The following is a 72,089-nucleotide window of genomic DNA, read 5'->3' as shown; positions in this document are numbered from 1 at the left end:
TATCAGAAATGTATTTTGTTTTCTATATTTTCAGAGACAGGGTCCTGCCATGTTTCCCTGGCTAGCCTTGAACTCCTGGGCTCAAGTGATGCTCCCAATCCCGGTCTCCTGAGTAGCTGAACCTACATGCGCTTGTCACTGTGCCCAGCTAGAAAGGTTTTTTTAAAGCAATGATTTTAACCATTGGGTGTTGCCTTTAAGACCTCTGTTTCTGAGTATTATAAAATCAAAAATTTTAAATCATTTTAAGGAAGCAAAGTTAATAGCTGCAGTAAAATAAAAGCACATAAAGTGGCAGCTGTTCATTGTCAAAAGTTTACACTGGCGAGGAATCTTTCTCTCTTTTCCTTTCTTATCTTTTAAAATAAAACCATTTAAAATACCACTGAATCTCCTTCTACAGTAATACTGTTACATGGCAAAACTATTCTGCTGGCTTGCTCCGCCTTCTGGGACCAGTTTTTTTTTTTTTTTTTTTTTTTTTTTTGCTGGCTTTCTCTACCTTCTGAGCAGACATTTGTACTTTGTATTCTCACCTTCAGCAGCTATATTCTGGGTATGATTCCAAAGAATGCAGTCAACATTTACCTTTACTTTAAACAACAAAAGACAACAAAAGGGAAAATGTTATAGATTTTAAGCTGGCAGTGGAGATTTGAATCTTCTACAATAACTTTTGAACTGTTTTCTCAGCATTATTCTGCTTAGCTACAGCAGAGAAAATAGAGTGATGAATAATGAAATATTCATGAAAGAAAAATTTTAAAAAAAGTTTTCTTAAAATAAATTGATTCTAAAACCACAATGTGTGAAAGCACTTTTTTATGATGCCAACTTTCAGATTCATGGGTTTAGAGGGTGTGGATTTGTTGCATTATCATGTGGCAGGGTGCTGGTAAATGGGAGCCTACCACATTTTGACAAGAATGAAGTCCAGTTTGATGTAGCATTGGCCACCCAGTGGGAACAAACTTCCAGGTTCCACTGAATCTTAGAGTTCCACTGCCGTTCAGTGTAGAAAGAAAGACACTAGATTTTTTTTTTTTTTTTTTTTGCCAAGATGGCTGACTAGAAGCGGCTGGTGTGCGCCACTCTCACAGAGAGGAGAAAGAGTGGCGAATAAGGCGAATAAACATTAGCTCTTCAACTGGATCATGCAGGTGGACAAGTTGGGATTCATCGGGGAAGCAACACAACTCATGGAGAACGGAGAAGAGAGAGACGGGACAGCTACCCACCCAGGATCGGCAGGGAGCCGGGAGAGGCTCCCCACTGCCGGGAAATGGGCCTCCAGACTGACATGAGCTGCTTAGAGCCTGGGCAGAGCCACCACTCAGGCACTCTTGGCTTCCTGAGGATCTTAGACCCCTGGGCACCCTGGCACCAGCTATTGCAGCTCTGGCAGTGGGGGCAGCAAGACTCCTTCACACATCCCTGGGATAGAGGCTGAATCGACAGGGCTGAGGAGTGGACGGACCGCAGGCCTTACCTCCACTGTACCCCACCAGCCTAGGCCCACTGGCCTAGGACCCTAGTGCAGCCCCCGGTACCGCCTGAACTCTCTGGCCTCTGCACTTCCCTGGGATGGAGTTTCCAGTAGTGGCAGGCAGGCCCCTTAGTTTTCTGGCTTTGCAGCTCCCAGCTCCTGCTGCCCTCAGACTCAGGAGGGAGCAAATCAATTAAAGACTAACATAGCCCCCAACACAGTGCAGCTGTCTTATGAAAAAGTGGCCAGAATGTTTTTCATAAGACACAGTGCAGCTGTCTTATGAAAAAGTGGCCAGACTGTTTTCCATGTGGGTCACTGCCCCCACTTACCCTCAGTGGGCAGGGCCTCCCAACCTGGGACCCCAGCCACCTCACCCCTCCTGGGGTGCTGGTAGCAGCTTTGCCCTGCGATGGAGCTCCCAGTGGTGGCAGACAGGCCTGCCATTTGGGCTGCTCTGGAGCTCCTGCCCTTGCTGCCCTGAGGCTTGGGAGAATGTGAAAAGATGAAGGACTAATGCAGCCCTCCACCGAGCACAGCCGCCTTAAAGAAAAGTGGCCACTCTGTTTTCCTCATGGTTCGCTGTCCCTACTACTCCTTATTGGGCAGGGCCTCATAACCTGGGTCCCCACTCACCCCATCCCCGCTTGGGTGCTCAGGCAGGTTCTAAACCCACAATGTGTGAAAGCAGTTTTTTATGATGACAATTTTAAGATTCATGAGTTTAGAGGGTGTGGATTTCTTGATCTGTCGTGTGGCAGGGTGCTGGTAAATGGGAGCCTACCACATTCTGCCAAGAATGAAGTCCAGTTTCATGTGGCATTGGCAGCCCTGCACTGCCCTCGGACAGAACTCCCAGCAATAGTGGGCAGACCTGTTATTTTTGTTCTCTACAGCTCCTGCTCCTGCTGCCCTCAGGCTTGGGAGGGAGCAAAAAGACTAAGGACTAAGGACTAAGGACTAAGGAGGACCTCCAGCACAGCGCCGCTGCCTTATGGAAAAGCAACAAGACTGTGTTCCAGGTAGGTCCTGTTACTCCTCACTGGGCAGGGCCTTTGACATAGTTAGGATCTGTGTCCCTGCCCAAATCTTATGTTAAATTATAATCCCCAGTATTGGAGGTGGGGCCTGGTGGGAGGTGATTGGATCATGGGGAGGTGGGGCCCGGTGGGAGGTGATTGGATCACGGGGGTGGATTTCCCCCTTGGTACTCTGTCACGATAGTGAGTTCTCACTAGATCTGGTTTTTAAAAAGTGTGTGGCAATGCCCCTCGACCCACCTTGGTCCTGCTCCTGCCATTAAGATGCCTGCTCCTGCTTTGCCTTCCACCATGAGTCAAAGCTCCCTGAGGCCTCCCCAGAAGCAGATGCCGCCATGCTTCCTGTACAGCCGGCAGAACCGTGACCCAATTAAACCTCTTTTCTTTATAAATTACCTACTATCAGGTATTTCTTTATGGCAGTACAAGAATGGACTAATACAGCCTCTCAAACAGGGCAACCCAGCACAACAACCTTGCCTCTGCCTGAACACATCAATAGATGGTGGCTCTGCATTTCCCTGGAAAGGAAATCCCAGAGACAACCCTCAGACTCTCTTGCATTGTGGCTGCAGTGGTACCACCCCTACTACCCTTGGGCAGGGGGAGGAACAAAGGGCCTGGTCACATTGCTGGCACCTCCAGCATGTCATAGCCACCCTATGGAGAGGAACTCAGACTCTTTTTCCTGTGAGCCCCCACCCGCTAGTCTTCACCAGGCAGGTTCCTCGGCTGGGGGCCACAGAGCAGCTGCCCCACCCCTGACTGCGCATTCCCACTGGTAGTAGCTCTGTGTTTCCCTAGGACCGAGCTCTGAGTGGCAACTGACAATCTCTCTGCCATTGCCACTGCAGCAGTTTTGCCCTTGTTCCTCTTGGACTGGGGAAGGAACAAAGAGTCTGAGGGCTTTATTTGTGCTCCAGCACACCACAGTTACCATAAGGAAAGGAGCTCATTCTGTCTTCCCTGTGAGCCCTGACACCCTGCTCTTTACCAAGCAGGGCTCCTGGCTCAGGCCCACATTACAGTTGTCCCAACCCTTGGCTTAACATTCCTGTTGGCAGTGGTTGTGTTTCTCTGGAGTGGGGATCCCAGAGGCAACTGAAAGCACCTCTGCCACTGCTACTGCCATTGTAGGGGTACTGCCCTTGCTGACTTCAGACTGGGAAGGAACAAAGACCCTGAGTGCCTTACACCTCTAGCATGCTGCAGCCGCCGTAAGGAGAAGAGGCAAGTCTGTCTTCCGCATGAGTTCCCTGCCCCCACTATTTGTTGCCAGACAGGGCCCCCAGGTTAAGCCCACACAGCTGCCCCACTCCAGGCCAGTCTCCCAGATTGGTAAGGGCCCTGCATTTCTCTGAGGGTAGAGCCGTAAGAAACAAGTGAAAGACCTTTTGCCGTTGCCACTGCTGAAGTCCCTGGCCCTGCTGTCCCCAAGCTAGGCAGGCAACATAAAGGCTGAGCTTGCCCCAAGGCTGTGGATATGCAACCCAGGAGTGCCAAACTGAGATCTTCAGTCAACACTTGAGTGGGAGAGGAGTCCACACTCTCAAAGCACAGAGCTGGAGCATGGCTGCAAACACAAGGAAATACAGAGGAGCCATGTGGCTAAGCAAGAGTGTATCTACTGGCTATTACACTTAAGTGCCATCTACTGGATCACAACCCAAGCTCGAACACCAAAAATACTTTGCTAATATACACCCTGTGAAACCAAGGACAAGAATTCAGCTACAAAAGACCCTGCACGAAGCCTTAGCCTGCTGAAAACATCCAGAAATGAAGACAACAGACTATACTCAAATTACACCACAATTAAAGGAACACTAACCCACACAAATAAGAACCAGCACAAGAACTCTGGCAGCTCAAAAAGCCAGTGTCTTCTTACCTCCAAACAACTGCACTAGTTCCCCAACAATGGTTCTTCACCAGGCTGAAATGGCTGAAATGACAGACATAGAATTCAGAATATGGATAGGAACAAAGATCATCAATATTCAGGAGAAAGTTGAAACCCAATCCGAGGAATCTAAGGAATACAATAAAATGATAGAGGAGATAAAAAGCAAAATGGCAATTTTAAGAAAGAACCAGGCTGGATGTGGTGGCTCATGCCTGTAATCCCAGCACTTTGGGAGGCCAAGGTGGGCAGGTCACTTTAAGACAGGAGTTTGGGACCAGCCTGGTCAACATGGTGAAACCCTGTCTGTATTAAAAATGGGCAAGGTGGCAGGCACTGTAATCCCAGTTACTCAGGAGGCTGAGGCAGAGGAATCATTTGAACCTGGGAGGCGGAGGTTGTAATGAGCCGAGATTGTGCTATTGCCTGGGCAACAGAGTGAGACTCTGTCAAAAAAAAAAAAAAAGAAAGAAGAAAAAGAAAGAAAGAAAGAAACCAAACTGATCTGATGGAGCTGAAAAACTCACTTCAAGAATTTCATAGTACAATTACAAGTATTAACAGCAGAATCAACCAAGCTGAGGAAAGAATCTCAGAGTTCAAAAACTACTTCTCTAAAGTAACTCAATCAGACAAAAGTAAGGAAGAAACAAAAAAGAATTGACAAAACTTCTGAGATACATGGGATTATGAAAAGGGACCAAACCTGTGACTCATTGGCTATCCTGAAAGAGAGGGAGAGAAAGCAAGCAACTTGGAAAACATAGTTACGGCCATCATCCACGAAAATTTCCCTAACCTTGTTAGAGAGGCCAACATTCAAATTCAAGAAATACAGAGAACCCCTGTGACATACTGTACAAGATGACTATCCCCAAGACACACAATAATCAGATTTCCAAGTCTGAAATGAAAGACAAAATGTTAAAGGCACCTAGAAAGAAGGAGCAGATCACTAAAAAGGGAACTGCACCAGACTAACATGAAGGAAAAAATAAGATCTTTTTTTTTTTTTTTAAGATGGGGTCTTGCTCTGTCACCCAGGCTGGAGTGCGGTGGTGCAGTCTCAGCTCACTGCAACTTCCACCTCCCAGGTTCAAGTGATTATCCTGCCTCAGCCTCCCGAGTAGCTGGGATTACCAGGCATGTACCACCATGCCTGGCTAATTTTTGTATTATTGGTAGACACAGGGTTTCACCATGTTGGCCAGGCTAGTCTCAAACTCCTGACCTCAGGTGATCCGCCCACCTTAGTCTCCCAAAGTGCTGGGATTACAAGCGTAAGGCCCCATGCCTGACCAAGATCTTTTTCAGACAAGCAAATGCTAAGGGAATTCTTACCCGTAGACTGTCTTACAAGAGGTCCTTAAGGGAGTGCTAAATATGGAAAGGAAAGACTAATATTGTCCGCCACAAAAACACACTTAAGTACACAGACCGTTAACACTATAAAGCAATCTAGGCAATCAAGTCTGAATAATAACAAGCTAAAATCAAACCGCAACTGATCAATATTAACCTTGAATGTAAATTGGCTAAATGCCCCAATTAAAAGGCAAAGAATGTCAAGCTGAATAAAGAAAGCAAGACCCAACTCTATGCTGTCTTCAAGAGAATCACCTGACATGTAATGACACCCACAGACTTAAAGTAAAGGGATGGAGAAAAATCTACCAAGTAAATGGAAAACAGGAAACAGTAGGGGTTGCTGTTCTAATTTCAGACAAAACAGACCTTAAACCAATGGTAATCAAAAGAGACACAGAAGGACATTATATAAAGAGTTTAATTCAACAAGAAGATCTGACTCTCCTAAATATATATGCATGCAACACAGGAACACCCAGGTTTATAAAGCAATTTCTTAAAGATCTGCAAAGAGGCTTAGATAACCAAACAGTAATAGTAGGAGACTTCAACACCCCACTGACAGTATTAGATAATTGAGGCAGAAAACTAACAAAGATATTTGGGACCTGAACTCAACACTTGACAAAATGGGCCTAACATACACTTAACAGAACTCTCTATCCAAAAACAACAGAATATACATTTTTCTCCTTTGCATGGGCACATACACCAAAATAGACCACACAATTGGCCATAAAACAATCCTCAGCAAATTTAAAAAACACAAATTATACGAAACACACTCTTGGATCACAGTACAATAAAAATAGAAATCAATACCAAGAAAACTCCTCAAAAGCACACAGTTACATGGAAATTAAACAACCTGCTCCTAAGTAACTTTTGTGTAAACAATGAAACTAAGGTAGATGTCAAGAAATACTTTGAAACTAATGAGAACAAAGATACAACATACCAGAATCTCTAGGACACAGCTATAGCAGTGTTAAGAGAAAAATGTATAGCATTAAATGCCCACATCAAATAGAAAGATCTTAAATTAAGAACTAACATAACACCTAGAGTAACTAGAGAAACAAGAGCAAACCAACCCCAGAGCTAGCAGAAGACAAGAAATAACCAAAATCAGAGGCAAACTGAAGGAAAATGAGATGTGAAAAACCATACAAAAAGTCAACACATCAGGAGTTGGTTTTTTGAAAGAATAAGATTAGTAGATCACTAGCTAGACAAATAAAGAAAAAAAGAGAAGATCCAAATAAACACAATCAGAAACAACAACGAGGACATTACCACCAACCCACAGAAATACAAACAACACTCAGAGACTGCTACTAATACCTTTAAGCACAAAAACTAGAAAACCTAGAATAAATGGATAAATTCTTGGAAACCTACGCCTCCCAAGTTTGAACCAGGAAGAAATGGAATCCCTGAACAAACCAATAATGAGTTCTGAAATTGAATCAGTAATCAAAAGCCTACCAATCATAAAAAGCCCAGGATCAGATGAAGTCACAACTAAATTCTATCACATGTATAGAAGAAAGCTGGTACCATTCCTATTGAAACTATTTCAAAAAATTGAGAAGGGACTCCTCCCTAACTCATTCTATGAGGCCAGCATCTTCCTGATACCAAAACCTGGCAGAGAAAGAACAAAAGGAAAGCCTCAGGAGAATATTCTTGATAAATATAGATGCAAAATTCCTCAACAAAATATCAGCAAACAAAATCCAGCAAGACATCAAAAAAATAATCAACCACAACCAAGTAGGATTTATCTCTGGGATGCAAGGTTTGTTCAACATACGTGAGGCAATAAATGTGATTCATCACATAAACAGAACTAAAACCAAAACCACATGATCATTTCAATAGACGCAGAAAAGGCCTTTGATAAAATGCAAAATCTTTTCATGTTAAAAACCCTTGATACACTAGGCAATGAAGGAACATACCTCAAAATAATAAGAGCCATATGTAACAAACCCACAGCAAACATCATACTGAATGGGCAAAAACTTGAAACATTTGAGAATTGGAACAAGACAAGGATGCCCACTTTCACCACTCATATTCAACATTGTACTGGATATCCTAGCCAGAGCAATCAGGCAAGAGAAAGAAACTAAAGACATAGAAATAGGAAGAGAGGAAGTCAAACTATCTCCTTTTGTAGACAAAATAATTCTATATCTGGAAAACCCCATAGTCTCAGCCCAGAAGCTCCTGCAGCTGATAAACAACTTCAGCAAAGTTTCAGGATACAAAATCAATGCACAAAAATCACTGGCCAATGCACAATAGCCAAGCCGAGAGCCAAATCAGGAATGAATCACATTCACAAGTGCCAGGAAAGGAATAAAATAACTGGGAATACAGCTAACCAAGGAGGTGAAAAATTTCTACAATTAGAATTACAAAACCCTGCTCAAAGAAATCAGAGATGACATATTCAATGCTTATGGGTAGGAAGAATCAATATTGTTAAAATGGCCATACTGACCAAAGCAATTTATAGATTCAATGTTATTCCTATAAACTGTCAATGGCATTCTTCACATAATTATAAAAAACTATTTCAAAATTCATATGGAGCCAAAAAAGAGGCCCAATAGCCAAGGCAATACTAAGCACAAAGAACAAAGCTGGAGACATCACATTACCTGACTTCAAACTATACTACAAGGTTACAGTAACCAAAACAGCATGGTACAAAAAAAAAAAGGAAAAAAAAAGAAAAACACATAGATTGATGGAACAGAGTAGACACCCCAGAAATAAAACCACACACCTACAATAGTCTGATCTTTGACAAAGTTGACAAAACAGGCAATGGGGAAAGGACACCCTATTCAACAAATGGAACTGGAATAGCCCTGTGAAGAAGATTAAAACTGAACTCCTTCCTTACACCATATACAAAAATCAATGCAAGCTAGGTTAGAGACTTGTATGTAAAACCTACAACTATAAAAACCCAGAAGACAACCTAAAAAAGTCATTGTAGACATACGTCCTCACAAAGATTTCATGATGAAGCTGCCAAAAACAATTGCAACAAAACCTAAAAATTGTCAGATGGAATCTGATTAAACTGAAGAGCTTCTGCACAGCAAAAGAAATTATCAACAGAGTAAACAGCCTACAGAATGGGAGAAAATATATGCAAGCTATATATCCAATAAATGTTGAATATCCAGAATCTATAAGGAACTTAAACAAATTTACAAGAGAAAAACAACCCCATTAAAACGTGAACAAAGAACATGAACAGACACTTTTCAAAAGAAGACATACATATTGTCAAGAAGCATATGAAAAAATGCTCAACATCACTAATCATCAGAGAAATGCAAATCAAAACCACAATGAGATAACATCTCACACCACTCAGAATGGCTATTATTAATAACTCAAAAAATAACAAATGCTGACAAAGTTGCAGAGAAAAGAAAATGCGTATACATTGTTGGTGGGACTGTGATATGGTTTGGCTGTGTCCCCACCCAAATCTCATCTTGAATTCCCACGTGTTGTGGGAGGGACCTGGTGGGAGGTAATTGAATCATGGTGGCAGGTCTTTTCCATGCTGTCCTCATGATAGTGAATAAGTCTCACGAGATGGTTTTAAAAATGGCAGTTTCCCTGAGCAAGCTCTCTTCTCTTGTCTGCTGTGATGCGAGATGTGCCTTTCACCTTCTGCCATAACTGTGAGACCTCCCCAGCCACGTGGAACTGTAAGTCCAATAAACCTCTTTCTTTTGTAAATTGCCCAGTCTCAGGTATGTCTTCATCAGCAGTGTGAAAACAGACTAATACAGTAAATTGGTACCAGTAGAGTGGGGCTCTGCTGAAAAGATATTCAAAAATGTAGAAGCAACTTTGGAACTTGGTAACAGGCAGAGGTTGGAACAGTTTGGAGGGCACAGAAGAAGACAGGAAAATGTGGGGAAGTTTGGAATTCCCTAGAGACTTGTTAAATGGCATTGACCAAAATGCTGATAATGATATGAACAATGAAATCCAGGCTGAGGTGGTCTCAGATGGAGATGAGGAACTTGTTGGGAAGTGGAGCAAAAGTAACTCTTGTTATGTTTTAGCAAAGAGACTGGCAGCATTTTGCCCCTGCCCTAGAGATTTGTGGAACTTTGAAGTTGAGAGAGATGATTTAGGGTATCTGGTGGAAGAAATTTCTAGGCAGCAAAGCATTAAAGATATGACTTGGGTGCTGTTAAAAACATTGTTTTAAAAGGGAAACAGCATAAAAGTTTGGAAAATACGCAGCCTGACATTGTGATAGAAAAGAAAATCCCATTTTCTGAGGAGAAAATCCCATTTTCTGAGGAGAAATTCAAGGCAGCTGCAGAAATTTGCATAAGTAATGAGGAATTACTTAATTCCCAAGACAATGGGGAAAATGTCTCTAAGCATGTCAGAGGTCTTCATGGCAGCCCCTCCAATCACAGGCCTGGAGGCCTAGAAGGAAAAAATTGCTTTGTGGACTGGGCCCAGGGTCTCTTTGCTGTGTGCAGTCTAGGGACTTGGTGCCTCGTGTTCCAGCCACTCTAGCTGTGACTAAAAGGGGCCAAGGTGCAGCTCAGTCTGTTGCTTCAGAGGGTGGAAGCCCCAAGCCCTGGCAGCTTCCACATGGTGTTGAGTCTACAGGTGCACGGAAGTCAAGAATTGAGGTTTGAGAACCTCTGCCTAGATTTCAGAGGTTGTATGGAAATGCCTGGATGCCCAGGCAGAAGTTTGCTGCAGGGGCAGGGTCCTCATGGAGAACCTCCGCTAGTGCAGTATGAAAGGGAAATGTGGGGTCAGAGCCCCCACACACAGTCCCTACTGGGGCACTGCCTAGTGGAGCTGTGAGAAGTGGGCAACCATCCTCCAGATCCCAGAATGGTAGATCCACTGACAGCTTGCACAAGGTGCCTGGAAAAGCCACAGACACTCAATGCCAGGCCATGAAAGCACCCAGGAGGGGGGCTATATCCTGCAAAGCCACAGGGGCAGAGCTGCCCAAGACCATGGGAAACCACCTCTTGCATCAGCATGACCTGGATGTGAGACATGGAATCAAAGGAGATCATTTTGGAGCTTTAAAATTTGACTACCCCACTGGATTTTGGACTTGTATGGGGCCTGTAGCCCCTTTGTTTTGGTTAATTTCTCCCATTTGGAATGACCATACTTACCCAATACCTGTATCCCCATTGTCTCTAGGAAGTAACTAAATTGCTTTTGATTTTACAGTCTCATAGGCAGAAGGGACTTTCCTTGTCTCCAATGAAACTTTGGACTGTGGACTTTTGAGTTAATGCAGAAATGAGTTAAGACTTTGGGGGACTGTAGGAAAGGCATGATTGGTTTTAAAATGTGAGGAAATAAGATTTGGGAGGGGCCAGAGGCAGAATGATATGGTTTGACTGTGTCCCCACCCAAATCTCATCTTGAATTCCCACGTATTGTGGGAGGGACCTGGTGGGAGATAGTTGAATCATGGGGGCAGGTCTTTCTTGTGCTGTTCTTGTGATAGTCAATAAGTCTCAGGAGAGCAGATGGTTTTAAAAATGGGAGTTTTCCTACACAAGCTGTCTTCTCTTGTCTGCCACCATGTAAGACATGACTTTCACCTTCCATTGTGATTGTGAGGCCTCCCTAGCCATGCAGAACTGTAAGTCCAATAAGCCTCTTTCTTTTGTAAATTGCCCAGCCTCGGGTATGTCTTTATCAGCAGTGTGAAAACAGAATAATACAGACTGTAAATTAGCTCAGCCATAGTGGAAAGCAGTGTGGCAATTTCTCAAAGAACTTAAAACAGAATTAACCATTCAACCCAGCAGTCCCATGATTGGGTGTATACCCAAAGGAACATAAGCCATTCGACTATAAAGACACATACATGCATATACTCATCAGAGCACTACTCACAATAGCAAAGACATGGAATCAACTTAAATGCCCATCAATGGTAGACAGGTTAAATAAAATGTGGTATATATACACTATGCAACCATAAAAAAAGAACAAGATTATGTCCTTTGCAGCAACATGAATGGAGTTTGAGGCAATTATCATAAGCAAACTAACTCAGGAACAGAAAACCAAGTACTGCATGTTCTTGCCTATAAATGGGAGCAAACATCAACAACACACGAACGCAAGTGTACTTGAGGGTGGAAGGTGGAGGAGGGAGAGGAGCTGAAAACCACCTATTGGATAGTGAGATTATTACCTAGGTGATGAAATAATCTGTATAACAAAGCCCTGTGACATGCAATTTACCTATATAGCAAACCAGCACATGTACCCCTGAACCTAAAATAAAAGTTTTATAAAAAATTGTACACAAAATGCAGAACTTTATTGGAAACCCTCAAGGCAGTGACATAGTGTTGGGTATTCTCATTTAGGATGATGGGGTCTTGAGTAAATATCTCAGAGTTACTGATATTATCAGAATGTGGGTATTTGTGCACTACTCTAATAATTGCCAGTAGAAGAGGGTTTGGTTTTCTCTGAGGCCTAGTATTATAAAGAATTTACTGGGGGAGGAGCCAAGATGGCCGAATAGGAACAGCTCCGGTCCAAAATCTCCTTAAGCTGATAAGCAACTTCAGCAAAGTCTCAGGATACAAAATCAATGTACAAAAGTCACAAGCATTCTTATACACCAACAACAGACAAACAGAGAGCCAAATCATGAGTGAACTCCCATTCACAATTGCTTCAAAGAGAATAAAATACCTAGGAATCCAACTTACAAGGGATGTGAAGGACCTCTTCAAGGAGAACTACAAACCACTGCTCAAGGAAATAAAAGAGGATACAAACAAATGGAAGAACATTCCATGCTCATGGGTAGGAAGAATCAATATCGTGAAAATGGCCATACTGCCCAAGGTAATTTACAGATTCAATGCCATCCCCATCAAGCTACCAATGACTTTCTTCACAGAATTGGAAAAAACTACTTTAAAGTTCATATGGGACCAAAAAAGAGCCCGCATTGCCAAGTCAATCCTAAGCCAAAAGAACAAAGCTGGAGGCATCACGCTACCTGACTTCAAACTATACTACAAGGCTACAGTAACCAAAACAGCATGGTACTGGTACCAAAACAGAGATATAGATCAATGGAACAGAACAGAGCCCTCAGAAATAACGCCGCATACCTACAACTATCTGATCTTTGACAAACCTGAGAAAAACAAGCAATGGGGAAAGGATTCCCTATTTAATAAATGGTGCTGGGAAAACTGGCTAGCCATATGTAGAAAGCTGAAAGTGGATCCCTTCCTTACACCTTATACAAAAATCAATTCAAGATGGATTAAAGATTTAAACGTTAGACCTAAAACCATAAAAACCCTAGAAGAAAACCTAGGCATTACCATTCAGGACATAGGCATGGGCAAGGACTTCATGTCCAAAACACCAAAAGCAATGGCAACAAAAGACAAAATTGACAAATGGGATCTAATTAAACTAAAGAGCTTCTGCACAGCAAAAGAAACTACCATCAGAGTGAACAGGCAACCTACAACATGGGAGAAAATTTTCGCAACCTACTCATCTGACAAAGGGCTAATATCCAGAATCTACAATGAACTCAAACAAATTTACAAGAAAAAAACAAACAACCCCATCAAAAAGTGGGCGAAGGACATGAACAGACACTTCTCAAAAGAAGACATTTATGCAGCCAAAAAACACATGAAAAAATGCTCATCATCACTGGCCATCAGAGAAATGCAAATCAAAACCACTATGAGATATCATCTCACACCAGTTAGAACGGCAATCATTAAAAAGTCAGGAAACAACAGGTGCTGGAGAGGATGTGGAGAAATAGGAACACTTTTACACTGTTGGTGGGACTGTAAACTAGTTCAACCATTGTGGAAGTCAGTGTGGCGATTCCTCAGGGATCTAGAACTAGAAATACCATTTGACCCAGCCATCCCATTACTGGGTATATACCCAAAGGACTATAAATCATGCTGCTATAAAGACACATGCACATGTATGTTTATTGTGGCATTATTCACAATAGCAAAGACTTGGAACCAACCCAAATGTCCAACAATGATAGACTGGATTAAGAAAATGTGGCACATATACACCATGGAATACTATGCAGCCATAAAAAATGATGAGTTCATGTCCTTTGTAGGGACATGGATGAAATTGGAAACCATCATTCTCAGTAAACTATCGCAAGAACAAAAAACCAAACACCGCATATTCTCACTCATAGGTGGGAATTGAACAATGAGATCACATGGACACAGGAAGGGGAATATCACACTCTGGGGACTGTTGTGGGGTGGGGGGAGGGGGGAGGGATAGCATTGGGAGAGATACCTAATGCTAGATGACGAGTTAGTGGGTGCAGCGCACCAGCATGGCACATGTATACATATGTAACTAACCTGCACAATGTGCACATGTACCCTAAAACTTAAAGTATAATAAAAAAATTAAAAAAAAAAAACATAGATGAGGGGCTGATGGGTGCAGCAAACCACCATGTCACACATATATCTATGTAACAAACCTGCATGTTTTGCACACGTATCCCAGAATTTAAAGTATAATAATAAAAAATCACCAGAAAAAAAAAAAAGAGAGAGCTACCATTTGACCAGCTCATCTGTAAACAAAAAAAAAAAAAAAAAAAAAAAAAATTACCAACTCCAGACAACTTGATAGACTAAGTTCTCATTTTGGGGGATACTTGTATTTGGTACTTCCATTTGAGATATTCATCTAGGATGGAAAATGTTTTTAGTCCTTCAGTAAAGAATGGCTTTGCTAACACATGGTCAGCTTATCTAATATGTGGCATGTCATTTTTCTTCCAAGTCTATCATAATTCACAGATTTAATGTCACCTCTTATTGGACGTAGACATGGAGAATTACTCCTTCTATGTTTCTGTTATTGGACTTATCATATATACACATGTGATATATCTGTCTCTCCTTCCCACCTTCTCAAAACCAGCTATTATGTCTTCTTCATCCATGTATTCCCAACACTACACAGTACTAAGGATTTAACAAATATTCTTTTTCTTCCTTTCCCTTTTTTCCTCAAATCATGAGCAATATGAACTCATCATTCTGATAAATAATTATTTTGAAATGTAGAAGTAGGCCGGGTGCGATGGCTCACGCCTGTAATCCCAGCACTTTGGGAGGCTGAGGTGGGCAGATCACGAGGTCAGGAGTTGGAGACCAGCCTGACCAATGTGGTGAAACCCCGTCTCTACTAGAAATACAAAAATTAGCCGGGCGTGGTGGTGGGCGCCTGTAACCCCAGCTACTTGGGAGGCTGAGGCAGGAGAATAATTTGAACCTGGGTGGTGGAAGTTGCAGTGAGCTGAGATAATGTCATTGCACTCCAGCCTGGGCAACAGGGTGAGACTCCATCTAAAAAAAGACAAAAAAAGAAATATAGAAGTGTAGAGATGTTGCCTAAACAGGCCAGTTGATAACAGCTCAGAAAACTCAGGTTTGACCGTAGAAACGAATGGTGTCTCTAACACTGGCTTTTAGTGAACTGTTTCTCTTCTCCAGATGCAGAACCTTCAAAGGAGTGTGGAAGGTGTCTGGAAGGAAAGGTGTGCACCTTGGAGCTTTCCTTGGAGTGTATCATTGAGCTGTTTGCGTTTGGGTGGTGAGTCTTTGGAAGGTGACTTCTGACCTCCAAAGGGGTGGTTCTCCAGAGAGTAGCCTGACTTCCTGAAGGGCATCCTGGAGACGCAAGGGTGAGGGAGGCAGAAACCGGAGTTCATCTTGATCCTCTAGGAGCTTGACCTTGGAGCAGAGGGCTGAGTAGGGCTGAGTATTTGAATGGAAGAAGAGGTGCACCTTGAGTCTGGCACTGAGATTCTAAGCATGGGACACTGTTATCTGCACTTAGCACTGAAGAATGAAACCCACCTGCCTCAGCAAACCACATAGGGTGAACAAGATCTCGAATTACATAGAAGGTAACCATACATCCTGGTTTTCTGAAACAGTCCTGGCATAATTATTAACAGCGTTCCTTTCTATTATCACAAGTGTCTCAATTTGTACAATAAATTACTTGACCACGTTGTGTAGGATCAGTTTTCAACAGTGACATTATGTGTTCTCACAAAGCAATGGCAGTGGACCAAGGAGTCCCAGGTTGGCTCCTGGCTGGTGTGAATGCTAGAATGACCCCTCCCTGCCCTTGGACTTGAGAGCTATAAAGGCTCCTGACAATTTAGGAGGGAGGAATAACTTCAAGAAGGAGTTCAAATATATCCAGTTTTTTAAAATTTAATACATGGTATTTTATTCGATTTTATGCAACTTTCTGAAAAGATATACTTCACTGCAGTGAATAGTGCCTGTATGTGACAAGAATTTCTGTTTTCATCTAATACTAAGCTAATAGGGTAGAATTTTTTACCTTAAATTAAGAAGGTTACAGCCTCTGGTAACCATTCTTCTACTCTCTATGCTTCCTCCTTAGCATTTAACTGACCCTATAAAAGTAATCTCAGTTTGGATTTTCCATTTAATCCAGAAGTTAATTAAAAGGATCTTTTATAAAATTTGCATGTGGCTAGATATTACTGGTTGGTTACACATTTTCATAATTTCTATAGTCATTGCACAATGCCTAGAAAATATGACCTGCTTGATATCAGCTTTCTTAAAATTGAGACACTTTTAGACCTAAAACCTTACCATTTAAAATAATTTTCTCTTGTACTGGAAAATAATGTAGAGTATATCCTATTAGTAAGGCATGTGAGTGTTTCAGCAATTAATTGGAAAAATAAGAGGTGTGATATATATGCTACTTTGAGTTGGTGAAGCAATTTGTACCAGTCATATTCTACTTATTTTAGAACTGTTGCTTACTTTAGCCCTAGTGACCTGATTATTTACATGGTTCTTAAACTGAGCTCTTTGTAGAAGCTTTCACCATCTTAATCTACTATCTTTAGAAGTTATAATTTTTGCTTATAGGAAGACACAGAGTTTAGCAATGAAGTAGACCTCTGCTTTTGCATGTCCAGCATCCCTTTTCTCTTCCATAGGCACTGAGCCCCTTTTAGTGGGAGAAATGCATTCCATATAGTTTAGGTCATTCCCTTACTTTGTTCTTCTTCTTTTACTGCTCTTAATCCTTAGTAAGGGGCTGAACATATGACATAAGCTTGACCAATCAGAGTACTCCATCCCTCTGGCCACATTGACTGTGGGACAGGGTAGGCAATTGACCTCAGATAGGCCAGTTTATGACCTTTTCTGGACTTTACTGCTGAACCTGTTGGAAAAGACTTTTATTCTGCAAAGGTTGCTAATCTGGTAGTACGACATCTGGATTGTTGGCAGCCATCTTGCCACTAGAAGGAGGAGGCCCATCTGAAGAGAGAAGAAAAAGAAATGATGTCCCAAGACATTGTTTTGAGGTTTCTTGGTCTAGCCTTGCCTAAAGCCCCAAGTCTATTCACGCACTGAAAAAAATTTTGTGGGTACATAGTAGGTGTGTATATTTATGGGGTATATGAGATGTTTTGAAACAGGCATGCGATGAGTAATAATCACATCATGTAAAATGATGTACCCATCTCCTCAAGCATTTATCCATTGTATTTACAAACCAATTATACTTAGTTATTTAAAAATGTATAATTAAATTGTTATCGATTATAGTCACCCTGTTTTGCTATCAAATACTAGGTCTTACTTAAAAAAAAAAAAAACCACTAAGCATTCTCACCTCCCTGCCATCATCCTTCACAACCTCTGGTAACCATTATTCTACTCTCTATCTTCATGAGTTCAATTGTATTGATTTTTAGGTTTGACAAATAAATGAGAACATGTGATGTGTGTCTTTCTGTGCATGGGTAATTTCATTTAGCATAATGGCCTCCAGTTCCAATGCAAATGATGGAATCTCATTTTCTTTTTATGGCTGAATAGCACTCTATTGTGTAGATGTACCATATTTTCTTTATTCATTCATCTGTTGATGGGCACTTAGGTTGATTCCAAATTTTGGCTATTGTGAACAGTGCTGCAATGAACATGAAAGTGTAGATAGCTCTTCAATGTACTGATTTCCTTTGTTTTGAGTATATACCCAGCAGTGGGATTGCTGGATCATATGGTAGCTCTATTTTTAGTTTTTTGAGGAACCTCCAAACTGTTCTCCATAGTGGTTGTACTAACTTACATTCCCACTAACAATGTATCAGTGTTCCCTTTTCTCCATATCTTTGCCAGTATTTGTTATTGCCTTTTTGGATAAAGCCATTTTAACTGGGGTGAGATGATATCTCGTTGTAGTTTTGATTTGCATTTCTCTGATGATCAATGATGTCAAGTACCTTTCACATGCCTGTTTGCCATTTGTATGTATTCTTTTGAGAAATGTCTATTCAAATCTTTTGCCCATTCTAAATCAGATTATTAGACTTATTTCCTATAAAGTTATTTGAGCTCCTTGTATACCCTGGTTATTAATCGCTTGTCCGAAGAGTAGTTTGCAAATATTTTCCCCTATTCTGTGAAGTGTCTCTTCACTTTGTTGATTGTTTCATTTGCTGTGCAGAAGCTTTATAACTTGATGAGAACCCATTTGTCCACTTTTGTCTTGGTTGCCTGTGCTTGTATTACTCAAGAAATTTTTGTTCAGACCAATGTACTGGAGAGTTTCTCTGATGTTTTCTTGTGCTAGTTTCATAGGCTGAGGTCTTAGATTTAAGACTTTAATCCATTTTGATTTGATTTTTGTATATGGTGAGAGACAGGGATTTCGTTTCATTTTTCTGCATATGGATATCCAGTTTTCTCAGCACCATTTATTGAAGAGACTGTCTTTTCACCCGTGTTTGTTCTTGGCACTTTTGTCAACAATGAGTTCACTGTAGGTGTGCAGATTTGTTTCTGGGTTCTCTATTATGTTCCATTGGTATACGTGTCTGTTTTTATGCCAGTACCATGCTGCTTTGGTCACTATAGCTCTGTAGTATAATTTGAAGTCAAGTAATGTGATTCCTCCTGTTTTATTCTTTTTGCTTAGGATAGTTTTGGCTATTCTGGGTCTTTAGTGGCTCCCTATAAATTTTAGAATATTTTTTTAAATTTATGTGAAGAATGTCATTGGTATTTTGATAAAAATTGCACTAAATCTGTAGATTGCTTTGGGTAGTATGGATATTTTAACAATATTAATTCTTGCAATCCATGAACTTGGAATAACTTTCCATTTTTTGGTGTCCTCTTCCATTTCTTTCATCAGTGTTTTACATTTTTCATTATAAAGATCTTTCACTTCTTTGGTTAATTCCTAGATATTTAATTTTATTTGTGGCTATGATAAGTGGAATTATTTTTATTTTTTTTCAGATTGTTCACTGTTGGCATATAGAAACGCTACTGATTTTCACAAAGTAGGGACAGGTCATCATGGTGGATGGGAGGCAGGACTAGATTGCAACTCCAACTCAGACAGGGAGAGAAGCATGCAGAGGCTCGCGTAGTGAATTTTAGCTCCAGATCAACTTCAAGAACAAACTAGCAATTCTGAGAGGACCTACAGATCCTCTGAAGGAAGTGGACTGCTCCTGCAGGACCCAGAAGACACCCCAAATACTGTGTTGGTATCCATGGCTGAAAGACCCATAGACAGTTCATATGACAGGACTCTGTGCAGACAACCCCTGGTACCAGCCTGGAACCTGGTAGATTTGTTGGGTGGCTAAACCCAGAAGAGAGGCAACAATCACTGCAGTTCTGCTCACAGGAATCCACATTCTTAGGAAAAGGGGGAGAGTATTACATCAAGGGAACACCCCCGTGGGACAAAAGAATCTGTACAACAGCCTTCAGCCCTAGACCTTCTCTCTAACAGGGCCTACCCAAATGAGAAGGAACCAGAAAACCAACTCTGGTAATACGACAAAACAAGGCTCTTTAACACCCCCCAAAATCACACTAGTTCAACAGCAGTTGATTCAAACCAAGAAAAAAAAATCTCTGATTTACCTGAGAAAGAATTCAGGAGGTTAATTATTAAGTTAATCAGGGAGGCACCAGAGAAAGGCAAAGCCCAATGCAAGGAAATCCAAAAAATGAAACAAGAAGTGAAGGGAGAAATATTCAAGGAAGAGGTAGCTATTCTTATATCAGACAAAACAAACTTTAAAGCAACAGCAGTTAAAAAAGAGAAAGAGGGACATTGTATAATGGCGAAAGGCCTTGTCCAACAGGAAAATATCACAATCCTAAACATATATGCACCTAACATTGGAGCTCCATAATTTATAAAACAATTACTAATAGACTTAAGAAATGAGATAGACAGCAACATGATAATAGTGGGGGACTTCAATACTCCACTGACAGCAGTAGATCGGTCATCACACAGAAAGTCAACAAAGAAACGATGGATTTAAACTATATCTTGGAACAAATGGACTTAACAGATACATACAGAACATTTTATCCAACAACTGCACAATACACATTCTATTCAACAGCACATGGAACTTTCTCCAAGATATACCATATGATAGGCCATAAAATGAGGCTCAATAAATTTAAGAAAATTGAAATTATATCAAGCACTCTCTCAGACCACAGTGGAATAAAACTGGAAATCAACACCAAAAGGAACCTTCAAAACCATGCAAATACATGGACATAATATAACCTGCTCCTGAATGAGCATTGGGTCAAAAATGAAATGAAGATGGAAATTAAAAAATTCTTCTAACTGAAGGACAATAATGACACAACCTGTCAAAACATCTGAGATACAGCAAAGGTGGTGCTAAGAGGAAAGTTTATAGCCCTGAACACCTACATCAAAAAGACTGAAAGAGCACAAGCTGACATTCGAAGGTCACACCTCAAGGAACTACAGAAACAAGAACAAACCACACCAAACCCAGCAGAAGAAAGGAAATAACAAAGATCAGAGCAGAACTAAATGTAATTGAAACAAACAACAACAACAAAAGAAATACAAAAGATAAATGAAACAAAAAGCTGGTTCTTTGAAAAGAGAGATAAAATTGATAGCTCATTAGCAATATAAATAAAGAAAGCAAGAGAGAAAATCCAAATAACCTCATTAAGAAATGAAACAGGAGATATTACAACTGACACCACAGAAATACAAAAGATTATTCAAGGTTATTATGAACACCTTTACACATATAAACGATAAAATCTAGAAGAGACAGATAAATTCCTGGAAAGATACAACCCTCCTAGCTTAAACTGGGAAGAATTAGATACACTGAGCAGACCAATAACAAGCAGTGAGATAGAAATGGCAATTTGAAAATTACCAACACAAAAAAAAGTCCAGGACCAGACGGATTCACAGAAGAATTCTACAAGACATTCAAAGAAGAATTAGTACCAACCATTTTGACACTATTCCACAAGATAGAGAAAGAGGGAACCCCCACCCCCCAATTCATTCTGTGAAGCCAGCATCACCCTAATACCAAGACCAGGAAAGGAGACAACCAAAAAAGAAAACTACAGATTGATATCCTTGATGAAGTTAGATACTAAAATCCTTAACAAAATACTAGCTAACTGAATCCAACAACATATCAAAAAGATAATCCATCATGATCAAGTGGGTTTCATACCAGGGATGCAGAGATGGTTTAATATATACAAGTCAATAAAGGTTATATGCCACATAAACAGAATTAAAACCAAAATCACATGATCATCTCAATAGATGAAGAAAAAGCATTTGACAAAGTACAGCATCGCTTTATGATTAAAACTCCTAGCTAAATTGGCATACAAGGGAGATACCTCAATGTAATAAAAGCTATCTATGAGAAATCGCCAGCCACTATAATGCTGAATGGGGAAAAGTTGAAAGCATTCCCTCTGAGAACTGGAATAAGACAAGGATGCCCACTCTCACTACTCCTCTTCAACATAGTACTGTAAGTCTTAGCCAGAGCAATCAGACAAGAGAAAAAAATAAAGGGCACCCAAATAGGTAAAGAGGAAGTCAAACTGTCACTGTTTGCTGATGATATGATCGTTTACCTTGAAAACCCTAAGGACTCCTCCAGAAGGCTCCTAGAACTGATAGAAGAATTCAGCAAAGTTTCCGGATACAAGATTAATGTACACAAATCAGTAGCTCTTCTATATACCAACAGTGAGTGACCAAGTGGAGAATCAAATCAAGAATTCAACCCCTTTTGCAGTAGCTCAAAAATAAAATAAAATATTCAAGAATTTACCTAAACAAGGAGTTGAAAGACCTCTACAAGAAAAACTGAAAAACATTGCTGAAAGAAATCATAGATGACAAACAAATGGAAACACATCCCATGCTCACGGATGGGTAGAATCAATATTGTGAAAATGACATACTGCCAAAAGCAGTCTACAAATTGAATGCAATCCCCATCAAAATACCACCATCATTCTTCACAGAAATAGAAAAAAAAAATCTAAAATTGATATAAAACAAAAAAGGAGCCCGCATAGCCAAAGCAAGACTAAGCAAAAAGAACAAATCTGGAGGCATGACACTACCTGACTTCAAACAAATCTATAAGGCCATAGTCACCAAAACAGCATGGTACTGGTATAAAAATAGGCACATAGACCAATGGAACAGAATAGAGAACTCAGAAATAAACCCAAATACTTATAGCCAACTGATATTTGACAAAGCAAACAAAACATAATATGGGGAAAGGACACCTTTTTCAACAAATAGTGCTGGGATCATTGGATAGCCACATGTAGGAGAATGAAATTGGATCCTCATCTCTTGCCTGATACAAAAATCAACTCGAGATGGATTAAGGACTTTAAGACCTGAAACTATAAAAATTCTAGGAGATAACATTGGAAAACCCCTTTTAGGCATTGGCTTAGGCAAGGATTTCCTGACCAAGAACCCAAAAGCAAATGCAATAAAAACAAAGATAAATAGTTGGGACTTAATTAAACTAAAGAGCTTTTGTATGGCAAAAGGAATAGTCAGCAGAGTAAACAGTCCACAGAGTGGCAGAAAATCTTTGCAATCTATACATCTGACAAGGGACTATTCAGAATCTGTATTCAGAATCTAGAACAAACTCAAACAAGTCAGCAAGAAAAACCAAACAATCCCATTAAAAATTAGCCTAAGGGCAAGAATAGAAAATTCTCAAAAGAAGATATATAAATGGCCAACAAACATATGAAAAAATGCTCAATATCATTAATGATCAAGGAAATGCAAATCAAAACCACAATGTGATACCACCTTCCTCTTGCAAGAATGGCCATAATCAAAAAATCAAAAACCAGTAGATGTTGACGTGGATGTGGTGAAGAGGGAACATTTCTACACTGCTGGTTGGAATATAAACTAGTACAAACACTATGGAAAACAGTGTGGAGATTCTTTAAACAACTAAAAGTAGAACTACCATTTGATCCAGCAATTCCACTACTGGATATCTACCAGGAGGAGAAGTCATCATACAAAAAAGATATTTGCACACTCATGTTTATAGCAGCACAATTTGCAATTGCAAAATCATGGAACCAACCCAAATGCCCATGAATCAACTAATGGATAAAAAAATTGTGGTATATTTATATGATGGAATACTACTCAGCCATAAAAAGAAATGAAATAATGGCATTTGCAGCAACCTGGATGAGATTGGAGACCATTATTCTAAGTGAAGTAACTCAGGAATGGAAAACCAAACATCATATGTTATTACTGATATGTGGGAGCTAAGCTATGAGGATGCAAAGGCATAAGAATGATACAATGGACTTTGGGGACTTGTGGGGAAGAGTGGTAGGGGGTGAGGGACAAAAATGTAGGGACAAAAATATTTTTAAAAAGACTGCAAATATAGTGCAGTGCGTACTGCTGGGGTGATGGTTGCAACAGAATCTCACAAATCACCACTAAAGAACTTACTCATGTGACCAAATACCAACTGTACCCCAATAACTTATAAAAAAAGTTACTGATTTTTGTATGTTGATTTTGTATCCTGCAACTTTACTGAATTTGTTCATCAGTTCTAAACAGTTTTTTTTGGTGGATTCTTTAATTTTTTTCCAAATATAATATCATCTGAAAACAAGCAGAATTTGACTTCTTTCTTTCCAATTTGGATGTTCTTTCTTTATTTCTCTTTTCTGATTGCTCTAGCTAGGATGTCCAGTACTATACTGAATAACAGTCATGAAAGTGGACATGTTCCAGATATTAGAGGAAAGGGCTTCAGTTTTTCCTTATTCAGTATGATACTAGCTGTGGGTCTGTCATATATGGCTTTTATTACGTTGAGCTATGTTCTTTCTATCTCCAATTCTTTGAGGGCTTTTATCATGAAGCATTGTTGAATTATATCAATTGCTTTTTCAGCATCAATTGAAATGATCATAGGGTTTTTGTCCTTCATTCTGTTGATATAATGAATCACATTGGTTGATTTATGTATGTCGAACTATCCCTGCATCCCAGGTCATGATATATGATCTTTTTAATGCATTGTTGAATTTGGTTTGCTAGTATTTTGTGGAGGATTTTGCACCAATATTCATCAGATATTTTGGCCTGTAATTTTCTTTTTTGATGTGTCTTTGTCTGGTTTTGGTGTCAGGGTAATATTGACCTTACAGAATGAGTTTGGAAGTATTCCCTCCTCTTCTGTATTTTGGAATAGTTTGAATAGGATTGGTATTAGTTCATCTTTATTTATTTTTAAATTATACTTTAAATTCTGGGGTACATGTGCAGAATGTGCAGGTTTATTACATTTGTATACACGTGCCATGGTGGTTTGCTGCACCCATCAACCCATAATCTACATTAGGTATTTCTCCTAATGCTATCCCTCCCCTAACCCCCCACCCCCTGACAGGCCGCAGTGTGTGATGTTCCCCTCTGTGTCCATGTGTTCTCTTGTTCAACTCCCACTTATGAGTGAGAACACGTGGTGTTTGGTGTTCTGTTCCTGTGTTAGTTTGCTGAGAATGATGGTTTCCAGCTTCATCCATGGCCCTGCCAAGTACATGAACTCATCCTTTTTTATGGCTGCATAGTAGTCCATGGTGTATATGTGCCACATTTTCTTTATCCAGTGTATCATTGATGAGCATTTGGGTTGGTTCCAAGTCTTTGCTATTGTGAACAGTGCCACAATAAACATACGTGTGCATGTGTCTTTTTAGTAGAATGATTTATAGTCCATTGGGGATATACCCAGTAATGGAATTGCTGGGTAAAATGGTATTTCTAGTTCTAGATCCATGAGGAAATGCCACATGATCTCCCACAATGGTTGAACTAATTTACACTCCCACCAACAGTGTAAGAGCGTTCCTATTTCTCCACATTCTCCCCAGCATCTGTTGTTTCCTGACTTTTTAATGATCGCCATTCTAACTGGTGTGAGATGGTATCTCATTGTGGTTTTGATTTGCATTTCTCTAATGACCAGTGATGATGAGCTTTTTTTCATGTTTGTTGGCTGCATAAATGTCTTCTTTTGGAAAGCGTCTGTCCATATCCTTTGCCCACTATTTGGTGGAGTTGTTTGTTTGTTTTTCTCGTAAATTTGTTTAAGTTCTTTGTAGATTCTGGATATTAGCCCTTTGTCAGATGGATAGATTGCAAAAATTTTCTCCCATTCTGTAGGTTGCCTGTTCACTCTGATGATAGTTTCTTTTGCTGTGCAGTAGCTCTTTAGTTTAAGTATATCCCATTTATCTATTTTGGTTTTTGTTGCCTTTGCTTTTGGTGTTTTAGTCATGAAGTATTTGCTCATGCCTATGTCCTAAATGGTATTGCCTAGGTTTTCTTCTAGGGTTTTTATGGTTTTAGGTCTTACATTTAAGTCTTTAATCCATCTTGAGTTAATTTTTGTATAAGGTGTAAGGAAGGGATCCAGTTTCAGCTTTCTACATATGGCTAGCCAGTTTTCCCAACACCGTTTATTAAATAGGGAATCCTTTCCCCATTGCTTGTTTTTGTCAGGTTTGTCAAAGATCAATTGTTGTAGATGTGTGGCATTATTTCTGAGGCCTCTGTTCTGTTCCATTAGTCTATATATCTGTTTTGGTACCAGTACCATGCTGTTTTGGTTACTGTAGCCTTGTAGTATAGTTTGAAGTCAGGTAGTACGATGCCTCCAGCTTTGTTCTTTTTGCTTAGGATTGTCTTGGCTATATGGGCTCTTTTTTGGTTCCATATGAAATTTAAAGTAGTTTTTTCCAATTCTGTGAAGAAAGTCATTGGTAGCTTGATAGGGATAGCACTGAATCTATAAATTACTTTGGGAAGTATGGCCATTTTCATGACATTGATTATTCCTATCCATGAGCATGGAATGTTTTTCCATTTGTTTGTATCCTCTCTTATTTCCTTGAGGAGTGGTTTGTAGTTCTCCTTGAAGAGTTCCTTCACATGCCTTGTAAGTTGTATTCCTAGGTATATTAATTCTCTTTGTAGCAATTGTGAATGGGAGTTCACTCATGATTTGGCTCTCTGTTTGTCTATTATTGGTGTACAGGAATGCTTGTGATTTTTGCACATTGATTTTGTATCCTGAGACTTTGCTGAAGTTGCTTATCAGCTTAAGGAGATTTGGGGCTGAGACGATGGGGTTTTCTAAATATACAATCATGTCATGTGCAAACACAGACAATTTGACTTCCTCTTTTTGGAATTGAATACCTTTTATTTCTTTCTCTTGCTTGATTGCCCTGGCCAGAACTTCCAATACTATGTTGAATAGGAGTGGTGAGAGAGGGCAGCCTTGTCTTGTGTTGGTATTCAAAGGGAATGCCTCCAGTTTTTGCCCATTCAGTATGATATTGGCTGTGGGTTTGTCATAAATAGCTCTCATTATTTTGAGAAATGTTCCATCAATACCTAGTTTATTGAGAGTTTTTAGCATGAAGCGCTGTTGAATTTTGTCGAAAGCCTTTTCTGCATCTATTGAGATAATCATGTGGTTTTTGTCACTGGTTCTGTTTATGTGATGGATTACGTTTATTGATTGGCGTATGTTGAACCAGCCTTGCATCCTAGGGATGAAGCCAACTTGATCGTAGTGGACGAGCTTTTTGATGTGCTGCTGGATTTGGTTTGCCAGTATTTTATTGTGGATTTTCAAATCGATGTTCATTAGGGACACTGGCCTGAAATTTTCTTATTTTGTTGTGTCTTTGCCAGGTTTTGGTATCAGGATAATGCTGGCTTCATAAAATGAGTTAGGGAGGATTCCCTCTTTTTCTATTGTTTGGAATAGTTTCAGAAGGAATGGTGCCAGCTACTCTTTGTACCTCTGGTAGAATTTGGCTGGGAATCCATCTGGTCCTGGACTTTTTTTGGTTGGTATGCTATTAATTGCTGTCTCAATTTCAGAACTTGTTATTGGTTTATTCAGGGATTCAGCTTCATCCTGGTTTAGTCTTGGGAGGGTGTATGTATCCAGGAACTTATCCATTTCTTCTAGATTTTCTAGTTTATTTGCATAGAAGTGTTTATAGTATTCTTTGATGTAGTTTATATTTCTGTGGGATCAGTGGTGATATCCCCTTTATCATTTTTATTGCGTCTATTTGATTCTCTGTTTTCTTCTTTATTAGTCTGGCTAGTGATCTATCTATTTTGTTGATCATTTCAAAAAACCAGCTCCTGGATTCACTGATTTTTTGAAGGGTTTTTCGTGTCTCTATCTCCTTCAGTTCTGTTCTGATCTTAGTTATTTCTTGCCTTCTGCTAGCTTTTGAATTTGTTTGCTCTTGCTTCTCTAGTTCTTTTAATTGTGATGTTAGGGTGTTGATTTTAGATCTTTCCTCTTTCTCTTGTGGGCATTTAGTGCTGTAAATTTCTCTCTACACATTGCTTTAAATGTGTCCCTGAGATTCTGGTAGATTGTGTCTTTGTTCTCATTGGTTTCAAAGAACTTGTTTATTTCTACCTTCATTTCGTTATTTACCCAGTAGTCATTCAGGAGCAGGTTGTTTAGTTTCCGTGTAGTTGTGTGGCTTTGAGTGGCTTTCTTAATCCTGAGTTCTAATTTGATTGCACTGTGGTCTGAGAGGCTGTTTGTTATGATTTCCATTCTTTTACATTTGCTGAGGAGTGTTTTACTTCCAATTATGTGGTCAATTTTGGAATAAGTGCAGTGTGGTGCTGAGAAGAATGTATATTCTGTTGATTTGGGGTGGAGAGTTCTGAAGATGTCTATTAGATCTGCTTGGTCCAGAGCTGAGTTCAAGTCCTGGATATTCTTGTTAATTTTCTGCCTTGTTGATCCATCTAATATTGACAGTGGGGTGTTAAAGTCTCCCAGTATTATTGTGTGGGAGTTTAAGTCTCTTTGTAGGTCTCTGAGAACTTGCTTTATGAATCTGGGTGCTCCTGTATTGGGTGCATATATATTTAGGATATTTAGCTTTTCATGTTGCATTGATCCCTTTACCATTATGTGATGCCCTTCTTTGTCTCTTTTGATATTTGTAACAGTTTAAAGTTTGTTTTATCAGAGACTAGGATTGCAACCCCTGTAGTTCATCTTTAAATGTTTGGTAGAATTCAGGAGTGAAGTCATCAGGTCCTGAGCTTTTCGTTACTGGGAGACTATTTATTACAGCTTTGATCTCATTACTTGTTATTGGTCTTTTCAGGTTTGGATTTCTTCGTGGTTCAATCTTGTTTTTTTTTTTTTTTTTTTTTTTACTCTTTAAATCTATTTTGTCTTATATAAGAATAGTTATTCTTGCCTGAAGTGTGTTTCTTTTAGGCAACAGATCTTTGGGTCCTGTTTGTAAATTCATTCAGCCAGTCTATGTCCTTTGATTGGAGAGTTTAGTCCACTTACATTCAGTGTTATTGTTGATAAGTAAAAAATTACTTCTGCCATTTTGCTGTTTCCTTGTTGTTTTGTGGTCTTCTCTTCCTTCTTTCTTTTCTTCCTCTCTTCCTTCTAGTAAAGGTGATTCTGTCTGGTGATATAATTTAGTTTTTCTTTTGCTTTTTTTGTGTATTCATTGTATGTTTTTTGAGATTACCATGAGGTTAGCAAATACTATCTTATAACCCATTATTTTAAGCTAATAACAACTTAACATTACTTGCATAAACAAACATGAGAAAAGAAATCAAAGGCTCTGTTTCTTAACTTTGTACCCCCACTTTTTAACTTCTTGTTGTTTCTATTTATATTTTATTATACTGTCTATGTTTTGAAAAGTTGTTATAGTTATTGTTTTTGATTGGTTCATTGTTTAGTTTTCCTACTTAAGGTAGTATACATACCACAGTTACAATGTTATAATGTTGTGTTTTTCTGTGTACTTACTATTAGCAGTAGTTTCGTACCTTCAGATAATTTCTTATTGCTCATTAATGTCCTTTTCTTTCTGACTGATGTACTCCCTTTAGCATTTCTTGTAGATTAGGTCTGGTGTTGATGAAGTCCCTCAGATTTTGTTTGTCTAGAAAGCCTGTATTTCTCCTTCATGTTTGAAGGACATTTTCACCAGAATACTATCACAGGATAAATGTTTATTTCATCTAGCACTTCAAATATATCATGGCAGTCTCCCCTGGTCTGTAAGATTTTCATTGAAATGTCTGCTGCCAGATATATTACAGCTCCATTGTACATTATTTTTTTCTTTTCTCTTGCTGCATTTATGATCCTTTCTCTATCCTTGACCTTTGGGAGTTTGATTATTAAATGCCTTGACATAGTCTTCTTTGGGTTAAATCTGTAGGTGTTCTATATTTGGATATTGATATTTTTCTCTAAGTTTGGGAAGTTCTTTATTATTATTCCTTTGAATAAACTTTCTATGCCTATCTGTTTATCTCCCCTTTAAGGCCAGTAACTCTTAGATTTTTTCTTTTGAGATTACTTTCTAGATCCTGTAGGTGTGCTTTGTTTTTTATTTTATTTTTTCCTTTTATGTCCTCTGACTGTGTATTTTCAATTAGCCTGTCTTTAAGCTCACTAATTCTTTCTTCTGCTTGATCAATTCTGCTATTAAAAGACTCTGGTGTATTCTTCATTATGCTAAATGCATTTTAACTCCAGAGTTTCTGCTTGATTCTTTTAAATTATTTTAATCTCTTTGTTAAATTTTTCTGATAGAATTCTGAGTTTCTTCTCTGTGTTATCTTGAATTTGAGTTTCCTCAAAACAGGTATTTTAAATTTCTTCCTGAAAGGTCACATATCTCTGTTTCTCCAGGATTGGTCCCTGGTGACTTACTTGGTTAGTTTGGTGAGGTCATGTTTTCCTGGATGTTTTTGATGCCTGTAGATGTTTGGTGCTGGGGCATTGAAGAGTTAGGCATTTATTGTAGTCTTCTCAGTCTGGGCTCGTTTGTACCCATTCTACTTGGGAAGGCCTTCCAGATATTCAAAAGGACTTTGATGTTGTGATCTAAGCCATATCTGCTTTAGGGGCCACCCTAAGCCCAGTAATACTGTGGTTCTTGCCAACTTGTAGAGGTACCACCTTGATGGTTTTAAGCAAAATCTGGAAGAATTCTTTGGATTATCAGGCAGAGGTTCGTATTCTCTTTCCTTACTTCCCCCCAGATGAATGGCATCTCTCTCTTTTCTGAGTCACCTGGAGCTCTGGGTGGTGTAACACAAGTACCTCTGTGGCCAAAACCACTAGGACTGTGCTGAACCGTTAGACCTGAAGCCAGCACAGCACTGGGTCTTACCCGAGTCCTGCTGTAGTCACTCCCTGGCTATGGCCTATGTTCACTCAAGGCCCTGGGGGCTCTACAATCAGCAGGTGGCAAAGCAACCAGGCTTGTGTCCTTCCCTTCAGGGTGGTGAGTTACCCCTGGCCCTGTGCATGTCCAGAGGTGCTTTCAGGGGCCAGGGTCTAGAGTCAAGAGCTTTAGAAGTCTACCTGATATTCTATTGTACTGCAGAAGAGCTGGCATTCAAACCAAAAGACTCAGTTCTTCCCATTCTTCCCTCCCCTTTCCAAAAGCAGAGATGCCTCACACCATGGCCACTGCCACCATAGGCCTATGGGGAGTACTGCCAGACTACCACTAATGTTTCCTTAAAGAAGGCCCCAAGGCTCTTCAGTTAGCTTGTAGTGAATGCTGCCTGGCCTGGGACTTGCCCTTCAGGGCAGTGGGATCCCCTCTGGCCTAGGGCAGTTCCAGAAATGTATTCCAAGAGCCAAGTCCTGAAATTGGGAACCCAAGGGCTCACTCTGTGCTCTACCTCACTGTGACCAAGCTGGAAGACAAAGTCCACTTTGCTTTTTCCTCTGTTTTTCTCAAGTAGAAGGAATCTTGACCCATAGTCACAATAGCTGGGACTATGCTAAGTCTCACCTGAAGCCAGAAATTCTCAGGGTCTCACCTAAAGCCCTCCACATAGTACCTAAGTATCGCTGCTGGTTATTTAGGGCCCAGAGGCTTTTCAGTTAGCAGGTGATGTGTCCTTCCAGGACTGAGTCCTCTTAAAAGTAGCAGGCTCCCTTCTGGCCCAGGGTGTGTCTAGAAATGTCATCTGGGAGCTAGGGCCTGGAAAGGGGGCCTCATGACTCTGACTGGTGCCCTATCTTCCTGTGGCTGAGCTGCTATTCAAGATGCAAGACAAAGTCTTCCCAACTTGAGTCCTCCTTGAGCAGTCAGAAACGGTCTCTTTTGGAGCCATGAGCTGTGCTGCCTGGGATTAGGGGAGGGGTGATTCCAGCACTCCCTTAGCCACTCTGTGACCACCCCCACTCCCTGCCAAGTCCACTGTGTCTGGGCCTAGTGCAGCACTAGGACTCACCTAGGAATTTCAAGTTTATATAAGCCTCCAGAGTACTTTAGCTTGGCAGTGGCAAGGCTTGCAGAAACTTAAATTCCGACAGGTGGGATCAGCAATCTCCTCTAGCTAGGGCTGGTTTAAATTATCCCTCTGTGGGCAGGTGTCAAGTGAGTTTGGTCTGGTTTTGTTTTCTGTTATAATGGGGAAGCACTGAGTTCAATGTCTCACAAATGCTGCAATCTTTCTCTCCTCACCACACAGAAATGCTCTCCACACCACACCCTTGCTGCTGGAGGATGGGAAAGGGGGGGTGTTGATGATTCCAGACTGTTTTTCCTATCTCTTCCGTGTCTCTTTCAGCAATATGAAGTTAAAACTACAGACTGTGAGTGCTCTCCTGATTTTTGATTCTTAAAAAGGTGCTTTCTTTATTTAGATAGTTGTTAAATTGGTGTCCTTGAAGGGGGATAATTGGTGGAGTCTTCTGATTTCTTGCCTGGCTTATTTATTCACAGACTTTTTATTTTATATTTAAATATGTAAATACAAATACTTATGTATTTGCTATAAATTATCTTAAGCTAAGGTCACTTACAACCTATGAGTTATAATATAAGCAGTAAGTAATCTTCTGTATTTCAGGAATCCATTGTGTCAGATTTTTGAGATTCACTAGAATAATTTATCAATTAACTTTTCTTAGCATCTATATAATTCCCCAAATGGTCAAATTTGTTTACTATCAAGTACTATTCAGCCGATCCATAGAGCCACATAAATCTATTACAGAGCTTTTTACTGGTCAAGGTTAATCCTGGAAAGATGACGTGGTGACAGAAGGTAGTCAAGCAGGCAAACGGTGAGGAAAAAACTGAAGCAAATCTCTTTCCTCCACAAGTTTCATGCCTCCCTTCTACAGGCTCGGATCCCACTTCCCTTCTATTGCTCAAGGATATTTCTTGGGGAATCAGTGGGGTAACATGTCCTCTGTCTCAAGTGTGAGAGATGGAAAGAAGAAGCATCTGAGCTTCCACAAGGTGCTCCTGCTCAGTACCTTGGGCAGTACATTGACGAGGAGATCTGTATTTATGAATCTTACATGAAAAAACATGTAGCTCAGCAGTCTGATGAAAAATAGGGTGATGAAAAAGAGACAGCAAAAAATCCTAAAAAGAGAATGCCATGAAACTATTAACCAGAAGCTTAGAAAACTTGGAACAAAAAATAAATCATACCTGAATGCATATCTGGCTCCTAATTGATATTCAAATGGATTATCACCCCCTTTCCTGACAACCTTTTATAATGGCAGCTCCCCCTCCCATGTTCTGTCCTATTGGTTATTCTCTGTCCATTACCATGTTTTATTTTCTTGGTAGCATTTATCACTAAAATAATTTTGTTCTCTGATTTTTTGTTTTGTTTATTTTTGGTTTTGTTTTGGCAAGTTGTTTTTCAAAACAGTTTCATTGGCTTATAACCCTCTAGCAAGGTATAAGTTTCTGTGGACCCATATCCTCTCCAACACTTGATATTATCAGATTTAAACACTTTTGCTAATCAAATGGATGTAAAATAATCTCTCATTATGGCTTCAATATGCATTTCCCTGATGAACAATGATGCGAACATCTGTTATAGGTTTATTGGTTTTATGTGTTTCTTCTTGCCCATTTATCTACAAGGTAGTTTGAGCTTTTCTTATTGATTTGTAAGAGTTTGTTTCATGTTCTTGACATCAATCCTTTTCCATTATGTGTATTGTTATGTATCTTCCCAACTTCATAACTTTCACTTGCTCTAAGATGTTAAAGAAAAAAAATTCTCAATTTTAATAGGGTCTAGTTTGTCCATCTTTTCTTTAATTAGGATCGATGCTTTCTGTGTCCTTTTTTAAAAAATTCCCTATCCCAAGACCTGAAATATACTTATATTTTCTATTAAAAGTCTATGTTAGTTTAAAAATATGTCTACAGATTCTTTGTTACTCCTCCTTTCAAGAGTATTCCCCTCCATTGGAGTTTGGGCTGGATTTAATAACTTACTTCTAAAGAATGGAATATGGTGAAAGTCATAGTATGTAGTGCAGCTTCCTAGATTACACCATAAAGGTATTGCAGTTTCCTGCACACCCTTTGGAGGAAGACAGCAGTCATGTTGTGAGGACACTCAAGCGGCCTTATGGAAGGGTCTATGCAGTGAGGAACTGAGACTTTGTCAACTACCAGAAAAAGCTTGCCAGATGTGCGAGTTAGTTACCTTGGAAATATAACTTCTAGCTCCAGCCAAACCTTCTAATGACTGCAATTTTGGTCAACATCCTAACTGCAACTTCCTGACAGATACTAGCTAGAACCACTTGGCTAGTACCACTTGGCCCACAGAAACTGTGCTAATAAATGTTTGTTCTTTGAAGTCACTAAGTTTTGGGGGTAATTTATTATGTAGCATAGAAAATAATAGAGAGTTTTTAAGATTTTTTTTTTTTAGCATTTACATCTTTAACACATCTGGGCTTGTCTTTTGTATATACTGTATTTAGTGATCCAATCTCATATAGATAACCATTTTTTTCCCTGCTGTTCTTATTGAACAGTTCGTTCTGCCTTTTCCTTTGACATGCAATCACTGTCACATACCAAAGTTTGCTATGTGCACAATTTCTGAACTCTTTCTTCCATTCCACTAGGCAGTTTTGCTATTCCTGTCCCAATACCACACTATAATAATTACTATAGCATCATAGTAAGTCCTGATATCTGGAAGGGCATGTTCCCCACTCCCTGCTCTTTAAAACTGTCCAGGTTATTCTTGACCCTTTATTCTTCCATATAGAGTATATTTTAGAATTATTTTATTCAATTCCATGAAAAACCATTTGGAGAGTTTGATTGAAATTGAGTTGAATTTATTAATCATTTGGAGGCAATTCTTACTTTTTTGATATGAGTTTCTATCCGTGATTATGTTGTTTTCTTTCATTCATGTTATCTGTAACATTTTGTAATAATTTTTTATAAACCTTCTTATGGTGGTCTTGATTTTTTTTCTTTCAACTGATGAGTTATTTAGGCCTTATGGCTTTAATATGATTTGCATGAGGAAACCTTCCCCATTTCTTTCCTGTATTATTCTTACCCAGCTGTTTTGGGATGCCTCTGCCCCAGGACAAATTCACTATTCACCCTTAAAGGTCAAAAACAGCCCCTTTCCCTCTACTTTTCTCAAATTTGCTGCTATGGTTGATCTTGGTGACAGGAGCCAGCACTCATTTCAGTACAACACCTTGGTCAAAATTAGAATCAGAAGCCCTTGACACATCTTCCCACCACTCTCCATGAAATTTGAGCCAATATGCATGAGAAGGTTCTGGGATTGCATTCCCAGGGAAAATCCTAGGAGTAGCCTAGCTTTCTTGTCTCTTGAGTTAGTGCCCAGTGTACCAGTGCCCCACAAGATGTTGAAGCAGAATGAGAGGAAAGACATTTATAGTTTGACATGATTAGCTAGACTTTCAGGATCTCTTTTCTAAGATTTCCTTCAGGATACCAAGTCTCTTTAGGCAGACAGTCCTTATTCTAGAAATCCACACAGTCAATTCCATCGTGGGCCCTTGTGTTGGAGTATAAGAGAACAAACTAGGAGTTCTAGAGAAAATTCTCCTAGTTGTTTCAGGAATATTGTATTTAGGAATATTGAAAGATGTAATATTTCATTTATCTGGTATGAAGGGGTATTCTACTTAAGCAAATTTTCTAGACAATTGGAGCTGACCTTTAAGCACCAATAATTTTATGTTAAACATTTTGATGGAACTCTCTCTAAATCATATTTCATACCATTTTGAATATATGTTTCTTTATGCCTTCTTAAACAGATTATATTGAATATAATTTGACCTTTTCTTGAAAATGTAGGAGCTTTGTGAATACCAATTTTACTTTGCTATCACAGTGATTCCCTCAGGATGAATATCTACTCAGGTATTTGAATCTTAAATTTTTATTCAATTTAACAAGTATTTTCAAGCAACCATTATGTGTTGGATACTGTTAGATGCTCTTTCTCATAATGCTTGTCTCTCTTCTATCTCTTATTAGGCAGTGGTATACTAGCATGTGACAGTCTTCATTCTAATCTACCAATGGTACTAGGAAACCAGATACATCAAGCTAATCCAAATTGTTAAAGGGAAAAGGCAGTAAATAAGAGATCTGCCACATCTCTTTTACATAATCAAATTTCTATTTCTTAATACCACAAGGCTGTTGATTTTTAATAATGGAAAGTTGAGATTATTAATTACATTTAAACAAGTAAGTCATAACATTAGAATTGAGAAATACAGTCAAAGACATTAGTTTACTGACTTGTGTGTGTGTGTGTGTGTGCACACACATATACAAGGCCCTCCTTGTCTAGACTTTTCCCTCTGCCCGAATAGCTAAATAGGGCTCCCAATTTCATAGGAAGTTTACTTGAAGATATTTTACTTACTTTTTACTGAATAATGTTGCTGTCTTTTGGGTAGGAGTACCCTGGAAGAAGAAAGGATATTGATAAATAAGCAATTTCTGGAGGCTATTATCATCATCCAATAATATTTAGTGAGCCATTAGTTATATGTTATTTAGATAACTTTAACAAATTCTTTTTATATGCATAAGCACATATAATTTTCAGGCCAAAATTTTAAAATATATTTATTATTATTGTTATTTGTCCTACCTTTTTACATATTTATATGACTAAACTAAGGCACAGAAAGGCAAAGTATGTTGCCCAAGGTCACATAGCCAGTTAGGGGCAGGATCGGGCCTGGAACCTGGATTCTCTGACTCCACATTCTTGGCTCTCTCAACTATACCATTCTATCTTCTGCTAAGCCAGTGACCCTTAGAGAAGCTTATAGGCTAAGAAAACTATATAAACATATCTTAAGAGACAAGTCTTAGAAGCTATAAAAAATCTAAAGATGAGTGATCAAGTTTGGCTTTATCCCTGGGATGCAAGATTGGTTCAACATACACAAATCAATAAATATAATCCATCACATAAACAGAACTAAAAACAAAAACCCATGATTATCTCAATAGATGCAGAAAAGGCCTCTGATAAAATTCAACATCCCTTAATGTTAAAAACTCTCAATAAACTAGGTATTGAAAAAACATAACTCAAAATAATAAGAGTCATATATGACAAATCCACAGCCAATATCATACTAAATAGGAAGAAGCTGGAAGCATTCCCCTTGAAAACTGGCACAAGACAAGGATGCCTTCTCTCACCACTCCTATTCAACATAGCATTGGAAATTCTGGCCAGGGCAATCAGTAAAGAGAAAGAAATAAAGGCTATTCAAATAGGAAAAGAGGAAGTCAAATTATCTTTGTTTGCAGGTGACATGATCCTATATCTAGAAAACCACATCATCTCAGTCCAAAAGCATCTTGAGCAACTTCAACAAAGTCTCAGGCTACAAACTCAATGTGCAGAAGTCACAGCATTCCTATACACCAACAATGGTCAAGCAGTGAGCCAAATCATGAATGAACTCCCATTCACAATTGCTACAAAAAAATGAAATACCTAGGAATACAGCTTACAAGGGAAGTGAAAGACTCCTTCAAGGAGAACTACAAACCATCGCTGAAAGAAATCAGAGAGGACTCAAACAAATGGAAAAACATTCCATGTTCATGGATAGAAAGAATCAATATCATGAAAATGGCCATACTGTCCAAAGTTATTTCTAGATTCAATGCTATTCACATTAAACTACTATTGACATTTTTCACAGAATTAGAAAAAAATGATTTTAAAATTCATGTGGAACCAAAAAGAGCCCTAATAGCCAAGACAACCCTAAGCAAAAAGAACAAAGCTGGAGTCATCATGCTACCTGACTTCAAACTATATTACAAGGCTACAGTAACCAAAACAGCGTGGTACTAGTACAAAAACAGACACATAGACCAATGAAATAGAAAAGTCAGAAATAACACTGCTCACCTACAACCATATGATCTTCAATAAACCTGACAAAAACAAACAATGGGGAAAGGACTCCCTATTCAATAAATGATACTGGGAAAACTGGCTAGCCATATACAGAAAATTGAAACTGGACTGCTTCCTTACATAATATACAAAAATTAACTCAAGATGGATTATAGACTTAAATGTAAAACCCAAAATGGTAAAAACCCTAGAAGAAAATCTAGGCAATACCATGGACACAGGCATGGGCAAAGATTTCTTGATGAAAATGCCAAAAGCAATTGCAACAAAAGCAAAATTAGACAAGTGGGATATACTTAAACTAAAGAGCTTCTGCACGGGAAAATAAACTATCATCAGAGTGAGCAGACAACCTACAGAATAGGAGACAATTTTTGAAAACTATGCATCTGACAAATGTCTAATACCCAGAGTCTACAAGGAACTTAAACAAATTTACAAGAAAAAAACAACCTCACTAAAAAGTGGGCAAAGAAGATGAACAGACACTTCTCAAAAGAAGACATACATACAGCCAACAAACACACAAAAAAAGTTCAACATTACTGATCATTAGAGAAATGCAAATCAAAACCACAATGAAATACCATCTGACACCAGTAGAATTGCTATTATTAAAAAATCAAACAACAACAGATGCTGGTGAGGTTGCAGAGAAAAAGGCATGCTTTTACACTGTTGGTGGGAGTATAAATTCGTTCAACCATTGTGGAAGACAGTGTGGCAATTCCTCAGAGACCAAGAGGCAGAAATACCATTTGACCCAGCAATGTCATTACTGGGTATATACCCAAAGGAATATAAATCATTCTATCATAGAGACACATGCACACAAATATCATTGCAGCACTGTTCACAATAGCAAATACGTGGAATCAACCTAAGTGCCCATCAATGATAGACTGGATAAAGAATATGTGATACATATACATCATGGAATACTATGCAGCCATAAAAAGGAATTATATCATGTCCTTTGCAGGGACATGGGTGGTATTGGAAGCCATTTTACTCAGCCAACTAACCCAAGAACAGAAACCCAAACACTGCATGTTCTCACTTATAAGTGGGAGCTGAATGATGAGAACACATGGACACATGCAGGGGAACAACACACACTGGAGCTTGTCAGTGGGGTTGAGGTAGTGGGAAGGAGAGCATCAGGAAGAATAGCTAATAGATGCTGGGCTTAATACCTAGGTGATGGGATGATCTGTGCAGCAAACCACCATGGAACACGTTTACCTATGTAACAAACCTGCACATCCTGCACATGTACCCCTGAACTTAAAGGTTGAAGAAAAAAAAATCTAAAGATGAGGCTATGTCCTGTATTTCTGTGGCATTCTTGTTTCAAAATATTTTCTCAGTTATTTCATTGTCCTTTAACCTTCCTTGTGAGATAAAAAGAGGAATTATGATCACATTTTAGAGCAAACCAGGCATGGTGGTGGGTGCCTGTAGTCCTAGCTACTTGGGAGGTTGAGGTGGGAGGAACCCTCGAGCCCAGGAGTTAAAGACCAGCCTGAACAACATAGTGAGACTTCATCTTTCTACTAAAAAAAATTAGAGCTGTGGAAATGAGGCTCACAGAATTTGAATTAGAAAGAAACTTTTAGGATTACAAATTTTGATCTACAGTTTGAGTAAGATTACATGGCCTGCCAAACAGTCAGTTCTCAGGCATCCTGTCTCCAAAGTTGCTCAGACATCACTAGTTCATTGAACCATCATGGGACCCTGATGAGCTTGATGTAGACAACTTTATTTTTTTCCTCTGATACATAGTTAGAAGGAATATTTTGATGAGCTGTGGGGAGAAATGGTAGGACACGTTGGAGATGTCAAAAACTTGGTTCTACAGAAGTGGGTCGAGTTAATTTCAGGGATTTTGTTTACTAAGCAGAATATGCAAGCTTCGGGGCCAGAATGACTTGTTCAGTACTCTAAGAACCATGGACATGGCCTAACATATATCCAAACATTTGGATGACCCAAACACAATGGCCAATATTTGATATTTGCTTTTAAGGAAGTGTTTAGTTCTCTTTTCTAAGTATTTATCTTGACTATCTGTAATTTCTGATGTTTGTCAACCTGGACTCTAAAGCCAATATAAATTACAAAATTAAAGCCCAACCAAAGTTTAACTTTAACCTTTTATCCTTGCTGCCACAAGACATCAAGCAGGCCAAGAGGATTGGTGCTCTGTATGAAATTGTTCTGTTTCCTTCAGACCTTTACATGTGTGCTGGTGGCTTTGCTATGTTAAATATGAACCGACACTGAAACTCTGTCATAAAGAAGCAATAGTGTTCTATGTTTTAACTCACAGGCCAATTCTGACTAGATGATGACAGATGGTGGGTGCTCTGTGTTGTGAGAGATTAGGAACCATGTCAAGATCATCAGGAAAGAGTACTGTGATTGTAGGAGATGGAAGAGGTGGTGTATGTGCCCTATATTGGCCTCTTTCTATAGAGCATACCCTCAATTAAGGTTGCTTCTTGCCTCCATTCTGAGTTCTCTTAGGTCTTCGGCTAGTTTTTTGAGAGCCTGTTTGTATGGCTGAATGAGAAGAAAGTAGATTGTTCCTTAGAGTCTAGTTTGTTTGTTTAGGGTTGGAATGCTCTGTAATTATAGCTGGTACTGTTCTTGGAAAATGCGCATGGCAAGATTGGGTATATATTTGGTGCCTTATAGTTTGCTGGAGATGTCTTTGAAAGGCAATGACACTGTTAGGAGCTGAAGAGAGAATGGAGTGTTTACCTCATTATTTTGGCTGGTATGCTCTTTTTCCACAGGGTTCATGCTCACGAGTTTTGATCTATGAAGATAACAGCCAGGACAGAAATTGAACAAAGTGCACTAAAATATTCATACTACACTATGGTTATTTTAAAAAAGCTTTATATTCTAAATCTGTACTGTCCAGTATTGTAACTACTGTCTACCTATAGCTATTTAAATTAATTAAAGTTAAATTAATTTCCTCAGTTGAGTACATCTTTTATGTACTCAATTGCCATATGTAGTTAGTTTTACCTACTAACTAGCACAGAAAATTCTACTGGGCAACGTTTTCTAGAATCTTGGCTTAACAGTTAAGTCATAAACCAATGTTCAGCAGGGATCTTGAGTGACTTGAAGGTGTCCTTTAGGGGCAAGGACCTACAAGTCCTAGGACCCTGGACTATATGTATATATAGAGAGGCTATATGCAGTTTTGATCTCTTGTTCTTGATCTAAGGATTTAAAAATATTTCATAAATAGAAATACTTCTTGACTGCATTAAGATTTAACTTACAGAGGGGGTCAAGAAATGGAGATGAGGTTTTTGGTTTGGATTTCTCACCATTTAGACTCTTGACAAACTCGTATTTTGAGGAGTGCTTTCTAATCTCTAATTTTAAATGTTTGTAGTTCAATACAGTGTACAGTTCTGATTTATATAATGTGGTAGCTATAGTATGAGTCTAGAGATTAGTTTCATGCCTATCCCATATGGTTGGGTGTCCATATACTTGGGGGAAGTGAGGATGGTATTAATTAAAAGGCCTTTCTGTGATATATAAGGAATACCCTACTTATCAAGGTGACTGACCACCAACTCTTTTTAAAGTACATGTTTTTACTCTTAATATCAACCCGAATAATAATGTGATAATGTGATAAAATTACGAAGGGAGATGTGTTTCTGTGGTCTTTTTAGAAGGATGGGAGAATGACTGGAAGTTTTAAGTTGGTGTGACCTACTGGGGTCAACCAGATCACTAACAGAGGGCAAAGATATGTGGCGTCGGGACTCATTCAATTCCAAATAGAAATTGGTCTGAGAACTGTTTGCTCTGACTCAGGCTGAGATGGAGTTTCTACCAAAACCAGGATGTTCCTTTGCCAAAGCTCACACTTCTCTCTCAAGGAACAGAGCCTCTAGTTCTTCTTCTATTTTCTTCAACGTTTCCTGGTACTTCTTCAAAGAGAAACAAAGAAAGCCACAGTTACTACTTAGTAGGTTTACAATTTTTCTAAGCATAATAAGTACTTGTTATTACGTGATACCATGAATGCTTGGTATTCCCACTGCCACTTTCTCTGCTTTCATAAACCTCACCCCCCACTACTCTTGATCTCTCACTATGCCTTACCACTGGATAGGTTTCTGGGCATCATTGACATTATAAATAGCAGAAGTGTGAATTATTAACTTAACAGCACAGAGAGTGGGAGAGGAGGGCAGGAATTCCCAGGGAGACAAAGACAAATAGAGTGATATTGGTAGTGAGGTGGAGTGCTGATGACCTTAAAGTACCCTAGTAGTGCCACCTTGAACTGTTGAAATTGCTCTGGACAGTATTCTTTGAAAATCCTTGTTCTATTTCATCCTGTACCTTAATAAACCCTTTGCTATTCCTTTACCAAGAAGCTCTACCTTTATGTAGAGGGCTTGATCTTCACAGAGCTGGGTCACAAATGCATACTCCTTCATTACCTGGGAAATCAAAATTTAGTTGTAAATATATTTCGGTAAATTGCTGTAAGAACACAAGCACACTTGTTTTCTCTTGGGTCCCAGGTCCTAAATGTGGTTTTCTAATTGTTCTAAATATGTTTTCTTTTTTGCTGTACAGATAAATGTATTTCCTTTTCTTAGGGTAAATAAGCTAAATGGGAGTTATTGGTCAAAGATGGAATTTGGGGGCAGTTGGGAGAGGAATAGATAGATGCTAATATTTGCGAGATACAAACTGTAGAGTGTATTCTGTAAAAAAATGTTTGAAGAGAAAGCAACCTCAGGGATTGTGCTTATCTTCCTTTTCTTTACCCCTCTGTAGCCCCATCATGGTCTTGGATCTGGAACCTTAATGTAAATCAATCACTTGAGAAATAGATTGTCTGACCAAAGATCACATTTCCCTTTTTGGAGAGAAGTCACATTGAAGTTCCTGCTGTTACCTTGAGCAGCTCCTTCTCTTGGCGTGCATAGGAAGCTTCCAGCTGTTGTAACTTAACCTAAAGAAAGCAAAAGAGACTGCTAACTTGGCAAGGTAAAAGCTGTGCAGGAATGGAATGCTGTCACCAAGGTGGCCTCACGAGCTGTGAGGAGCCTCAGGGCCATGACTTCACACGTCTCCTGATGGAGGAATTAAGCCACCCAGCACCCTTTGCAGCTGCTTGGTAAACTTGCTGTTTTATACACCTTACCTTTGAGTCTTCATCTGGTGCTACCTTCACCCCTAAACTTCAATTCTGAGCTTCCTACTCTTACTTAGCCATTTCTCTTAAAAATAATACCAGTTTTGAAAAACTTCACTCTTCCTTTTCCTTTTAATATAGTCAGTCAGACTCTAAGGTGTTTGTTCACTCCTTTCTCCCTCCCTGTATGCCTTGCTCACCCTTTTATTTCCTTCAGTACTTGGCAAAAGACCATTCTATATCAGCTGCTATGCTGGAGTGAAGCATGTGTGTATCGGGTGGCAGGGGGTAGTACTTAGGATACAGTGGTAGACAGGATGGACCAGCTCTCCACCCTCGCAGAGCTGGCATTCTGGTAGGGAGACACAACAAATACATCTACATGATAATGGTATGTGCTATGAAGGAAAAAAAATTAATGTTTAAAGATAGTGATGGTAGTGGTGGTGTGAGAGGAGGTGGTAGGTGGTTGGCAAAGGCCTCCCTGATGTGATGATACTTGAGCTAAAGCCTAAATGATAAATGCTAGCTAAATGGAGATTTGGAAGAAATATGTTCTCTGTGAAGGGTATGGCAAGGGCCAAGACCATGAGGTTATCACAGATTTGGCTTGTGTGAAGGAGTTGTGTGGCCAGAGCATAAGGGAAATTGGTAGGTAGGAGACAGGGTGGGATAAGGCAGACAGGGGCTAGATTGTGCAGGGCCTCGTGGCTTCTAAAAGGATTTCGGTTCTTCTAATTGCAGTGAGAAGGCAGGAGAGGCTTGAAGTCTAAAGACACAATCTGATTCACGTTTTTAGAGAATAGCCTTTTCTGTGTCTGAAAAAAAGAATTGTTTGGGAATGAGAGTAGAAGCAGGGAGACTGGTTGAGAGGTGACTCCTGTTGTCCAGGTAAGGGGTTATGGTGGCTTGCAAAAGGATAGTAGTAACAGAAGTGGTAGAGAGGAATGGATGCATTTGGGAGATAATTTGGTGGAAGAGCAGACATGACCGTTCTTCCTTCCCTTTTCAGCTCTGCTGTTCCCACTTTGATCTAGGTGCCATTATTTCACATCCAGATTCTTCTGAGAGTTGCTTCACTCTTCAGTCAGTTACATCCAGGACCAGTTAGCCAAATGTGCTAAGGGGTATATAGTTTCAAGCCAATGGTGTGAGTCACAAAGGGTTGAATTAGGCACCCCATTAAGCTGCTGCACTGATTACTAGCATGCCAGAGGAACAGAAGCAAAAGAGATTCTGTACCTTTCACAGAATTAGAGATATCACCTGATAATTCAATAAAATAGGTGGGCAAAGAGTGGTTCAAAGGATTAAACAATATTCTAGAACTCTTTAGGGCTAGCCAGCAAAATAATGGCCATTATTCTGACTAACACTAGACTTTATTCCCTATCATCTGACATAGTGAGTGCAGCCAGACTGAAAGTGTCACCACTTAATTCTGGCTGGTCTTATTTTCTGGGAAAAAGAGGTGATCTTGGAAGAAAATCAGTGTCCTGACCACTGCAATCAGATGGCAAGTGCAGTCAGGGGTCTTTATAGCTCTTCCTAATTTTGGCTCCAATTTCTTCCTGATTTCTCTCTTTCCAGATAACTTACCTGAATGAGCACAGCCAAGCAAGCTTATTTGGTGGCTTTAGACTTCCTATTTTTGTGGTCATCAAAACTAAATTGGCCAGCAGAAGACAGGGGAGTAATTCTCCATACTTTCATTGTCTATTTTCTATGTATCCAAATTTTCAGAGGCTTCATACACACAACCAAGTGCAGGCTTTAGAGGGTAGAGAGAAGTTAGATAAGGCAAGGACAAAGATGTAATTCTAGAGAAGGTGTCAAAAAAATCAAATGACGAACTAATGGGTGCAGCACACCAACATGGCACATGTATACATATGTAACAAACCTGCACGTTGTGCACATGTACCCTAGAACTTAAAGTATAATAATAAAAAAATTTATCGGCTCTCTGAAGAAAAATAGTCTCCGCAACACAGTATGTCAGTGTTGGCAAAATGGCACTTGTACCCCATGAGTATACACAAGAAATTTCTCTCTCTCTCTCATCAGATAGGTTGTGGTTGGTCTCAGGTTGTTAGCTCTGGAACACAATTAGAGACATGCCAAGCAGAGTATGATGTGCTTAGCAGGTGGTGGTCATACTAAATACTTGAGTGACTAATTGAACCCTTTTCTAGATTGGAATCCATGACAGGGTACATAAATTGCCGAGCACTCAGTAGACTTACAAATCCTAGTTCTGCCTCTATGAATTCATACATGCACCTCAGCAAGAGTTTTAAATAATAATGTAAAACTCACGTAACTTTTTGAAGTTGCAGCCATCCAAAAAAGGAGACAATATTTTTTATATACAATTTCATTTAATCTTGAAACTGAGGCTGAGAGGCAGTAATTAAATTACCCAACTTCACACACCAAATTATTTTCTGTGGCTTAAAACTGGGGACTTTAACTGCCCCAAATTTTACATATGCATTTGTGCCCTGCTCTTCCTAACAGAAGAGAGAACAATAAATAAGACTAAAAAGTGACATTCCTTACCTAAGGGCAGAGAAGAATTCAGCACTCAGTGGTTCAAGCTTAAGCTTGACATGGAGGAAAACTACCAAGAATTTGTCACAACGTTGACAATGATTTCCAACTTAACAGCTTGTTTCCTGGTTACATAGCCCAACCACATTTAGGATTGTTTTTTCATTTACCTTTGTCTCTTCTAGGGCTCCATCTGGACTGCTTTGTTCACAATTGGTTATCTTTTGTGATTTCCTTGTAAGCTATAGTTTCAAATAAAAAATATACTAAATTAAAAGGTGTAGAAGGCAAAGACTTTCTCTGGTGTGTGGAGATTAGTAACTATGGCCTTTATAAACCTTTCCAGGATATGGTCCTTTGGTAGATATTTGGTGACCTGTGGAAACATCTTTGTTCTACCTCTATCTTCTTCTCACTAGTCTTGGCCACTGATGCTAGAGTCCACTCAAAGCAGAAGTACTTTCCTGAACCCCTAATTCGCACTGGGTTACTCAGGGATACAGCCCCCTACAGTAGAAGGCTACTTTATACTCATGGGTCAGAGAGTAGGGTAGTCATTTGAAGCCCACTGTATTCTGAGGAGGTATTGAGGCATTGGAAATGGCTAGACAAGAAAAAGGAAATCCTTGGGGATTAAGTTAATTATTGTTGTTGTTGTTTAAAAGGTCTCTGTTGAAAGTAAAATTAACCTCTCACTGCAAAGGTTCCAGTCAATGACTTCAACAGAGTATCTGTTGGAATCCATTTTCTGGTGATAGAATGAAGAACCCATGAGATTACTAAATATTCCATCCATTCCTTTTCCCTCTTGCCTACAGAGAAAATCCCTAACATTTAGGTCATGAACCTTGGCCTCAGGAGAGTGGATTAGAGAATAGTATGCACTCCACATATAGGCCTTTCTGACTTATGGGTTCCTCTATGATCACTTCCCCCAAACCTTGCCTCTTTGATGAATGGGGCTGTTGTGGGGGCACTGGAGAACACAAGTACCCCACCTCACCTTTTGTTGAAGTTCTGTTATACTGTGGACCAAAGTCTTATTCTTCCTTTCCTGTGAGAGAGAAATAACAGTGTAAATCTGCCTCTGTACTCCATCTGTTCTTATTCAGTTGATTGCTGTCCATTTCACCCCAGCTATATTTTCCTGCAGTAACTTGACCTTATTTGCATAATGTCATGTGTATATTGAAATCAAACCACAGGTGAAATACAGGGATATAGATGCCCATCTGCAGGGCTTCCCAATGAGTAAACATTGCCCAAGAAGCCAGACACATCCCCTTCCATGCATGGACAAATTCTATCATGACTTTCGAGATGGCTACTCTTCATGTATAAAAAGGAGAGACAAGCTTATCTGATAATTGATGAAGGGTGGAATGAGGAATGCAACCTATTAAATGGCTCTTCCCAACTTCTTGCTTACAAGTCTGGCTGTTTCTTCCTCCAGCTCCTGCAAGGCTCTTTCCCTTTCCATCATGGTGCGGTTCTCCTTCTCCCACTCTTCATCTTCCACCAGGTCCCCCGTCTGAATGATCTCACTTTCCAGCCTGGACAACACAAGCACATGCCATGAGGACCCATGCTTGGCAGTTTCAGAACTGATAAAACACAGATATCAGATATAAGGGAATTTCAGGGACAGTGTACATGAATCTCAAGCTGAAAACTCTTCCTTACTGAATCCATAACGCAGGAAGACCTGCCTGATTCCTAAGCCAAACACCCCAGTGTTCTCTCAACTCCATCTTTTAGGAATCTATTTGAAACTTGCTATGCTTCAGTGTTCAAGAGAAATGTCAAAGAATGAAGAATCAACTTTTTGCCACACAAGATAGAGGTCTCTAGAGCAAGCAGGAAAAATCAGTTTTGGTTTTGGTACTCCACCCCTTCTTTGGATTGGGAACTTCCCTCATGAAACCTTAATACTCACCTCTGAATCTTATCTTCCCTCTCTTGGATTTTGAGAAGAAGTTTCTGATTTGCTTCATCTATTCTCTGCATATCCCTTTCAAGGTCCATGTTCAAACTGATAATGTTTCTTTTTGACTGAGCCAATCTTGAGATTTCCATTTTCTCCGACCTATAGACTCAGCCCCCAAAATGAACAAGGGCCAGTTATCTCAAGATCAATAATCATCAGGCCAAAAAGGGTATTTAGAACACATCTAGTTTATTAACCTTACTCTCTCTGGGGGCATACCATTTTCATTCTTGAAAAATTACATTTCTTGATCATGCTCTACAACTGTTTCGATAATTCGCAGCTCAGTCAGCAAGGGTCTTTCCCAGGCTTTCTCCTCCAAAGTGCTCAATCTAACAGTGCACCTTCACTCTGGTTTCTTGAGAAGCTTTGCTTCCTTAAATAACCCCTTGCACTGAAGAGAAATGTTTCTCTTGGCAATCTTTTCTTAGATAAACTATTCACAAAACCTGCTCATACAATACACATTTATTGAACACTTTTATCTAAGCACCCGGCATATCACTTCTGGTTGGGCCTGGCTTTCTGCAGAGCCACAAGGGGTTTCCACCAGCATGATAGGGCTTCAGTCTTTCCCTTCCTTCTCCCACCTCAACACCTCTCCCTCACTTGCCTGCTACAAAGTTTGAAATTTTTACCATGAGAGTAATTCCATTGAGCACACCCACATAGGCTCTAGGCATAGCTTTCAAAAATGCAAATATCTTTTTTGAAGTAAATTTAAATGAAATAATGGTAACTCTAGAGTATTTTGGGAAGGGTACATGGGAGGCTCTTGATATATTTTTCTTTTTCTTCTAATGTAAATTAATTCATTGGTTTGTGTTTCAATTGATTAACCACTATTAGCATAGTGAGGCACAGAGGGTTTTGTTTTAGATAGGAATGAAGGATAATATTGGAAAGTTAAGTCCTATCTTGGAAAGGCTTGCTTGGATGGGGGATTTACAGTAATCACTTCAGGAGGGTATGGCATGCTTGGGGTAGGGTGCGGAGGTGGTTGCATAACAGGAGTAGAAGGGGAGAAGGAGGCTGGAAGATGAGGCAAGGGGTCAATAGCGAACCTGCTTTACACCTTGGTCTCTGGATATGGCTTTGCATAATCATGACTACTTAATCCAGCTGATCTTTCTTGTGTCCTTCCATTGTAGATTCCCTAAAATACCAACAGAGATGTATCTAATGAATTGGAGAAATGGGTTCATTTATGAATACAGTAGCTAGGGAAGAGTCCCAAAAAGTAGAGATCAAATTAAGTTAACTCATTTTCTCCCTCTAATCCCCACATTTTAACCATGACAAAACTCAGCCCTTTGACTCTTCTGCCCGTGTTCTGATTATACCCTATTAAAGATACAGTCAGGACACAGAGATAATGCTGGAATATACGTCCTATTAATAGATATAGTCAGAGATGATTTATCAACATAAAACCCTGTGGAAGTTTATACAAGACAATATAAAGAAATAGAGATAATCAGTAAGTCTCTTTTTGCTCTAGGCCAGTTGCTTTCCATAAAGCCCCATGGGCATGGATGTAGGTTTACAATATCCCTGAAAAATAATCTTTGCTCTCTATCTTCTCTTATGCCAGAATTTCCAGATATTAAGATCTTTAGTATTAAAGAGGGCTCAGAAAACCAAGTATATGTAAATCATTTGTCTCTCCCTTCCCCTTAGTTTCTTTTTTTCCCCTTTATTTCTTCTACAAACTCTACCTCCCTCTTTTGGTGTGTCTTGTCTTCCTGATCCTTCCCTAGTCAATTAGCTTCTGAGGAGTCTAATCTTTCTCCACTGGAACTATCCAATAGAATCTCAGAACATTCTGAGAGGTCATGACTTTTCTTTTGACATAGGATGGGCGGGGCAACATGTCATAGTCGGGTGGGTGGCAATGGTTTCTCATCATTTGTGTAGAGTCCAGAGCCTAGATAAGTGTGTGGATTTCATGGCCAAGTCTACCCTGGATAGCAGTAGGTTCAATGGATTTGATTTCTGGGCTGTTTGAAGGGGCAACCTCTATCTTTTATTTCTCTGGCAGATAAAGCTCTCTTCCTGCCTCAGTGTGACTAAAATGGAAAGTCTAGGTCTTTTGGCCAGCAGTCTAATTTCATCATGTAGCCAACTAACTACTCATTCATTCAACAAACAGTGAAACACTGAATGAACACGATGTGTATCTTCTAGGCTCTGTTCTAAGCACTGGAGGGAAAGAATGAACAAAGCAGCCAAAAGCCCTTGACCTCATGAAGTTTATATTCTAAGATGTGTGTGTGTGTGTGTGTGTGTGTGTGTGTGTGTGTGTGTGTAGGGGGGCTGGTAACACAATCAATAAAATAAATAAAATTATTTTTACTTGATATGATAAAAGAGGAGACTGCTGAAATTGTACCCCAAAGAGTTAAAGAAACCAGTGACTAACAAATTCTTGAGCTTGCAGAATAGCAGATAAGAAAATAAACAACTTGCTGAAATGCTGAAACTCCCTCTATTTGAGAGATTTCAAAACAAAAAACCTGGCTGAAATTGGTTGGAACCAATAAGGCCAACTGGAGTCTGTGCAGAACAAGCTTACTGATGTCGCAGCTTGAATTTCCACTGCATGTTTTATACTAATTTCCCCTGAATTTGCACATGGGACCCATAAGGAGGCATGAAGAGATAATCGTGCATGCCTGAGGACTTTCCAGACCTCCCCTTTTCTTCTACCAGTCATTTGCTAATTCCAGAATCCACTCCCTAAACCTTTTCTAATAAAAGTACTGCCTGAGAGCCAGCACAGGGAGACAGATTTGAGTTGGATTCCTGTGTCCTTGTTAGTAGACCTACAGTAAAAAGCCTTTTTTTCTCACAAACCTTGTGTCATAGTATTGGCTTCCAGCACATTGGGCAGTGACACTCTTTTGCTTGGTAACACTGCCATAAGGAAACATAAACAGGTGAAGGAGGTAAGAGTGAATGCGGTGTGTATATGTGTTTTGTGTATGGTGGGGAGGTTGTTGCAAGTATAATTAGGGTGGCGCAGAAAAAGCGACTGAGCATCCTCAGACCCGTAAGTGGGGTGTAGATGTGGTAAGAAGCTTGGTGGACAAGAGAAGCCCTCCAGTTGTGCTGAGATGGACACAGAGTCCAGCAGATCTAGGAGCATGAAGGGAAGGCATGAAAACCCAAAGCTTTTCCTGTGATGCTTCATGGGTACCTAGCTCTTCCTTGTACCTGCCACCATCTTAGGAAAGAGCAGCACTCTGTAGAGGGAGAATCTCCTTAAAAGACTGAGAAATTACCTGAAAGAGAATTTTAAATTGGAAAATTTTATGATATCTCAAACTGGCTTTATTGAGTCTTTTCTGCCAACTTTAGGAACAAGAGCTGGAGGGGAAGGTATGATCAGTTGCAGAATCTAAAGAATATAGTTCTGCATACCTGAAGCTATGTACCTTTGATAAGATTCTGTACCATTGTAACTTTTTGCGTATGCAAGTCACGGAAACTTGTGAAGTTTTGGATCTCTACTTAGTAAGGACCACATTGAGTTGATTTGTGAGCCAGAGTGACTTCTTAACATACTGCAGTTTCCAATAAACTATTTGTAAAATTAATGGCCTCTGATGACCCCCATTACCATCTCCCTTCTTCCTGAAAGAAGGCATTTCATTGCTTTATGAAGCTGTACACAGAAGAGTAATTAAGTAACAATTCAGGCCAATGGCCTCTCCCAGGAATTAATGGTAGGGAGAGTTCATTAACCCCAGCTGGTTATAGCTTCTGCAGGAAATGCCCTGGACCAAGGTTATCGAAGCTGTTAATGGATTGGACAGGGACTTTAACTGGGATAAAAATAAAGCTCGATCTCCTTCCTGGGGAGCTTTTCTCCTTGAGGGGCTACCGAAGGCAAGCTGGTATGAGCAGCAGAACCCCAAGCTTGAGGCCTTGTGTGGGATGAGGACAACAGATTGCTATCACTGGGAATTGTTAAATCAAGGTAAAAACAGGGCCTTGGGGGCAAATTAAGGTGTTTGATATAAGCCTTCCTGCTATTCGAGAGATGGTTTGATTAACACCCAGCGCAGCTTTAGAGCAGCTGTTTTTGCCTTGTTAACTTTTCGGTGCCATGCTTTGCCCCATTCTGTGGAGTTGCTGAGAGACCCCATCCCTATAAAAGCATTCAAAGATTTTATCTTATAAGCATGATAATTTTCAGTATAAGCAAAGTATAAAAAAACTTATATTTTGACCCTTTATAAATCAGTATTCAAAATAAAAAATATAAGAAAAATAAGGACAAGAGGCAATAACTATCTCGCTGGGATTAAAAGGCAATATTTAAAAATCTCCCATATGTATGACTGTACCCAGAACATTTTCTGACTCATTCTTCTGGAAGGCTGGAAAAGTGCAACAGGAAAAGGGAATTTTCTCGATTATAACATGGAGATGCTACTATGGAGCAGTTATTTATGTATGCTTCATATTAGTAACTTTTTTAAAATTTATTTTTGATGAGGTCATTTCATCAGATGTAACCAATGCTTGGTCGCTGCTTTAATCACCCTTTGCTTTATTTTAAATTTGCTTCCCTAACTTTTATCTTTAAAATTTGCAATTAGTTAGTGATAATTAAATGGAGGATTCCTAAAAAAGAATAACCGGAATAACTTACATGCAAAGTCTTATAAAAAATTTACACTGACTTCCAATGTAACTTTATACTCTTTTCTCAAGTCTTCCAGCTCTGTGTTCTTTCTGCCATATATAGAAAACACAATCATTTAATTTTTTTAGTCTTATTTGATAATTGTAGAGAATCTTCCATACATTGAGACTTTGGGGCATCTTTTGTTTAACCAAAGTAATATTGTGCTGAGATAGTCATGCTATAAATGACATCATTAACTTAGCTTTGGCTACATACCTATCATTCTTTTGTTTAACAAATATTTTTATTGAGCATCTATTATGTACTGACCTAGATAATGGGATAACTCATGGATGACTACTCAGTTTCATAAGGGAGACAGACATGTACACAGTATGGCCTTACAATGTGATAAATGTCATACTGAATAAAGGTAGAAAGTGCTTTGGAATACAGAGAAGAAACATCAGCTTTAAGTGATTTGGGAAAGCTTCCATGAGAAGGCAACTTTGGGTTAAGTTAATCCTAAAGGAAAGGAATAACTTTACCAGATAAGGCAAAGGACATGGTAAGAGGAGGAAAACAACAGGTTCAAAGGCACAGTATGCTCAGTGTACAATAAAGAAGTCACTGTCGTTTCTGTCTAGAGTAGTGCATACCAATGTGTGTTACATGAACAACTAGTGGTATAACATGACAGAGATCAACTTTTTAATTTTAAAAAGTTAATTTCAAGAGTAATAGTCAAATATTTAGTAAAATTGAAAGTAGCACATTAAAACTTGACTAAAAGACATTGCTTAGCATGAGGATAATTTTAAGTAAAACCATTGCTTGGTTTATAGAAAAATATTAAGTTGATAGAAATTCTGTGGGAACGTGAATGTAGCCAACACCTTCAAGGTGGTGTGTGAGTGGCTGAAGTCTGGGAAACAGCTCTAAGAGTGTATGTGGCGTGGCATGGTGGGGAAGAAACAGCTATGTTGGCTGAGGAGCACCACGTGTGTGTGCTGCAGACTTTAGGTTTCACCTTGAAAGCTCCTGAAGAGGCATTTGAGACTTCTAAGAAAAGAGTGGTAAAATCATTGTCTTTGAGAAAGATAACTCAGGGGCAGTGAAGGATGGATATAAAGAAGGAGTCCTCTCCTTATCCCTGTGCTTGTCTATGCTATGCATTCAGATTAGATGTCTGAGGGGAGATGTATTACATTTATTTCCATTTATAATGGAGGCTCAAGTTTTTTTTCTTTCCTCCAACCAAAAAGAGTACACTTGGAAATTTTTTTTTGTTTGTTATCTTTTCTTTTTTTTCCTTTGTTTTTAATTGACGCATAATAATTCTATACATGTATACAAGTTTTTACCATGGATTTTTTCCTATTGAAAATAGTATATTGGAAGTTTTCCCCCTTTATATTATTGATACTCTGGTTGGTTTTTAAAGGCAATACTGAGTGTTTTTCTACATGCACAAGGTCTTTCAAACTGTCAGTGAGAGTTTTTACCCCGACTCCCTGACTTTGACCTGATGATATAATCATTGGCTGAACAAGTGCTCGTCCATAGATTGTTTGGTCTCCCATTGTTCTTTAAATTTATCTTTTCCATGGGACTAATTCTTCCTCCAAATGGAAACTTGGAAATCCCATGACATTTTCTGGTTGCTTCCAGTCACAGATCAATGTTCCAGTTCAATAATCAAGAAATCTGATATCGTGCAGTAGTCAAAACTCTGAACTTGGTATAGAGTTGAGTATTCAACCCTCTGGCAGCTGAGGTGTACTATAGGCAGAAAAGCTGTAACTGAGGAAGGGGGCTTTGTTTATTTATCTCTTTCCACATGGAGCACATCTGCTCTTCCCTCCCACCAAGCTTGCTATGATGATGAACATATACCTACTACATAGGAGAGGGAAGGGGACTTAAAGTTCTTACTTGCTCTTATAGATGTTTTGGAGGTTGCCCAACAAGTATCTTGGTGTAACTGGGATCTGTAGCCTTGACCTGGGCAGTAGCATGTCTAATCTAGCTCTTCACTTGCTTCTCTACTAACCGCAAGACTTTTGTCATTTTGTCAGCATCCCTTTGCTGGGTCTCTTGCCCTTTTAGGTGACCATGATTGGCCACATAATTTTCAAGACCCAGTGCAAAATAAAATTGCAGGGCCCCTTGCTCAGAAATGATTAAGAATTTCAAGCCAGGGAAAACAGAACATTAAATTAAGCACAGATTCCTTTTGAATGTAGTTCCCTGTGTAACTGCACAAGTCGCATGTCCATGAAGTTGGCCCTGCAGGTGGGCTTCATGAATAAGACCTTGACAGTCCTTTGCAGGAAAGGCACACTCACATATTCTTTGTCTCTAAACAGCTCTGGAATGCAGACCAATTCCCAGTTTTTCACTCTGATGTCAAAGCTGTTAGCTGATCTGTATCAAGCCCTTGGACTTTTCAGAGGAGAGTCAGATAGCAGTACCCAGTGTTCACTGGGATTTAGAGGAAATATAGTAACATGTCCTAGTGGGCTTTCTAGAACCTTTTATCTTGTATTAGTTTTCTATGCCACTATGACAGATTACCACAAGTCTTGTGATTTAGCACAATGCAAATCTACTATTGCACAGTTTTGGAGGTCAGAAGTCTGAGATGGCTGTCACTGGGTGATATGGTTAGGCTTTTTGTCCCCACCAGAATCTCATCTTGAATTGTAATCCCCATAATCCCCACGTGTCAGGGGAGAGAATGAGTGGAGATAATTGAATCATAGGGGCTATTTCCCCCATGCGGTTCTTATGATATCGAGGGAGTTCTCATGAGATCTGATGGTTTTACAAGGGGTTCTTCCCCCTTCACTCAGCACTTCTCCTTCCTGCCGCCTTGTAAAGAAGGCGCCTTGCTTCCCCTTTGCCTTCTGCCATGATTGTAAGTTCCTGAAGCCTCCTCGGCCATGCTGGACTGTGAGCCAATTAAACCTCTATCCTTTATAAATTACCCAGTCTCAGGTGGTTTTTAATAGCAGTGTGAAAACAGACTAATACACTGGGGTAAAATCAAGGCGTTGGCAGAGCTGCATTCCTTCTGGAGGCTCTAGGAAAGAATCTATTTTCTTGCCAGTTATAGCTTCTAAAGGCCACCTGCATTCCCAGTGTGTGGCCCTGTCATTCATCTTTGCAGCCAGGAGTATGGAATCTTCAAATCTCTCTGGGACTCTCTCACCTTTACATCCATTGGCATATTGCTTCTCTCACTCTGACCCTCCTGCCTCCCTCTTATAAAAACCTTTATGATTACATCTGGTCCATCTGGATAATCTAGGACAATCTCTGCCTTTAAAGATGCTTAATCACATCTGCAGAGACTCTTTTTACCATGTAAGGTATATTTATAGGCTGTGAAGATTAGGATGTAAACATGTTTAGAAGCTCTTTACTTAGCCTACCTCACTTACCTTGCATAGGGAGAGCAGGTCTCCCATCCTTCCTTTTGGTTCTCTTGTCTCTCTAGGTTTGGAGGGGTAGCCTTTGCACCTTTCCCTTTGGAGCTATAGAGTCACAGCACAGCCCTCTGAAGAGATTGCTCTTCTAATCTTGGCTCAACTTTATTATATTTTTTTAAAAAAATTATTTTTGATCGATAAATCATAATTGTATACACTTATGAGGTACAGTGTAATGTTTTGATATATGTATATAATGTGATATGATTAATTCAAACTGATTAGCTTATCCATCACCTCACTTACCTGTCATTTTTTATAGTGAGACATCTAAAATGGAGTCTTTTAGTTATTTTGAAATATATATTACTATTGACTATAGTCACCCTACTGTGCAATAAATCTCAAAATATATTTCTCCTGTCTGTCTGAAACTTTGTACCCTTTAATCAGCAACTTCCTCTTCCCTCTTTTCCCACCCCCAGCCTCTGGTAACCATCATTCTACTCTCCAGTTCTGTGAGTTCAACTTTATTAAATTCCACATATAAGGGAGATCATGTGGTATTTGTCTTTCTGTCCTGACTAGTTTCACTTAGCAAAATGTCCTATGGATTCATCTATGTTGTTGAAAATGACAAGGTTTCCTTCTTTTTTAAGGCTGAATAATGTCTCATTGTGTGTGTGTGTGTGTGTGTGTGTGTATCACATTTTCTTTATCCAGTCATCTGTTGATAGACACTTAGGTTGTTTCCATAATTTGGCTTTTCTGAATAGTGCTGCAATGAACATGGAGTAGTACAAATATCCCTTTAATATATTGATTTCAGTTCCTTTGGCTATATACCCACACATGGGATTATGGATAATATAGTAGTTCTATTTTTAGTTTTTTGAGAAACTTTGATACTATTTTCCACAATAACTGTACTAATTTACATGTCTCACCAATAATGTTTAAAAGTTTCTGTTTCTCTGCACCCTCTTCAGTGTGTATCTCTTATCTTTTTGATAAAAGCCATTCTAACAGGTGTAGGGTGATTCTTATTTGCATTTCCCTAATGAGGAGTAATGCTGAGCATTTTCTCATACACTTATTGACCATTTTTAAGTCTTCTTTTGAGAAATGCATGTTCACATCTCTGTGCATTTTTTATTGTCTTTCTTTGTGTGTGTGATGGTCTGTTCAGATTTTCTATTTTCTCATGACTCAGTTGTGGTAGCTTGTATGTGTCTAAGAATTTATCTGTTTCTTCTAGATTATAACATCTGTTAGTATAAAATTATTCATGGTAGTTTCTTATGATCATTTATGTTTTGGTGGTATCAGCTGTAATGTCTCCTCTTTCATTTATAATTTCTATCTTAACTTCCTAGTTAGTATAGCTAAAGGTTTGTCAATTGTGTTTATCTTTTCCAAAAAAAAAATCCTAACTCTTAGCTTCGTTAACTTTTTTTCTATTGTTTTCCTGATCTCTATTTTATTTATTTCTTCTCTGATCTTGGTTATTTCCTTCCTTATGCTAATTTTGGGCTTAGTTCGTTCTTCCTTTTGCTAGTTCCTTGAAGTGTGATGTTAAATCTAAGATTGTTTATTTGTGATCTTTCTTTTGTTTTCTTGAGACACCTCACTCTGTTGCCCAGGCTGGAGTGCAGTGGCACAATTTTGACTCATTGCAACCTCAAGCTCCCAGGTTCAAGTGATCCTTTCACCTCAGCCTCCCAAGTAGCTGGGACTACAGGGCACACACCACCATGGCCAGGTAATTTTTGTATTTTTGATAGAGGTGGGGTTTTGCCATGTTGCCCAGGCTAGTCTCAAACTCCTGGGCTCAAGCAATCCACCAGCCTTGGCCTCTCAAAGTGCTGGGATTATAGGTGTGAGCCACCGCACCTGGCCCCTTCTTTTTTTGATATAGATGTTTATCACCATAAATTTCTCTCTTAGAAATGCTTTTGCTCCATCTCAAATGTTTTGGTATGTTGTGTTTCCAGTTTAGTTTGTCTCAAGATAATACTGATTTCATCTTTTATTTGTTCTGTGACCTATTGTTTGTTTAGGAGCGTGTTGTTTAAGTTCCACATATTTGTGTATCTTCCAAGATTTCTCCTGTTACTGATTTCTAGTTTTATGCCATTGTGATCTAAAAAGATATTTAGTATGATTTAAATCATCTTATATTTGTTCAGTCTTGTTTTGTGGACTAACATATGACCTATCCTGGAGAATGTTCCATGTGCACTTGAGAAAAATGGCTGTTTTGCTGCTGTTGGATGGAATGTTCTGTGTGTCTATTAGGTCTGTTTGATCTAAAGTGCAACTCAAGTCTAATCTTCTTTCCTGATTTTCTGTCAAGATGATCTGTCCATTTTTGAAACTAGGATATCGACGCCCCCTACTATTACAGTATTGAAATCGATCTTTCCCTTCAGATCATTCAATAATTGCTTTATATATTTAGGTGCTATGATGTTGGGTGCCTATATATTTACAATTGTTGGGTGTTCATGGTGAACTAACACCTTCATTATGTGTAATAACCTTTTTTGCCTCTTTTTATGGTTTCTTACTTAAACTCTACTTTGATATAAGTATAGCTCCCCTTACTCTCTTTTGGTTTCTATTTGTGTGGAATATCATTTTCCATCTCTTTACTTTCAGTCTGTGTTCTTACTAGTAAAGTAGGTCTTTTGTAGACAGCATATGGTTGGATTTTTAAAAAAATCTATTTAGCCATTTGGTCTTTTTATTAGAGAATTTAATCTAATTTCATTCAAGGTAATTATTGATAAGTAAGAACATACTACTGCCATTTTGTAATTTGTTTTCTGATTCTGTTGTAGATGGTTTTTTTTCTTCCTCTCTTGCTGTCTTCCTGTGTGGTGTGATGATTTTCCATGTCGATGTGCTTTGAGTCCTTTCCTTTTCTATTTTGTGTAACTACTATAGGTTTTGTTTTGTGGTTACCGAGAGGCTTACCTAAAATACCTTATCCTTAAAGCAAGCTAGTTTAAGATGACAACTACTTGTCTTTAATCACAATAAAAGACTCTAACACTTTCACCCTTTGCTACCTTTTATGATTTTGATGTCAAAATATACATTTGTTTTTGTAATTTGCACTCCTTTACAACTTGTGGTAGCTACAGTTGTTTTTAATACTTCTTTCTTTTAAACCTCCTAGTAGGGATAAAATTGTTTACACACATTCTTACGGAATAAGAGAATTCTGAGTATGGCTATGTATTACTTACACCATAGAGGTTTTATTTTACTTTATATGTTTTTTGTTGTTAATTAGCAGATTTTCATTTCAGCTTAAAGAACTAAAGAACTCCGTTTAGTAATTCCTGTAAAACAGGCCTAATTGTGATGAACTCTTTTAATTTTTTTTTTGTTGTTGTTGTTTTCTGGGAAATATTAATTTCCCTCTCATTTCTGAAGGACAGCTTTTCTGAGTAAAAAAATTCATGTTGGCATGTTATTTTCCTTCAACACTTTTTTTTTTATACTTTAAGTTCTGGGATACATGTATCAGAATGTGCAGGTTTGTTACATAGGTATACACGTGCCATGATGGTTTGCTGCACCTATCAACTTGTCATCTACGTTAGGTATTTCTCCTAATCTTATCCCTCCCTTAGACCCCAACCCCCTGACAGGCCCTGGTGTGTGATGTTCCCCTCCCTGTGTCCATGTGTTCTCATTATTCAGCTCCCACTTATGAGTGAGAACATGTGGTATTTGGTTTTCTGTTCCTGTGTTTGTTTACTGAGAATAATGGTTTCTAGCTTCATCCATGTCCCTGCAAAGGACATGAACTCATCCTTTTTTATGGCTGCATCATATTCCATGATGTATATGTACCACGTTTTCTTAATCCAGTCTATCATTGATGGGTATTTGGGTTGGTTCCAAGTCTTTGCTATTGTGGAGAGTGCTGCAATAAACAAATGTGTGCATGTGTCTTTATAGTAGAATGATTTGTAATCCTTTGAGCATATACCCAGTAATGGGATTGCTGGGTCAAATGATATTTCTGGTTCTAGATCGTTGAGGAATCGCCACACTGTCTTCCACAATGGTGGAACTCATTTACACTCCCACCAACAGTGTTAAAGCGTTCATATTTCTCCACATTCTCTCCAGCATCTGTTGTTTCCTAACTTTTTAATGATCGCCATTCTAACTGGTGTAAGATGGTATCTCATTGTGGTTTTGATTTGCATTTCTCTAATAACCAGTGATGATGAGCTTTTTTTCATGTTTGTTGGCTGCATAAATGTCTTCTTTTGAGAAGTGTCTGTTCATATCCTTTGCCCAATTTTTGATGCAGTTGTTTGTTTTTTTCTTGTAAATTTGTTTAAGTTCTTTGTAGATTCTGCATATCAGTCCTTTGTCAGATGGATAGATTGCAAAATTTTCTCCTTTCTGTAGGTTGCCTGCTTACTCTGATGATAGTTTCATTTGCAGTGCAGATGCTCTTCAGTTTAATTAGATCCCCTTTGTCAATTATCTCCTTCAGCACTTTTAATATATCGTACTCCTACTCTCTCCTGGCCTGTAGGGTGTCTGCTGAGAAATCTGCTGAAAGCCATATTAAGGTTCCCTTGAATGTGGCATTTCTTATCTCTTGCTACTTTTGATATTTTTTCTTTGCATTTGATTTTTGATAATTTGGTTATGATGGTTATGAGGTGTCTTGGCTAACTCTTTTTTGGCCTTAATTTGGTTGATGACCTCTGAGCTTTCTGTACCTGAATGTTGTCTTTCACCAGATTTGGAAAATTGTCACCCATTACTTCCTTAAATATCATTATCAGCCCTCTTCTCTCTCTTCTCCTCTAGTAACTCCCATTATGTAAAGGTTAGTTTGCTTGATGGTGTCCCATAATTCCTGAATTCATCATTCTTTTCCCTTGTTTTTCTTATTACTCCTCTAACTGGAGAACTTTAAATGTCCTGTCTTCAAGCTCACTGAGTCTTCTGCTTGATGAAGTCTGCTATTGAAGTTTTTAATTGAATTTTTCAGTTCAGTTATCATGTTCTTTATCTTTAGAATTAATGTTTTTTATTGTTTCTATTTCTTTGTCAAACTTTTAATTTTTTTCATAAATTATTACCTAAATTTTATTTAATTTTCTATTAGTATTTTCTGGTAGTTCCCTGAACTTGTTTAAAATGATTATTCTAAATTCTAAACAGTTTTTCAAATAGACTTATTTACACTCAAGTCCTTGTCTCAGTGTTTTTCGCATTCATCTTTTGTTTTACGCTTTTCTAATTTCATAGTTAAAATATTCCAATAGCAATTAGTATGTCAACTTCAGTGCTTACAGAAAGTGTTATAATAGCACTCATGTAGAAAAACAATAATACATCATTTCATATTCTATAAGTTAAAAGATTCATTTCCCTCTGATTAAGTGTTTATTTTGAAAATTCTGGGAAGTTGCTGTTGACTTCTACTCCCTGCTTTGCATCCTGATACCTTGCAGTTTTAACATTTATATGACGTAGTTTAAAATATTCAGTGGCATCTCATGTAAGTTTTTTTCTCCCTTTGGAAATAGAATATTGGAGTAGATAACTCTGTGTGACCTGTTTGATTTTCTGCCCCATATTCATACAGCTGCAGATTTAGCTCTGTGCCAAGCTCTATCATTCATCATGGGGAGTCTAATTAAGGTAGAATCCAGTCAGCTTGTGCTAGGGACTGAATGTTTGTGTCCCCTAAAATTCATATGTTGAATCTCTAACCCCCAGTGTGATAGTATTTGGAGGTGAGACCTTTGGGAGCTGATTAGGTTTAGACGAGGTCCTGCAGGTGGAGCCCCCATGCAGGAATTAATGGTCTTATAAGAAGAGATAGGCATAGCTTTCCATCATGCTGGACAAGAGGCAGGACTAGATTGTAGCTCTGACTCGGATGGACAGAGCAGCATGTGGAGGCCCGCATCATGAATTTTAGCTCCGGCACGACTGCAGGAATAAATCAGGAAACCTGAGACCCTCTGAAGGAAGTGGATTGCTCCTGCAGGACCTCGGAGACACACCACATACTGTGAGTGCCCAAACAGTGGAAGCTGAAAATGGAGATCCTCTGCCCCTGAACACACACCCCCACTGGGAAAAGCGAAGGTCTAGTTTACAGGAGAAGATTCTGACCTTACCTGGAGCTGAGCCAATGTAGAGAGCTGAACACAATACAGGGATAGAGGAAGCAATGGGAAAGGCTCTGTGAGCTTGCTAGGTCCCCAAGCAGGCCATTCCTGCTTGGCACTACAGGGATCCTTCTGGAGGGTGGCCAGAGGTGCAGGGAAAATGCCACAGGGAGAACAAAACCTCCAGCTGAATTTTGTAACAGTTTGAACTGGTCAAGAAACCTGGCCAGAACTCAGGGGAGGGCATGAATCTGGCATGCAGACTCCAGAGTATGGGGAAGAACTAAAGCCCTACTTTCTTTTGTAGCTGGGAGGCAGGTAGGTTGCAGCAAATTCTCAGCCCTGCTTGCCCACTGCCTGGAAATAGACTTAGTGCTCTTGGGAGTGGGGGCGGAGGGCATGGTGGGAGTGAGACCAGCCCTTTAGATTGTGTGGGAACTGGGTGAGGCCTGTGGCTGCTGGCTTTCCCCCACTTCCCTGACAACCTGCATGACTCAGCAAAGGCAGCCATAATCTTCCTAGGTACATAACTCCATTGACCTGGGAACCTCACCCGCATCCCTCACAGCAGCCACAGCAAGACCTGCCCAAGGAGAGTCTGAGCTCAGACATGCCTAGTCCTGCCTCCCACCTGATGGTCCTTTTCTACCCACCCTGGAACTGAACACGAAGGGCATATACTCAGGAGTTCTAGGGCCCTGCCCACCACTAGTTCCTCTCCATACTACTACAGCTGATGCTCTCTGGAAAGCAACACCTCCTAGCAGGAGGCCAGCCAGCACAAAAATAGAGCATTAAACCACCAAAGCTAAGAACTCTCACAGAGTCCATTTTACCCCCCTGCCATTTTCACCTAAACAGGTGCTGGTATCCACAGCTGAGAGACCCATAGATGGTTCACATCACAGGACTCTGTGCAGACAATCCCCAGTACCAGCCTGGAGCCTGGCAGATTTGCTGGGTGGCTAGATCCAGAAGAGAGATAACAATACCTACAGCTTGGCACTCAGGAAGCCACATCCATAGGAAAAGGTGGAGAGTACTAATCAAAGGAACACCCCTTGAGACGAAAGAATTTGAACAACAGCCTTCAGCCCTAGACCATCCCTCTGACAGAGCCTACCCAAATGAGAAGGAACCAGAAAACCAACTCTGGTAATATGACAAAATGAGGCTCTTTAACACCCCGCAAAAATCACACTAGCTCACTAGCAATGGATCCCAACCAAGAAGAAATCCTTGATTTACCTGAAAAATAATTCAGGAGGTTAATTATTAAGCTAATCAGGGAGGCACCAGAGAAATGTGAAGCCAAATGCAAGGAAATCAAAAAAATGATACAAGAGGCGAAGGGTGAAAAATATTCAATGAAATATATAGCATAAATAAAAACATTAAAAACTTCGGGAAACATTGGACACATGTATAGCAATGCAAAATGCTCTGGAAAGTCTTAGCAATAGAATTGAACGGGTAGAAGAAAGAAATTCAGACTTCAAAGACAAGGTATTTGAATTAACATAATCCAACAAAGGTGAAGAAAAAAGAATAAGAAAATATAAACAAAGCCCCCAAGAAGTCTGGGATTATGTTAAATGACTAAACCTAAGAATAATCCATGTTCCTGAGGAAAAAGAGAAATCTAAAAGTTTGGAAAACATATTTGGGGGAATAATTGAGGAAAGCTTCCCTGGCCTTGCTAGAGACCTAGACATCCAAATACAAGAAGCACAAAGAAGACCTGGGAAATTAATCACAAAAAAGATCATCGCCTAGGCACACAGTCATCAGGTTATCTAAATTTAAGATGAGGAAAAGAATGATAAAAGCTGTGAGACAGAAGCACCAGGTAACCTATAAGGAAAAACCTATCAGATTAACCACAGATTTATCAGCAGAAACCCCACAAGCTAGAAGTGACTGGGGCCCAATCTTCAGCCTCCTCAAACAAAACAATTATCAGCTGAGAATTTTGTATCCAGAGAAACTAAGCATCATATATAAAGGAAAGATACAGTCTTTTTCTGAAAAACGAATGCTGAAAGAATTTGCCACTACCAAGCCACCACTACCAGACCTGTAAAAGGAGCTCTAAATCTTGAAACACATCCTGGAAACACATCAAAACAGAACCTCTTTAAAGCATAAATCACACAGGACCTATAAAACAAAAATATGCAATTTAAAAAACAAAACAAAAACAAAAAACCATGGTACACAAGCAACAAATAGCATGATAAATGGAATACTACCCCACATTTCAATACTAATATTAAATGTAAATGGCCTAAATGTGCCACTTCAAAAATACAGAACTGTGGAATTGATAAGAATTCACCAACCAACTATCTGTTGCCGTCAAGGGACTCATCTAACTCATAAGGACTCATATAAACTGAAACTAAAGGGGGAAAAAGCATTTCATGCAAATGGACACCAAAAGTGAGCTGGAGTAGCTATTCTTATATCAGACAAAACAAACTTTAAAGAAACAACAGTTAAAAAAGACAAAGAGGGACATTATATAATGGTAAAAGGCCTTGTCCAACAGGAAAATATCACAATCCTAAACATATATGCATCTAACACTGAAGCTCCCAAATTTAGAAAACGATTACTTATAGACCTAAGCAATGAGGTAGACAGCAACACAATAATAGTGGGGGACTTCAGTATTCCACTGACAGCACTAGACAGGTTAATCAAGACAGAAAGTCAACAAAGAAACAATGGATTTAAACTATACCTTGAAACAAACGGACTTAACAGATGTATACAGAACATTCCATGCAACAACCACAGAATACACATTCTATTCAACAGCGCATGGAACTTTCTCCAAGATAGACTATATGATAGGCCACAAAATGAGTCTCAATAAATTTAAGAAAACTGAAATTATGGCCAGGCACGGCCATGCCTGAAATCCTAACAGTTTGGGAGGCTGAGGTGGGTGGATCACCTGAGGTCAGGAGTTTGAGACCAGCCTGGCCAACATGGTGAAACCCGGTCTCAACTAAAAATACCAAAAATTAGCCGGGCATAGTGGTGGGCGCCTGTAATCCAAGCTACTCAGGAGGCTGAGACGGGAGAATCGTTTGAACCTGGGAGGCGGAGGTTGCAGTGAACCAAGGTCATACCATTGCACTCCAGCCTGGGCAAGAAGAGCAAAACTGTCTCCAAAAAAAAAAAAAAAACAAAAAACTGAAACTACATCAAGCACTGTCTCAGACCACAGAGGAATAAAACTGCAAATAAACTCCAAAATGAACCTTCAAAACCATGCAAATACATGGAAATTAAATAACCTGCTCCTTAATGAGCATTGGATCAAAAATCAAACCAAGACTGGATCAAAAATGAAATTTAAAACATTCTTCGAACTGAACAACAATAGTAACACAATCTATCAAAACCTCTGTGATACAGCAAAGGCAGTCCTAAGAGGAAAGTCCACAGCCCTAAACACCTACATGAAAAGACTGAAAGCACAAACTGACAATCTAAGGTCATACCCCAAGGAACTAGAGAAACAAGAACAAATCAAACTCAAACTCAGCAGAAGAAAGGAAATAACCAAAATCAGAGCAGAACTAAATGAAATGGAAACAACAACAAAAAACAATACAAAAGATAAATGAAACGAAAAGCTGGTTTTTTGAAAAGGTAAGTTGATAGATCATTAGTAAGATTAACCAAGAAAAGGAGAGAGAAAATCCAAATAACCTCAATAAGAAACGAAATGGGAGATATAACAACTAACATCACAGAAATACAAGAGATCATTCAAGGCTACTATGAACACCTTTATGCACATAAACTAGAAAACCTAGAAGAGATGGAAAATTCCTGGCAAGATACAACCCTCCTAGCTTAAATCAGGAAGAATTAGATACCCTGAACAGACCAATAACAAGCAGTGAGATTGAAATGGTAATTAAACCAACAAAAAAAGTCTAGGACCAGGTGGATTCACAGCAGAATTCTAACAGATATTCAAATAGGAATTGGTAGCAATCCTTTTGATGCTATTCCACAAGATAGAGAAAGAGGGAACCCTCCCTAGTTTATTCTATGATGCCAGCATCACCCTAATACCAAAACCAGGAAAGGACATAACCAAAAAAGAAAACTCAGATGGATATCCCTGATGAACATAGATGCTAAAACCCTTAACAAAATACTAGCTAACTGAATCCAACAACATATAAAAAAGATAATCTACCATGATCAAGTGAGTTTCAAACCAGGGATGCAGGGATGGTTTAATATACACAAGTCAATAAATATGATACACCACATAAACAGAATTAAAAATAAAAATCACGTGATCATCTCAATAGATGCAGAAGCAGCATTTGACAAAATCCAGGATCTCTATATGATTAAAACTCTCAGCAAAATCAGCATACAAGGGACATACCTCAATGTAATAAAAGCCATCTATGACAAACCCCCAGCTAACTTAATGCTGGATGGGGAAAAGTTGAAAGCATTGCCCCTGAGAACTGGAGCAAGACAAGGATGCCCACTCTCACCATTCCTCTTCAACATAGTACTGGAAGTCCTAGCCAGAGCAAGCAGACAAGAGAAAAATATAAAGGGCATCCAAATTGGCAAAGAGGAAGTCAAACTGTCACTGTTTGCTGATGATATGATCGTTTGCCTTGAAAACCCTAAAGACTTCTCCAGAAAGCTCCTAGAACTGATAAAAGAATTCAGCAAAGTTTCAGGATACAAAATTAATGTACACAAATCAGTAGCTCTTCTATACACCAAGAGTAATCAAGCAGAGAACAAAATCAAGAACTCAACCCCCTTTACAATAGCTGCAAAAAAAAAAAAATACTTAGGAATATAGCTAATCAAGGAGGTGAAAGACTTCTACAAGTAAAACTACAAAACACTGCTGAAAGAAATCATAGATGACACAAACAAATGGAAACACATCCCATGCTCATGGATGGGTAGAATCAGTATTGTAAATGACCATACTGTCAAAAGCAATCACAATTTTCAAGCAATTCTCATCAAAATACTCCCATTATTCTTCACAGATTTAGAAAAAAACAATTCTAAAATTCATATGGAACCAAAAAAGATCCCGCATAGCCAAAGCAAGACTAAGGAGAAGGAACAAATCTGGAGGCATCACACTACCTGATTTCAAACTATACTGTAAGGCCATAGTCACCAAACGGCATGGTACTGGTATAAAAATAGGCACATAGACCAGCGGAATGGAATAGAGAACGCAGAAATAAACTCAAATACTTACAGCCAACTGATCTTTGACAGAGCAAACAAAAACATAATGTGGGGAAAGGACACCCTTTTCAACAAATGGTGCTGGGATAATTGACTAGCCACATGTAGGAGAGTGAAACTGGATCCTCATCTCTCGCCTTACATAAAAATCAACTCAAGATGGATTAAGGACTTAAATCTAAGACCTGAAACTATAAAAATTATAGAAGATAACATTGGAAAAACCCTTCTAGTGATTGGCTTAGGCAAGGATTTCATGACCAAGAACTCAAAAGCAAATGCAATAAAAACAAAGATAAATAGTTGGGACTTAATTAAATGAAAGAGCTTTTGCATGGCAAAAGGAACAGTCAGCATAGTAAACAGACAACCCACAGACTGGGAGAAAATCTTCGCAATCTATACATCTGACAAAGGACTAATATTCAGAATCTACAACAAACTTAAACAAATCAGCAAGAAAGTAACAAACAATCCCATGAAAAAGTCGGCTAAAAACGTGAATAGATAATTCTCAAAAGAAGATATACAAATGGCCAACAAACATATGAAAAAATGATCAAGATCACTAATAATCAGGGAAATGCAAATCAAAACCACAATGCGATACCACCTTACTCCTGCAAGAATGGCCATAATCAAAAAATTAAAAAAACAGGAGATGTTGGCATGGATGTCGTGATCAGGGAACACTTCTACACTGCTGGTGGGAATGTAGACTAGTACAGCCACCTGGAAAACAGTAGAGATTCCTTGAAGAACTAAAAGTAGAACTACCATTTGATCCAGCAATCCCATTACTGGGTATCTACCCAGAGGAAAATAAGTCATTATACGAAAAAGATACTGGCACATGCATGTTTATAGCAGCTCAATTTGCAATTGCAAAATCATGGAACCAACCCAAATGCCCATAAATCAACAAGTGGATAAAGAAACTGGTGTATACATGCAATGGAATACTACTCAGCCATAAAAAGGAATGATTAATGGCATTCACAGTGACCTGGATGAGATTGAAGACTATTATTTTAAGTGAGGTAACTCAGGAATGGAAAACCAAACAGTGTATGTTCTCACTGTTATGTGGGAGCTAAGCTATGAGGACGTAAAGGCATAAGAATGATACAATGGACTTTGGGGACTTGGGGGCAAGGTTGGTATGGGGTTGAGGGATAAAAGACTACAAATATGCTGCAGTGTATACTGCTCAGGTGATGGGCGCACCAAAGTCTCACAAATCACCACTAAAGAACTTACCCAGTTAACCAAACACCACCTGTTCCCCAATAACCTATGGGAAAAAAAGAGATACAGGAGATCTGTCTCTCTCTCTCTCTCTCTCTCTCTCTCTCTCTCTCTCTCTCTCCCTCCCTCTCCCTCTCCCTCTCTTTTTCTCTCTCTTCCTTCCCCTCCCTCCCGTGGGAGAAGAGGGTGGTTGTCTGCCTGCAAACCAGAAAGAGAGCCCTCACCAGAAACTGAATTGGCTGGTATCTTGACCTTGGACTTCCAGCCCCCGGAACTGTGAGGAACATATTTCTTTTGTTCAGATCACCTAGTCTATGGTATGCTGTTAGAGCAGCTTGAGCAGACGAAAACAGCCTGCCTTCCTGTTTTCACTGACTCTGTGCTCTTGGTCTGGTACCTGAGCTTGTGCTTCATTCCTGTGACAAATATCCTACCTTAATTTTCAGTTTCAGGGTCTGAAACCCTGACCTGCAAATGTAGTCCTGGCCAATCTGCACTGAGACACTGTTCTTGTCAAAACCTCCCTGCATGAATCTTTCACTCTAAATTCTTCCCCGAAGCTGGGGCCCATCCAGGGCTTCCACATCTCTTTAAGGCCCTGCCTGCCCAAGTCACCATGTTTCTGTGATCTTCCTGTTTACCGGGGAATGCCACTATTACCATTTGTTGGATTTCTTTGGTTCCAAACACGATTTTGCTCTGTCCTCCTCCTTTGCCTATACTAGATCTCTACATTTCAATGTTTTCCTGGACAACCATCATCCCCTTTGCTGCCGAATCGGAATCTAATAGCATCCCTGTCCAGAAGTTATATTTCACTCTTGTCTCAGCCTCTCCTCCTATGGGATAGTCTGTAGTGGGTGAAATGCTTGTTTTAATAATATTAATGTATAGATTTCATAAAAGTGAAAAAAGAGACTTTAGAATTAGATACATTTAGAAAATTCTATGCGTGTAATAAAATCTGGTGACATTTAAGCACATACATCATTGTAGAGAGTTTTTCACAAATAACATATGTTTTCAAAGGCTGAGTTGTGCTATTGTTCAGGATAGAAGGTGCTTCCCTTTAAAGTAGGCCTTCTCCCCACCAATTGTCATGAATTTTGCTTGAGTTTTTTGTAATATCTAGCAGATCTCTTTCCTGAGAAAAGGTAAGTAGATAAACAAAAACAAAGTTGAGTGCTTTCTTGGGCCAATTTTAGTTTTGAAGAAAATGTCTCTGAGAGATCAAACTCAAGATAATTTCAGAATTCTAAACAGGTTCTATAACCTCTATTGGTGAGAGATCTGTATTTGTAGAATCCATAAAGCTTTTAAGGTATAGTTGGTATTGAAACAATAATGACCCTGAAACAGGATATTTCCTGGAGATTAATGACCAGCTGGGAGGGGTTGATGGCCTGAGGTGTAGTTGAGGGCCATTAACCTCAGACAGTCATTAAAGCCCAGGAAATGTCCTATGTCTAGGTCGTTATTGTTATTATAAATTGAAAATGGAAAAAAGAAACAGGCATACAGATTATCTGAAGGGTGACTCCATTTCCAGTGGTTGGAATGGGGAATGTTCTGGGGAGAATTTATTCCCCTGTCCATTAGCCAGTGAATCTCCCTGAATCCGCTGTCACTTCGCCCTTCAACTGATGCGTCTTTGTGCTGAAAATCCCAGAATTTCCCAGATGCTGGAGTAAAGAGGACCATTCCCTCATTGCAGCTGCCTTTGCTCAGTGTGACTGGATGAGACAAACAGTAGTGGTGAATTACTTTGCCACTGCTTTTTATTGCATCCTACATTACCATGTACTTGCTTCCCCTGAGATCAACTGTTTTTTTCTCTATTTAGCTGCAGTAAACTTCCCACAGCTAAATTTTAAGCCCTTGACTATTTTGTTTGTGCTTATATCCCAGATCCTTGTGGGTGAAATCACAGACTATTCACTTAGCAGTTGTGCTGCCTCTAGTCTATAAAATAATAAAATGTTGGAAGATTGCAGAAGGTTCCAGTCACTTTCAGTTATTAGAATACTCTAGTGTTGTCATTTCAAAATTTTTAAATTAAATTCAACGTTCTTTCTTCCCTTTTATTATGTAAATAATTGACTTCTCTTTCCTCCATCTTATGGCCAGGAGGTTTGTTTTTTTTTTTTTTTTTTTTTTAACTCTCAAAATCATGTTCAGGCATTATAGAAGAGGGACAATGGCTAATGCCTCCCTACTTAACTGCTTGTAATGAGGTTGAGTTCTCTACTTGGTTAGTTGTTCTTGCTTGTTTGGCTCAATGTCATCATGAGTTCCCTCTGTGTGGCAGGCATGCAGTTGCTGGTCCTTGCATAAATGGGTTCTTCTGAGGGTCTTCAAAGTTCCTCCTTTCCTAGTACATGGTTCCCAATATGAGAAATTTGCTATATCTTTGCCACTCCCTTAACACCTCCAAAAGTTGCACACCACAACACCAAGACCCTTTTTCTGATGGTCAGTTCCCTTGGTAAAGTCTGAGAAGACAGTCAGAATTCAACAACATTTATTAGTGTCTACTGGCTCTCAGGAAAGTCATCTGTTCAGGCAATGTTAAATGATGGGGTCAGAGAGCTTCATTGCTGCCTCTTCTCTCAACCTCACCATGCTCTCTAATCCTCTTTCCTTTGGCTCAGGTAGCCCAGGTACGCTGGCCAAACAGATTGCCAACTGAAAAATGAATTGCCCCTCTTGCCTTTATGTAGTCACCTCTTATTATTAAAATGAATTCTCTTGACGCTTTCTTCCTTTGATTTTAGGTAGCACGATCACCTACTATCCTTTTCCCTCATGAAATAGTTTCTCTTTATAAAGGTGATCCTCCTCACTACTCTCTAAGTTCTCTTCTTATATTGTCCATGAAGAGGTGGCAGTGGTTGGTAATAAGGCTTTTTTTAAAAGCAAAACCTCTTAGTAAACTCTTTAGGGATGTTTGATATATTAGAATATGGAGGGGGTTCTTAGCATATTTTAGTCTTCAACTTTGATCTTAAATGCATCTCTGGGAAAACAGGAAAATTCCTACTTCATATCTAGCTTCAATCCAGAGGAAAAACAAAGGGAGGAGAAGATTAAATGAAATCACTGTAGCTGTTTCTATCCTAAAAGAATGAAATCAGAGTCACAGAAGCAAAGATAAATGGGCAGAAACCAATATAAACCATTTGGGAAAAATTGCTGGCCCGGAGGAGAGATGGCTTACCAGAAATCCTAAAAGGAGTGGAGGTGAGAGCCACTGTCCATGTGTGGCAGATGCAATATCAACGGTTAACACAAAACAAAAGTCACAGTTTGCTGCTGTTGGCTCTGAGTGCCTTATCTCTCTCCTGCAAAGAGTAGAACTGAAAACCTAAAGATGGACTAAAATCACAAGTACTAGGGTGAAGCAGAGAGCACCAATGTGCTTTAAGTAAGTTCATCTCTTCAGGCCCTAATATATTATATCCTGAGTGTGAAAAAATCCACAAAAATTTGATTACCTTTTGCTTATCATGAAGAGCTTATTTTTTAGTTGCTTCACTTTTTTTCTTGAAAGTTTATTGAAATTCACACAGAACCTGCCAAAATATCAAATTAAGAAAAATAAAAGGAAAGGAAAAGGATTTTGAAAACTCTATCCTAGTGATCTTGATGTCTATTCTAAGCATAATTCTTGACTAGACTGGTAAGTAAATAAAACCATGAGTGGTTATGAGGGGAGTATGATTACTGAGAGCAACACATGAGTTCAAGAAGAACAGTAGCTGAACTAGTCATATCTCTTCCTTGTCTGGTAATGCAAGGTAACATTGAAATATAGTGTATCCTAAATTTCATAGAGTACCTCACATTCTTTCATAGCATTCTCAAAGATAGGATGGGGCAACACGGGTAGATTAATGTTTGCTTATTTGGATTCACAGCTGTTTGGAAAACCATTCATTCAACAAAAATGTTGGATTT

The 72,089-nt window shown here is 39.2% G+C and overlaps 1 protein-coding gene across 4 annotated transcripts; it reads right to left on the bottom strand.

The window, feature by feature from the left end:
* Window positions 1–16,790: 16,790 nt before the first annotated feature.
* On the bottom strand, window positions 16,791–49,227 carry TMCO5A (transmembrane and coiled-coil domains 5A). Of its 4 annotated transcripts, none has more exons than XM_004055949.5 (12): window positions 49,101–49,218; window positions 48,447–48,538; window positions 47,332–47,481; window positions 46,825–46,948; window positions 46,399–46,449; window positions 45,566–45,637; window positions 42,603–42,659; window positions 42,079–42,138; window positions 41,555–41,619; window positions 40,415–40,472; window positions 36,119–36,159; window positions 16,791–17,220 (listed from the first exon to the last, which is right to left on the bottom strand). In XM_004055949.5, the coding sequence occupies exons 3-12, from the start codon at window positions 47,469–47,471 to the stop codon at window positions 17,202–17,204; spliced, it is 687 nt and encodes a 228-aa protein (XP_004055997.3). In that variant the 5' UTR covers window positions 47,472–47,481; window positions 48,447–48,538; window positions 49,101–49,218; the 3' UTR covers window positions 16,791–17,201. The 4 variants fall into 4 exon arrangements, with proteins under 4 accessions (XP_004055997.3, XP_018865853.4, XP_055219242.2 ...); XM_019010308.4 differs by lacking the exon at window positions 16,791–17,220 and adding an exon at window positions 32,401–32,787 and having other exon boundaries at window positions 49,101–49,227; XM_055363267.2 differs by lacking the exon at window positions 16,791–17,220 and adding an exon at window positions 32,401–32,787 and having other exon boundaries at window positions 48,447–48,540; window positions 49,107–49,166.
* Window positions 49,228–72,089: the final 22,862 nt, after the last annotated feature.

Source organism: Gorilla gorilla, chromosome 16 (assembly GCF_029281585.2).
Source record: "Gorilla gorilla gorilla isolate KB3781 chromosome 16, NHGRI_mGorGor1-v2.1_pri, whole genome shotgun sequence".
In the NCBI taxonomy this organism is placed as follows: Eukaryota; Metazoa; Chordata; class Mammalia; order Primates; family Hominidae; genus Gorilla; species Gorilla gorilla.
This window is presented reverse-complemented; position numbering and strand designations above follow the sequence as displayed.

Bases quoted from the DNA above. Each gene is read 5' to 3' on its own strand.
- TMCO5A (XM_019010308.4), bottom strand. From the start codon at position 47,471: ATGGAAATCTCAAGATTGGCTCAGTCAAAAAGAAACATTATCAGTTTG. The intron at 46,450-46,824 runs GTAAGCAAGAAG...TCTCTCTCACAG, and splicing joins AGGAAGAAACAGCCAGACTT to GAAAGGAAGAATAAGACTTT. The intron at 36,160-40,414 runs GTAAACACTCCA...TTCTTCTTCCAG, and splicing joins ATACCAGCCAAAATAATGAG to GGTACTCCTACCCAAAAGAC.